Source organism: Eschscholzia californica, unplaced genomic scaffold (genome assembly GCF_041429995.1).
Source record: "Eschscholzia californica isolate CP2 unplaced genomic scaffold, dmEscCali1.0.p SCAF_6, whole genome shotgun sequence".
Taxonomy (NCBI): domain Eukaryota; kingdom Viridiplantae; phylum Streptophyta; class Magnoliopsida; order Ranunculales; family Papaveraceae; genus Eschscholzia; species Eschscholzia californica.
This window is the reverse complement of record NW_028238483.1, coordinates 15,175,868-15,247,480: the sequence shown is the minus strand read 5'-3', so window position 1 is coordinate 15,247,480 and position 71,613 is coordinate 15,175,868. Positions and strand designations below refer to the sequence as shown.

The window sequence follows — 71,613 nt, the reverse complement described above, 5'->3', positions numbered from 1 at the left end:
GAGTTTCAATTCTAGTTACAGTAAAGATTTCAACTCTATTAACAATTATCAGTTTTACGATGAAGAATACGAGCAAAGAAGGGTAAGAGTTCGATTCTTCATCTTCTTACCTGACCAATTTGTTTTGGTTGATTGTGGTTGGAATCTTTATAAAATCTCTGCAATTTCATTCTATTGGACCGAAAAATCTCGGCAATCTCAATTGCAAGATCACAATCAGGGGCCCGGTCTGGAATTTTTATTTTTCTAATGTAACTAGAAGAAATTTAGTATTTTCCGTGTTATAATTTCTTTAGGGTTTAATCTTTACTATTGTTTAACCTAACCAAGTTTTGGGCGACAAAGAGCACAGAGGTGAAAGAGGTAAGGATTCGAGAGGAAGAAATCCATGGAAGTGTTCAAGAACTAATTGAAGAGAGAGAGAAGGTTTTCATGGTGACAATCAGGTGATTCTTTAACTACACAACAACGTCCCAAAAGCAACTAAGTTCTATTCAAAAGGGTTGATTCAGTATCAATGTTTGTACTCTCAGATGGTCTGATCTTTAATCTGGTCCTCCAAAACTTGCTCTCATGGAATCGAAATTCTAGTTCCCTGTCTCTCTGAACCAACCCTTTTGTTCCTTGTGTATCTTCCACATTCAATCAACTACTAGTCTAATTACAACACTAGAATTGACTTCAACCGCAATGGATTTTCTTGTCAGTTTATTTGATTGATTTGTATAGATTGATCATCCATTTATTATAACTATATATCTATTTGAGAAACAACTACTATGGGGGTTCTGGTTGTCGTACTTGTTACTGAAACTAGTTAAGCTGGTAGTGTTTGATAAAATGCCCAATCGAACAGTATTAACCGATTGCTAGAATCTTTGTGTAATGCCTCTATGTAGATTTAGATATGGTTCTGTAATTAGTAGATGCAGCTGAAGTTGAAGATAGCTTTTGCCGGGTTAGACTAAAAATCCTGGATCCGCCCCTAATCACAATTTCATCCTTCTTTTTCTTTTGGTTATAATTCCTCATATTATTAACTAATTGATTAATATCATCCTCTTTGGTTGAAAAAAATAAATTAATTTCATCCACTTTGGTGAAAGAAATTAATTTCTTTCATTCCGCGCATTCAAAACTCATTTACGGGTTATAACAGAAAATGACCTAAAACTTTAAAATATTTGTTCAACCGTACAGATAGACAAATGAAGAATTTCTCTTTACATGTGACATCATCTCCATTATATATGCCTTTGTTTAAATCGATGTCTTCGTTTCAATAGATATATTTGTTTAAGTCAACGCCTTCGTTTCAGTCGAAAGACTCTTCTTTTTTTTATGTTGGTTGCCTCCTTCACTAATGGTGGTTCTTCACTCATGAGATCTTGAGTCATCATTAAGAACTTGTAACTAAGACAGTAATGACAATAAACCTATGTATTTCGTAGTTTTTGTTTTGTTGATGGCAGTGATCGATATTAGATTTGAGCTATGCTGAAACTGTCTTGAATATGGATTGATATCTAACTCGATTAGCGACCTGCCAACACGCTTACAAGATTTTGACTCGTTAGCTAGACTGATCACCGAGGGAGAGCTGGTATGTGAGGCAGGGATCCAAGACAGAGCTGGTATGCGAAGCAGGGCCTACGTTATGTCGGTTACTAAAGTTAGTGGTGTTCATGTGTATTTCGGAAATTAGAAAGAGTGAGTCGATGAGGCGGTGTGTAGGTGGGATTAGGGTTTTAGCGGCTATGTAAACTAAAAACCTAGGGATATCTGAAGGTCGAAAGCTCACGAATCTCTTATGTAACTTGTTTGCATATATAGTATAAATCATCGCGTCGTTGTTCGTCGTGGAGTAGGTCTCATCAACCGAACAACGCAAATCTCTTGTGTTTTGTTTGATTGTTTATTTCCTATTACTTATTTCGGTTTACTTGATTTCGTCACAACAAGTTGATTATGTTAGACAAAACTAAAAGAACGAATAATTTAATAAATTTAGTGTTACTTTTTATTAAAATCTTTATATTCAAATAGTTATTTATTAATGATCCTTGTAAGACTCTTTTAACCTAATTTGGAGAAAGTTCTTAAATTGACCTTCTTCTGCATTGCTTGTAGCCTTGCTCAGTTGCACCATGCAGTGTTCTTCCAATACCGAAGACCATTATAGCTTACCTAACCATAGTTTGGTTTTTTTGTCTTTATTGTTTGTAACCCTAATTAGGTTAGAAAACAACAAGTTGTCAAACTTAAATGAAATGGTACCTTTAGTAAACCTAAACACTTCTTTCTATTAGTTGGACCAGGCCTCCCATTTCTCATTAAGACATAGCAACTCTACCTCCTGTACCTTTTCTGTTTCAAAATAAATGACTAAGATGGAGATGGATTGAGGACATTAAATATTTCCCCAAAATCTCGTGTATTAAATAACATTCCCAAAAATTCTGACTTATCTAGTGCAGTATTTGATAGAAAATACATGGTTACTTTTTCTTTTGTCGCGGCTTTGGAGCATAAAGAATAATCTCCGAGGAATAAATTATTTCTCTAGGGAATTCATGTTTTTCTGTACATTCTCGGGAGAATATTATTTTTTAACCCAAAAATTTACTTGATCAAACATTATCCCCTAATCTTCATCTTCTTTATCACCATCATAACCACAACTTTCTACTACCACCATTTTGACTACCATTTCCTCTTCTCTCTTCTTTCTTCTCCTCTCTCACTTACTCTTAGCCTCTCTCTCACTATTGCTCTCCCTATCTATGTCTCTCGATCTCTCGATGTTTCTCTTTCAATCTTTCATTGTTTCTTGTTTGATCTCTCATTGTTTTTCTCCCCCTCTCACACAATGACACTGTTCCGACAAAGGAAGTGTTCCCTTCGCCAGAACCAGACCTCGATGAGGGTTTTTGGCGAAACCCTTCGAGTATTTCGTGGACACAAAACGTTTTGTGACCCTGACCATTTCGTGGCTGCAAAATGTTTCGTGGCTGCAAAACATTTCGTTCCCACAAAACGTTTCGTGGCCCCGAACTCTGTGATCTCCACAGAGAGATCTATACATACTGCAAGAGAGAGAGGACGAGATAGAGGCTGCGAGAAAGAGAGATAAAGACTGCGAGAAAAAAAACTAATCTACAGAGAGACATGTCTACAACGAAAGAGATGAGAGTGATCCACAATGAAAGAGAGAGAGACGAGAGTGATCTACAATGAAAGAGAGAGATCTAGAGTGCAAACGACAAAGAGATAGTCAATGAGAGTGAAAAAGATGGTGAGAGAGAGTGAAAGAGATGGTGAGAGAGATCGAGAGAGAGAGAGGGAGAGGGGGGGAGCGAAGATGAAGATTGGGGGGGTGATATTTGATCAAGTCAATTTTTGGATTAAAAGAAGAATATGCCCTCTAAATCAATTTTTATTGACTAATTCTTTATTCTCCGGAGAATTTTCTTTATTCCCCAAAGTCGTGACCATTTTTTTTGGCTCTATACTTCATTGACTAAATTTCTTTTTGGTTTCTTATTTTTATGTTTAAAACAAATAAAAAATAACATCTTTTTCATCAAAACGTCAATTAATTTTAACAAATGATCTTTTTTATTTTTCTAATTATCTTTCTTCTAAAATTAATCATTTGTCTTTTCTCTCTTGTCTGACGTATGAAAAGAGGTCATCTTATATTTCTTCGTTTTCATAAATTAAAAAAAAATTATGAAGATCGCCGACCATTTCTTCTTCTTCCTAATAAATTTAAAAAAATCATGAAGTTCGTTGAAAATTGATCGATCGCGAACTGACGGCACCAACTTCATCGAAGAAGAAAGAAGGGAAAGTTGAAAATTAATTCTTAAAAGAAGTGTAACTAAGGAAGCAAAAACATCAATGGAATAAGAGTCATTTTATAATTTATAATTTATGATGGAAACTAGTTAAAATTAGGGGACTGCAAAAGAAATAACCCGGATATATTATCTAACCAGGGAGTATTACCTTCAGAAATAACACTCTAAAGATCTATCACTCGAAATATTTCGCATAAAATACATGGATAAATTTTGGGTTTGCCTTTTGCAAAAAGAGCATGACATTTTATTAATGGGTTACTTCTTTAATAGCCCCCAACTTTGTGACCGGCTTCCTGCATAGCCCCTTACTTTATCAAAAATACCCAGATGGCCCCTTTTTCAGATTCCGTTATAACACCGTTAACCAGTCATCATTTCTCTCTCCGCCATCTCATCACCTCTCTCTGCCACCTAACCTTCTCGCAACCTCATCGTCTTCACCACGAAGGTCGTCGACCGGCCAATTTTCCGGCTGGCGACCTTCAAACATTAAAAAAAAATATTTTATCTTTCTTCCTCTCTCTTCGTTCTCTCTCTAAATTTTTTTTTTCAAAATCCTTCCCCTCTCTCTAGATCTAGATGTGGTTCACCAGATCTAAATGGTATATGAACAGACCTTCAACAAGATCTGTTCGCAGACCTTTAATGGTCTATGAGCAGACCTTCAACAAGGTCTGCAAACAGACCTTCAAGGTCTTATTGCAGGCCTTTAATGGTATGTTAACAGACCTTCAACAAGGTCTGTTCACAAACCATCTAGATCTGGTTCACCAGATCTAGAGAGAGGAGAGATTTTGAAAAAAAAAATTTAGAGAGAGGAAAAAAGATTAAAAAAAAAATTATGTTTGAAGGTCGCCAGTCGGAAAATTGGCCGGCCGACGACCTTCGCCGGTGAAGACGATGAGGTGCCAAGAAGGTTAGGTGGCAGAAAGAGGAGAGAGAAATGATGACCGGTTAACGGTGTTATAACGGAATCTGGAGAATGAGGTCACAAAGTTGGGGGCTATTAGGGAAATAACCCTTTATTAATTGGGGAATTTGGCCAAAACTCCCTAAGAAACTATGATTTTGGTTAAAAAGGATTCATCAAAGTTTTTTAGGCTTCACCTCCCTGATGGCAATTATGTAATTTTCAATTTCAGTAAAAAGACCAACTTAACCTTAGTCTAAGAAAATACCTTGCAAACACCTTGCACTGCCTTGCAAACACTTTGCAAACACCTTGCAAAGCCTTGCAAACACCTTGCAGAGCCTTGCAAATACCTTGCAAAGCCTTGTAAGCACCTTGCATGGTTTTTGCAAACACCTTCGATAGCATTGCAAACAAATTGCAGAGCCTTGCGAACACCTTGCAGAGCCTTGCAAAAACTTTGCGGAGCCTTGCGAACACCTTGCATGACTTCTGTAAATACCTTGCACAACCTTGCGAACACCTTGCAGAGACTTGCAAAGCTTCGCAAATACCTTGCGGAGCTTTGCAAATACCTTGCAGATCCTTGCAAACACCTTGCAGAGCCTTGCAAAGCCTTGCAAACACCTTGCAGAGCCTTGCAAACACCTTGCAATGCCATGCAAATGGTTTGCAAATTAGTTTTTGAATTGATTTAACATGAAATTTGTTACAAATTATTATATTTTGTCTAATAGAATGTTGTATCGAAAAACTAGCTAAAACCCCTACAAATTCATAATAATCATTTTGTAAGCTCTAGCACCATCATTTTACTTTTCTTCGAAAAACTTCCAAAGCTTTCATGAAATTCTCAATTTGAACATAAATACCAATCATGATTGTCCAAGAAAAAATATTTCTCATAGGCATTTCATCTAACAACTTTATAGCTATTTCAACCAACCTAAGTCTTGTATAACCAACTAACGTTGCATTCCAAGCAACAACATCTCTTTCAAGCATTTTATCAAACACATTGCTTGCATCAACTATACTTTCACAACTTCCATATAAATCCAACAAATAAGTTTGACCATAAACATCAAAACTAACAAATTGTCATCCATCATTCATAACTCAATGAAAATAAAGTAATGAAGAAGTTGGATTATACCTTGAAACACTATCAAATTCTTCTTCCATTGAAAGTATATAAAACTTTCTCTCTCTAGAATTTAGAACCAAAAACTAAATCAAACCCCTTAAAAGCCTCTTCAAACAACAAGCAAATAGATTAAATCACCAAAACATAAAAACATCAACCTATCTTATAGCCAAAATCGATTCAAATCCCAGAAATTTTAATCGGCGTCGACAATCCAACTCGGTTCGTTCATGAGAAAAACTCAAGTTCTTGATGTATTAATTAGATTATTACTAGGTATTTCTAATTGAATGAAGGGTATTTTTGACTCTTAAAAAGTTGGTGCCTTTAAAAATGTCCTTCAAGCCTATTTTTATAACTTACTTGGGGCCTGTCTAGTTAAAAAGATGGGTTGTCTTTTTAACAAAAAAATACAAGAAAATGGGTCTCCGGCCCAATTTCCTGTTATTAATTTGCGAAGGAGACACAGACTTATATTTGAACTTCTAAAACTGTTACTTTGAGTGAGATGCCTGGCGTTACTTCTAACGCCCATACTCTCAATATTTATATGGTTTTTCACTATGGAGATGTGAAAACTATTGTGTTTTTTCAGTTCATCCTCTATCTTCTTTCAAGCACGTTGGGTTTGGGAGATTGTTGCTTATTCTATATGTTCTGTTTGCAACTTATGATCAACTCGGGAAATTTGATGATACATGATCCAGCATGTTCTTTAGAAGAATGACCTACTTATTTTGTGGTGAAAAGTTGATTCACTATTTTTATACTTACAAAAATTGTTGAAAAGAAATATGTTTGTTAGGGTGAAATCATATATGCCTGTGGTTTTCAAGCTACCTATTGATCCATGAATGTTGGGTTTGCTGTTCAGAATTGAAGATGCTTTTGCTCAGTGGATGAATTTGGGAGGAAACCTTAGGAAACTTGAACGTTGTCGATTTATATGTTCTTACGATACTTGGTGAAAATAGTTCTGCCATATTAGAAGTTTGAGAGACCAAAAAAGGGAACTTTGAAGAAAAAGATATTTGATGCTTAGGTGTTGTTTGGCAGCACTAAAATAAGTCACTTTTGTGCTTATTTAAGTAGAAAAGTAAAAAAGTTTAGTTTGGTAACGCAGAAATTACCGACTTCACTTAAGTTAAAATTTGACTTTCTTTTAAAGTTAAAAAGTAAAAAAGTAAAAAAGTAAAAAATTTAGATTGGTAACGCAGAAATTACCGACTTCACTTAAGTTAAAATTTGACTTTCTTTTAAAGTTAGTGGTTTTAGCTTTTGTCTTGAAAGTAAAGTAACTTTTTTTTTGAGACATGCATGAATTATACTTGATGAAATATTTTTCTTTATCTATCTTCGCTCGACCAACACAACTTAACTTTTACCATACCATTGTACCCTTACCACCACCATAACAAGCATTGCACCTCCCCCACCACCATACGTTAACTACCACCACCACACCTTAACCACCACTTGTGTACCACCACCATCACCACCATACACCATCATCACACTTTGACAACAACCACCTCGTACCTCCACCACCATCGTACTTCCACCACCACCACAGTACATTCACCACCACCACCACAACCACCGCCATCACCATACCTTCACCACCTTCACCACCACCATCACCATACCTTCACAACCACCACCACCATACCTCCATCATTACCACCTACAAATCTTATCCCCCCCCCCATCATACCTCCGTCATCACCACTCACATACCTTATCCACCAGCACCACCACCGTATCTCAACCATCACCATCACCGTACTTCCACCACCATACCACTATCACCATACCTCCGTCACTATCACTCACATACCTTATCCACCACCACCACCACCACCGTATCTCAACCATCACCACCATCATCATACCTCCACCACCACCATCTCCATACCTCCACCAAAATCGCCACCATTGCCACCATCATACCTCTACCATCACCACCATCAAACCTCAAACACCACCAAATCCCATAACCATACCTTCGTGGCACCGCCACCGCCACTACCACCAATATCACCATCACTTCGTATTCAAGAGTAATCGTGGAAATCATATATAAATTCAATTAAAATCAAGTACCTCTATGAGAAAGAAAAATAAAATTATCAAAAGTAAATTGAGTTACCAACCTAACTTTTTCACCTTTTTACTTATAAGTAACATTTCTGCCAAATATACTTTCGAAACTTTTTTACTTTTTTAAAGCAAAAGAACTTCTACTACAAGCAAAAGTACTTATACTTTTGGTTGCCAAACGACACCTTAGTTATGTTGGAAAATAGAACAAACATTAATAAATTAGTTTTATATGTTTGAAAATTATTTTAGTAATTTCTTTCACGAAAAAATTTTGAATTTAAATTTTATTAGAATAGTTATAAAGTCCCACATTGTGCAATTGGTTAAACTTCTCTCTTGTATTACTCTTTATAAAGATCTTATGTAATAGTTAGGAAATCAATACATTCAATACAATTTCTCTTTTCTTACATGGTATAAGAGCCTAGTTCTTCTTTCTTGGGAATAGTTAGTCAATAGAGTTTTCCGCTTTGCCGGCGGCGGTAGTCCCATTAATTGCTACCCTCCGCCGGACTTTTGTCGGTTTTTAATTTTTGCTTCAAGTTTAGTATTTTTTTTCCAACAAGAGTAGTTCTCTTCTATTGTTCAAATCTAGTCATTATTCAATTCTTTTCCCAATAGTATTTGAAAATGATGAAGATTAACAAGAAGAAGAAATCAAAACAAGAGTGGTTTGTTGAAGAAATCAAAAGATCTCAATCATTTCATATGCCTCAAGTTCTCCACAACATGAAATCTATGTGGATCAATGATCATTTAAATGAAGGTCTATTTGAGATGTGAGAAATTGAAAAGCTATTAGAGAGGGAAAAAGATTTCATGGGTTTTTCTTAAACTGGTTATTTACCCCATGTTTATCTTGAAACTATACTTATAGTTGTCCAAAATTTTGATCTACTAAATGATGCACACCACATGTTTGATAGAATGTGTGAAAGAAATGAATCTTATTCTCACAGAGGGTTTTCTTTTGATGTTTTTGTAAACATATTTGTGGGTTCGTTAATGGCAAGCGAATTCATCCTCTTAGTTGATTTACTCATACTTCTTATATCCAAGATGAGAACTCTCAAATGTTTGTTCCTTTAGTAATCTACTATTGTTACTTAGTTTTCATAAGATCAAATGAAGAGGAGATAAGAAGAGTATAGAGAAGAATTGAAGTGGGAAAGATCAAGAATGGTGATTGCTAGTGGTTGAAAAAAAAAAAAGATAAAAGCATAAGATCAAGTGTTTGCATTTTATACGGAGTAATAATCATGTGTGAGAGTCGTTTCGTCATTCGTCATATGATTAGACGCACCTGAATCGGCATAATAACTTGGATCAAAAGGGACTACTTGTTGTTGGTAGGCAGCAAATGATTGAGGGACATCTTGAGGTTGATAGTTGAGATCCGTACGGTGATAACATTGAAGAGCCGTATGGCCTATACGACCACAAATCTGACAAGAGGGTCGTTGAGGTGGAGGAACACCTAGAATCGAGGAACTTTGTCCATGTTGTTGATTAAGAAAACCAATGCGTCCACCACGATTGCGTCCCCTGTAAGAAGAACGACCACCACGACCTCCACGATTCTGATTTGAGAACTCTCTTTGTTGTGGTTTTGATTGGATTACCTGATTTTTTGCTACAAGGGTTGTGGACATAATAGAGGAATCAGATCCAGATTTTTGTTCCTGAATACGCATTTCGTGGTTAAAGAGAAGAGGTAGAAGTTGATTAAAACTTGGTAAAGTTTCCCGAGTTTCAATGGCTGTTACGAATCCATTGTAGTCGGAATCTAAACCACGAAGAGTATGAAGAACGAGTTCAAGATCAGGAATCGGATGATGCGAAGCAGCTATTGCATCAGAAATTTCTTTGATCTTTCCAACATAATCTGGCATTGAGAGTGAGCCTTTACGGATGGTTTGGAGATGTAGAAGCAACTGTGATTTTCTAGCCGTATTTTGGGCTGAAAAGGTTGATTCCAGGTATCGATAAAACTCACGAGAAGTCTGAAATTCTGGAGTTTGTGAGAGAACTGAGGACGAGAGAGTGGTATTGATCCAACTTATGATGGTCTGGTCGACCTTTTGCCATTGATGAAAGGCTGGATTTGGTGTTTCAATGGAGGTTTCAGAATCAACAATGAAGGGTGTTGGTGGTTGAACAGTCGAGTCAATGTGATGGTAAAGATCTTGAGATCGCATAATAGGGATTATTTGCTTTTTCCAGGTAAGGAAGTTAGTGTGATCTAGCTTAATAGCTACAAGAGGAACAAGGTTAGTCAAAGATGGAGAGAATGAGTGGGTGACAATGGAGGAAGCACCTGTTGGTGGATTAAAAGCAGCCATTTTGAATAGAGAATAAGATAGAAGAGAAGAAAAAAAAAATCTGTTTTTTTCCTTAGAAGACCCTAAGCTCAGATACCATGAAGATTTGAGAATTCTCCCTTGCCTTTAACATAGGCAATGGGTTATATTTATAGCCATTATAGGATATACATGGATTACAAGATAATGGAAGATATACATGGATTACAAGATAATTGAAAATATATCTAGAATAACTTAAGTAAAGAAACATTTGATTTAGGCAAAGATTATGGCTTATCATATATCTCCACCCACAACCGGACAATGGGTTATAATTGTCCGCTTTCTCTTTAAATAGAGAAAACACCTGGCAATGGCGCCAACTTTTCTTCAAATGGCCTTCAAATGGAGAAAAGATAACAACAAAGTAAAATCGTGAAAATGTAAAATCGCAGAATGGTGAAATGGTGAACAACTTCATCAACAACAACAACAATACCTGACAATGGTGCCAACTTTTCTTCAAATAAAGAAAAGATCAACAACAACAACAAACAACACCATCAACAACAACATAGCAAACTCACAATAATGTCTCCATATCAATAACAATTCAAAATCTACAATTTATTTTTTGGCAAACTCATGAATTTTTCACTCGCAAAAGTCATTCGTTTGAAGGGAAATATTAGAATAGTTATATAGTCCCACATGTGCAATTAGTTAAACTTCTCTCTTAGATTACTCTTTATAAAGATCTTATGTAATAGCTAGGAAATCAATACAATTTCTCTTGTCTTACAAATTTAAATTTTAAAAGTTAAATCATTTAAATAAATTATTTGAAGACATGCATCTTTTTAAAAGCTATAAAATTGAATGGTTGTAAATTTTCCCCAATTTTCTTTTGGTTTTATATATATACGTATATGTTTCCCTCAAACAAATTTATATGAAGAGACACAAAAATCAGAATTATGTTTCTTTTTTGTGTCTACAAAGAAGATTATTTTTATTTGGTGTCGAATCATGAAAATCTTGTCATATAAGTAATTTGCTAAATAATCTTAAAGTGATCTCAATTAAGAGAGAGAAAACAAATAATACTTGAAAGATAAAATATCTTATATATCCTTCTTTATTACGTGTTTCCTTACACAAATTTTGAACAGATTTCGTACAAATGGAATTCTAAATGTCATCTACATATCCTCTACCCCTCTGATTTGTGAATCCAAACTAGGAGATGATTGTAATGGATCACACGGCAATAGTTTTGATGATGAAGCCATTAAAACGGGTTGTTAGCTTCTCCCATCAAGAAATTGTCACTCATTATATTAGGAGTTTTATATTTTTTGGGAAGGAGTGGGTCCTATCATTTATCTCCCTCTAACCCAAAATCAGACTCAACCCAGACTTATTTATGGCATTTATCTCTGTGTGTGTTTAGATCAATGAGAGTCGGTCACATCAATCAACCTCTAGCAAGCCTCTATTAACAAACTAACTAATGTTTTATATTATCTATTGCAATGAACAAAAAATTTATTGTTCATCATATACATCTAATATGAGTAGGTATTAAAAGAATCATAATTATACAATACTCGTCTTCAAATCATCTTGCTAGAGAGAGTTGTTGTATGTACCTAAGGAAGAGCAACCCTTTTATACATGTATAGAACACATTATTTAGTTCAACAAGAAAAAAAAAAGTCCAGCAAAAATAAAGAACACATTATTTTTATTTTTATTTTGAGAATATATATAGAGCACATTATTGTAGACTTTGATTGTGTGGTTATAATCACAAGTTTTGATTCAAAATTCACCTGTTGACTTCTTAGTTAGTTAGTTGTAAGTTTGGCGTGCTAATAGTATTTACATTTTGTGACCTAAACAAACGCATTCTTGGATTCTCAATCATTCACAAGATGCAGATTGAAACGAGGTGAGAGAACTCATTTAAAATTACTATTGGTATTTAATGAGTGTTGTGTTAAAGTGAAACCCAGTACTCCATTATTCCACCGACAAGCCATGGGATATTTTCCTAATGGCTTGATGAATTTATGAGTTTTACTTGGACTTATTCATAATTGTCTATTTAAAATAAAAGGTGAAGTCATACATAATTTATGTTTACTAAGTATTGGCTATCTTTTATAGTTGGTTTCATGATGCAGTACGTCAAATATGACTAGTGATGTTGGAAAGTGACTTTTCGAATATCCCTAAAAAATCAACTTTATAAAATTTGATTCAATTACTTCTTATTATTGTTGAATGGCTGAGGGAAAGGGTACTTGAAAAGACAATCGGACGTATCAATGTGCATGTTAGAAGTTTTAATGATTCTTAAGGGGTAAGGTTGGAATCACTTTTTAAGGAATCACATATGACGCTTATATATATTTGCATACAAGTGGTAAATCACCGACTATGATTTTGCGGTGGTCAGACACTGGCTTGATGATAGCCACATGGTCTGGTCATCGATAGATTGTATTTGATCATATCTTCGTGCATGATCGTATATTCTGATACTGAAAGTGAATATTCGACGCTATTTAGATGTCCGCCTAACTGTTGTTCCTATCAGGCAGAGGTGAGTTCAAAGTGTCAGAGTTTTCTTCTGCAGACACCCTTGATCAAGGGCTCAGGTGGCAGGATTTACTAGGGTGTACTTAGAGTTTTATAAAAAAAAGTCACAATTTTTACCTAAATTTTTAGAGTTGCCGACACTCTAGAGAGAAGTTAGAGAAAGAGAGAAGGAGATTCAAGAGCTGCAAACCAAAGAACTTTAAGCCATTTGAGAATAGTAAATGAAATATGAGCTTCAATGGAAAAGTTTTCCATTGATGTAGCCTTAAATTTTTTTTCATGTAAAGAAGAAACAATATGTAAATTTTCCAGTTTTGATGTAGACTTGTAAGATAAATTGTATGTGTGTATATGTATATATTTGTCTCTCTCTCTCTTGAGAATGATAATGGTGAAGATGAAATGTGTACCCTCATGTCTCATATGTGTGTAGATCTGTAACTTTTTTCGAATCATTTTGATGTTAATCTAGGACTTTTATCATAATCCTGATGTTAATCTATGAATTTTGGATCTTTCCAGGGTTAGGGTGTCTCTTTTTTACAAAAAGAAAAATCTCTTTAAAGATGGGCGACCCGATATGCCTGTCGTTGGTTCTGTAAAAGAAAATATTATTTTTGTCCGACCCGAGCCCGCCCGCTAAATCAATTGATCATTGAGATATGGTACCCGAAACGCCCGAGCACGGACTAGAGGTACCCACGGGTACTCGAGCCCGATCTGTTTCCCACCCTTACTATAGATCTTTTGACTAGTCAAATATTTTGTAATCCTCGCGTAAAAAAGTCCACGCTTTTGTTGTTTAATATGTTGGCTGATAACCATAATATTTATAATTTTATCTTAAAATCTCATTATTTAACAAAAGTCATGTAAAATATTTGTATTTAAAGCCTTAGCAATTTATTTTTTTGAGAAATCGAGTACGCTCTACGTTAGATCATTACAAGGTATACATCATGAAGATGTAATAAAAACGATAACCGCATAAGTTAAACCAATAATTAAAGAGACCTAAAGTTCGATAATAAAGAACTTAAAGTCCAACAGCATCTATTTTATTTACTGCCTAAATTTCATCAGGTAAATCTTGATGATAAATTACTTTCACCAAAACTCAATCTCAAAGCTTCACAAATTATTATTTTTTTTTGATGAGCAGGCTTCACAAACTTAAGGGAGAGATGTCATACCACTCCACCACCAATTGACGGTGGACTAATGCCTTACTAATTGAATGAATTTTTTTTTAGTAAAAAAATACAAACTAACCCATGTTAAAACATGAATCAATAGCTCTTTAAGAACATAGATGTGACGTGTCGATGGAGTAGTGGCCCCTTATAAATGTCAAGTGTCAACCACTGAGAAAAATTGAAGTCGTAAATAGTGTCAGAGAATCATCACATTTCACTCTCCCTGTTTTTTGTTACAACACTTTCTCTCTCTAAAAGAAAAAGAAATTTCAACTCTTTTCTTTTTGTAAGCATTTCCATTTAACAGATTTCACCTCCATTTTCTCACTCTAAAACCTTGTCAAATCATACTCTTTCCGGATTCTTCGTCATCAAAACCCTAGCTTTGCTATATATATTTACTCAACAAGAAAAAAAGAAAAACTCTTTTCACTTCATTACTTGAATACTATTCTCTGCACTTCATTAGTTCTTGACAAAAACCCTAAAAATCATGGCGGAACAATTAGGTCAATTAGTAGAAGAAGGTTTGAAAATAGCAAAACGAATAAATTTTGGGAAAGATCAGTTAATTTCACCACCGCAATATTCAACAATGGAGAAAAACTCAAGTTCTTCTTTTGTTCCGACATCTCCTATGGTTTATGCAGTAATTTCTGATCCTTCTATTGTTGATAATCCTGATATTCCAAGTTATCAACCTCATGTTCATGGAAGATGTGATCCTTCAGCTTTGATTCCTCTTCATATGAATGAGATTATGATGGAAGTTAATTGTTATTTGGATACGGCGTTTATAACTGTTACTGGTTCTTGGAGAGTTCATTGTATTATGAGAAGACGAAGTTGTTTTTGTAGATTAGTGGTACCAATGGGAGAACAAGTAAGTTTGAATCAATTTCGTTTCTCTAATTAAACCTAACTTGATATTATGCGAACAGACAAATTTGGGAATTTTGTTAACTTAGAACAAATTTAGGTTAGGTTTTGTGATTTTCAATTCGATTTTCCCCTATTTTGGTAGAAATGGGAAAGTTTAACATTATTTTTATGATTGGTTTTGGAGAACTCCTCAATTATTTTCTTTTTATGTTATTTTATTATATTTTGAGTTAATTCTTTATTTTGATTAGGTTTGAGTTTTTTTTTAGTTAAAAAAGACAAGTTATTTTGTTTGATTGAACATCTAATATTTATATTTTGTTTGATTAAAAGCTCAAAAATTTATATTTTGTTTAGTTAAAAATCTAATATTTTTCAATTGTAAGTTGTTGTAACCCTTTTGCATGTTGTTGCAACTTATTTGCGAATTTGTCGCAACATTTTTGCAAGCCGTCGTAATATGTTTGCAAGTTGTCACAACCCTTTTGCAAGTTGTTGCAAATTATGAAAACACCTCGGAGCTGAAGACTATAAAAAAAATTGAGTGATCCTTTTTCACTAAAACAAAAATATTTATATTTGACAAAAGACAAGGGGTGGAATCTTCACTTTGGTCATTTGTCTTTTTGAAGTTTAGGTGATGTTCACTTTGGTCATTTGTCTCTCCACTAAAAAGACAAGGGGTGGAATCTTACCTTTATATAAAGTAGTAAATCATATATAGCTTTGGGTCATTAAAAAAATGATAAACTTTTGTGAAGTGTTCTTGTTGGAAGTATAAAAGGAATATATTTTAGATTCTAGATGTGTTATAAACTTTGCAGGTTTTCTGTTAGGTTTAAGTAAACTCTAGTGCTATTTATTTTCTTGGAAATCACTTCCATTTTTCTCTTGTTAAATATACCTTTTCTACACCAAAGTGTGGGACTTTCGTTGAGATGACGCAAGGTGAGGGTTAGTTGGGATATAAAAGATAGGGCGATCATTTATACACAACCAGCCGCTCATCACCTTGTGCTTCCCACAGGTAGGTGTAAGAATAAGGTGGTTGCAACCTGTAAAAGAATATGGCCGGCGTAGAATGTGAAAAAAAAACTGCTAGAAATATGTACAACACTTTAGTGGTGCATGATGCAAAGCCTATTAAAATTTGCTTAATCTAAGCGTACTTGATGTGAGATTTAGTTATGTAGATGGTGCCTGGCCATGTGTAACCTTTAAGCAGTTTTTTTTTCATATTGAGCTCGGTTGTCATTTTAGATTGGAGACGTAACACGAAGAAGAAACCTTTTTAAACGATGGTCTAGTACGATCTATACGATCAGTATAGCTCACTCATAGAACTGGCACTTGGACCATTTTTCTGTACGCACATTATGGTGTTAGCGAGGTGTAAGGAGTAAACACAAAATAGGGGGAAAAAGAAAGAAAAATAAAGAAAGGAAAGGGAAGGAAAGGGAAGGAAAAGAAGAAACTGAAATAAGTATGCCAATGAAGTGGCTTGGATTGGCTAATACCTAATGGAAAACGTATTTGATAACAAGGTTATATTGGAGTAACAAAGAGTAAGCTATATGAAAGCTTGCAAAGAGGAGGCGAGAAAACCATGATGTTGGTTGTAAGTGCTTGTTAAGGTTAACAAGTTAGAGTTCATTAACATTTGTCTTCTCTGTAGCTAACGAACCCGTATTTCATTTCTATTCCTTCTGTCAAATATATATCATGAGTTCATGACGATTTTTTCTTGCATGGGATATCAAGTGTAGTACTGCTTATTTAAGTTGTCTTTCTTTTACTAGTTGGGTTTTGCTTGTTTCTTGTTCCTTAAGAGAGACATGCTTTCTTAACAGGGTTCAGTTCTAGGTGTTGAGGTCGATGTTAGTGGAACATCATATGCAACCCAGCTGATTGCCATGGAAGAAAAAATGGACATGCGAAATTCAGCAAAAGCTCAAGTTCGAGGAGGAGGCTATTTGGAACCACATATATTCACCATAACGACTCCAAAAGTACTATCTCACCTTTTTTCTGCATTAAATTTGTGGTTATTTGTTAAATTTTTCTTTCCTAGTTAACTTTTTTTTCACTCTTTTCACTAGGTTGAGGGAGGGTCCAGTCTATCAGTTAAAGTCTGTTGGTCGCAGAAATTAGTCTATAACTTGGGACAGTTTACTTTGAGTGTACCATTTAACTTCCCAAAGTATGTGACTCTTCCTGGAAAAGGAATATCAAGAAGACAAAATATTAAGTTGAACGTAAATTATGGTTCTGGGTTAGAAGTCTCCTGCACGAATATCAGTCATCCTATGAAGGTTAATTCCAGCTAAGTTTCAGGTGGACTTTTAAATCACTACACTAATCTTTAAATTTATCGGCAGAAATGTTTTTGAGTTTTCAGAATGTAAGAGAGGAAGTGGGAAGGTTAGCTTGCTCATACGAAGCAGATGTTCTTGCATGGTCGTGTACGGACTTTAGCTTTTCATATGCTGTCAGTTGCAAATTGGTACGTATTAAGATTGGGTGTTCCAACTTCAATCAAATATGAAAAGATTTGTCTTAGATATACTTCGTTCTCAGGCTGCCATTGGTCTATCTGGGACTATTCTCAACAGTTTGTTGCTGTAAATTTCTTGCCACAAGTTTTTTAGATACAAAGAAGGTGCTCTTGGTTACATGGTGCCTGCTCACTTGTTTGAGAAGTAAACCTGTTTTGTTTCATGCCAACGCTAAGCATATTTTCCTTGTTTATCTACGTATTTACAGGATTCTTCAGGTGATATATTTGGTAGGTTGCTCTTACACTCTCCATCCTTGCAAGACTTTGATCAAAGGGAGATGTTCTGCTTCTACCTTTTCCCAGGCGATAGCCAGAGTAAGAAGGTATTGGTATATTGGAAGAAGAATTTTGTTGAATAAAGTGATAACTATATATAATGGCTTACTCCTAAGTGGTTACAGAGGGACTAGGGTGACACCAGGATTTAGAATTATTCCCAAGTGGTTTGGTGGGGGGAGGTCTTGGGTTCCATTCCTGCAAACGGAAGCACTTGGGATTATTTCTTACCACCGATTAAGTATCTTTGGTTCTGGTTGAGACGGATCGAGAATGTGTTAACCGTCTTGTGGAAGTGTTGATGAGGAGTTCAATTAGGCCCCTCTAGTCATTGATTCGGGCAGAGTGGTGGCTCACGAGTCTACGGTTATGCAGAATTACAGAAGATGCATCTGTCAGCCTTCCTTCCAACCTTGTTGACGCCTAAAAAAATATTTAGATAGTTACCCAGTTTATTGCCATCGATTGCCAGCACTAATGACCTGCTATAAGTTCAAAACTCGTTGTGCTACAGATGGTTTTCTCTTCTTGCTATTAGTTATATGATTTGCACCCTTAATCTCATTCTGGTAAACTTATAGGTGTTCAGAAGGGAAGTGATATTTCTTGTCGATATAAGTGGAAGCATGCAAGGGGATCCCCTTGAGAATGTGAAAAATGCATTATCTGCAGCTCTCTCGAAGTTAAATCCAGAGGATTCGTTTAGCATAATAGCTTTCAATGAAGAGGCTTTCTTATTCTCATCATCATTGGAACAAGCTACTGAGGTAACGATTGAAAAAGCTACTCAATGGATGCAGATAAACTTTGTCGCTGCGGGTGGAACAAACATTTTACAACCCATAACTAAGGTAGAGTTCTGCACAATCCTCTGTAGCTACAGCTATGAAGGGATATGTTATTATCTTCTCACACAAGTTCTCTCCTTCAGGCTATGGAGATGTTATCTAATCCATCTAATTCTAATTCAATACCACTCATTTTTCTCATTACTGATGGAGCTGTTGAAGATGAAAGACAAATATGCAATCTTGTTCGAAATCAACTTACAACTACAAGAAAAAGGTTTCCACGTATATCCACTTTTGGTGTAGGTAATGATTTTGGGATTTATTCTAATATCTTTCTTATTGCACCTTTTATGGGAATAAAGCAAGTAGAAATTTAGCAGGAAGCCAAGCAGTTGTCAGATAGTAGACCATATTGGCAAAGGAGTGATATGATCGATGTATGGGGATAACATCGCAAAATATTCAAAATGATTTAGAGGAACCCCTGCAGTAAACAGTTTTGCAGTAGCTGATATGTTGGTCGACATGACTGATATATCACCAATATGATTGGCCAGATCAATATTGGTTCTGTTTTGTTGTATTGTATTGTGTAGTAGCTGGTGTCCAGTACTTGTGCTGGAAGCACTTTTTTTTTGTGTGTGTGAATACTCACTACTTAGATAATGTTATACCTTCATAATTTGACTAGAATCCTGGAATAATTGCTAGGTACATACTGTAACCATTATTTCTTGAAAATGCTTGCGCTGATCGGGAAAGGTCATTACGACGTTGCATATTATCCAGGTTAGTTCTGTTTTTTGGAACTAAAAGTCCCTTGGTAGTTTCACATTAGCTTTAGAAAACAAATGGTGCTAAATGAAGATCTTATTTGAAAACTCAGGGCTTTTATTATGCATCTTTCTGTGTAACCAGATTCAATTGATATTCGATTTCAAAGACTATATGGTACAGCTTCCTCTGTCGTTCTTGCCGATATAACAATTGATCAATTGGATCATCTAAAATCAATTGAGGTTTGCATCTTGGCATCTCCTTTCTATAATTTAAGAACTTTCCTGTGGCAGAATTACCCTACTATATACGTCGACACGCACATTTCGTTTACAAAAAGTTATTGAATTGATCAGCGTCGATTTACCTTTATTTTACTCCATCTTCTATTGTTCCTCCATGACTTAGAAACTGTTTCTGGTATCTCTTTTATAGGTTTATCGTCGCTATATCCCGGACCTCTCCTCTGGAAGCCCATTGATCATATCAGGTCGATATAAAGGGGAATTTCCTGACACTCTTGAAGTTGGTGGTTTCTTGGCTGATATGAGCAGATTCACTAAAACCTTGAAAGCGGAGTGGGCAAAAGAAATCCCTCTAGACAAAGTACATTGCTGACTTTTAGCTTCTGCAATGTTTATTTAATCCAGAAATAGACATCGAGATGCTAATGTAATTGGTTTTCTTTACCTCTATCTCTAACAGGTACTTGCAAAAGAACAAATCGATCAACTAACAGCTGAAGCGTGGTTTTCAAACAGTAAAGAACTCGAGGAGAAGGTTTGTCGTTCAATATAATCTATAAAGAATTGAATAAGTGATAAGGTCATACTGGAAATGCATATAAATGATACCCGAAAATAATTGGTCTCAATGTTTTTCTAATTTCTGTCCAGTGTAGAAAGACTACGTCTAGAATATGTCGATAATGAGGATCATAAATGTGAGTTCCAAATCGATGGTACGACTTAACTATTATAAGCTATTTGCTTCTATCTTGCAGGTTGCAAAAATGAGTATTCATAGTAGTGTTCCTTCTGAATATACTAGCATGATCTTACGTGAGACTGATGGGGAAAGGCAAGGCTTCAAATCAATTGGGATACAAGAGGTTTGCATTTTTTAACCCTAGCAGTAAATCGATGTGTTGTACTATCCCCATCTTAGAACTTCGTATATGTGAACTGTATCTCCGATAACCCTTTCCTTGCAAGCTGGTACCAAAGAGAATTGGTCCAACCCCCACTAGGTTTCAACATGGTTCTATATTACGAGTTGCAAGGGACGGGAGTTACATCCCTTACCCTGTTGTCCGCGTCGAGGGGGAGTGTCAAGTGGTTCCAGCCTTGGCACTGAGACGAGTCATTGTTATTAGTCCCCATTGTCTGGAAATTTGACTTTTTAAGGTGTGTATAACTTGATCTACATTTTTGCAAGCCAATCATCAAAGACAGATAGGCTCAATGGGCTTCAACATACATAATCCCTTCTTTAAGATTTGAATCCCATTTGTCGTAGCAGATGGACAAACATGTTACCACCCAACCATAGTGGGATTGGATTCACATACATATAAACCCTAAACAACCATTTAAATTGGAACAGGTTTCTTTCAACTTCAACCCACAAAAACTAGTAGACTCGAGTGGACGAAAAATAATACTGCTGAGAGGTTTGGGCAGTGGCTTTGGAAACATAACTGCGACCTCTGAAAATAAACCTCCCAGATTTGGGGAGCCATTGTTGTTTGTTTCCGCATCAGATCCAATTGTGAAGGCAGCAACTAGTTGTTGTTCCACTTTATGTGATAATTGCTGTGGAATTTGCTGTATTAGAATTCTTTCTACGATAAATAACCAGTGTGCCATAGCTATATCTCAGCTCTGTACAGCTTTAGCATGTTTTGGCTGCCTCAGTTGTTGTGCAGAGTTATGCTTTGATTAACATTTATCATTGTATTTTGTAATTGCTTTCTGTTGGGCATGGGGAGACTACTTTATTAGAAAAGTAAACACTCTGTGAAAAGTAATAAAGAATTTTGTACATATTACGAGTATTTAGAGAGTGGTGAGACGATGGAGGCTAGTCTCAACAAGTGTGGTTGTATGTTTGAAATATAAGGTGTCCCATTGAGGGTATGGAAAGACAGTCGCCGAAGCCTGTTAAAATATGATAGAAAATGGCCCACGTAAAGAGTTAGAAATTTAATTGCACAAACCTGGGAAGAAGCTAAAGACTTGAGTTTATAAAATTCAAGTTCATTGCTAGAGGAACTAACATGGCTGCACATAATCTAGCATCTTTTTCTTTCTCCAATTTTGTTAGAGAAAATGAGTTAGAAATGACCCCCAACATGTATTTTGGAAGATATCCATTCAGATAAGCTTGCGTGCTAATGAAGTAATGAATAAGTAGGCGAATGTCTACTTGCATAAGAAAAAGGGAAGATAACTAAAACGCCGCTGATTTGGGAAAATAAGAAAATTATATGGGGAAAAAGGTGGGGACCCCAAAGCAGATAAACCAAACATGCTTTAAAGTCGCTGGTTGGAGTTAGTCGGCGCTTTCGTTCCCTCTCTTGTCTCTCTCCCTTTCTTCTCTCTATCTTTCTTCTCATTCTCTAACTCCGACGAAGGGGATCATCCCCTTCGTTAGATTTCTGGTTTCGTCTGGAAACCAGACGAGATCTGGTCTGGTTTCGTCTGGAAACCAGGGCTCCGATTGGAAACCAGCGCTCTTCCCCTTCGTCGGAGATATAGAGAGATATAACAGAGAGAGAGAGAGGGGAGAGAGAGAACATAGAGCGAGAGGAGATAGAAGATGAGAGAAAGATTAAAGATAAGAATTGGCGGAGATGATGAAAATGTGGTCGGGATTTGTTGTGGAGGTCGTCGGAATTTGTGGTGGAAGTCGTCGGTGTTCATGGTAGAAGTGGGAGATGAAGAAGTAGAAAATATAAGCGTTTAAGTGTTTGCAGGAAACAAAAAATTTCATAACAAATTATTTCCACCCAAAACATTGTACTCCGGAAAATTTCTTTATTTCTCCAAATTATCCAGGTCAAAATGATATTGAAAATGAGTAGAAAAACATAAAATATTTCATAATTATTATTTAGGTAAAAAAATATACAAAGACTAAAGTACCTTTTTGTCATTTTGTGTAACTAATTCTTTTATTTTTTTAAACTTTAAATCTATATAACTTTTTCTTAAAATGTCAGATTTTTATGAAATTTATATATTTAGAAAGGATCTTTCATTAGCTTTCTAACAACATCCACGTTCAATACATTTTTTTCGGAAAAGTAATTAAAAAAACGTAGTTTTTCTTGTTTTTCTGCAAATTGGGTTTGCAAAATGTAAATTGCGAACTGGTGTTCGCAAAATGTAAATTGCAAATTAGATTTGCAAGTTTTACAGAATGTAATCTCGGGTTCAAATTTTGCAAACTCGATTTGCAACTTTTCCAAACTTGATTTCCAAAAGTTGCAAATCGAGAAAAAAAAACTTAAGTTTCTTTATGAAATCTGAAAAGTTTCTTCTTCATCAATTCAATGGTATACAATTAGATGGAAAAACACCATGATCGATTAAAACTACGGAGAAATAAATCCATAATAACATCATCAACTATAAAGAATTAATGTGATGTAGTTTTAAGTAAAATTTCCTATTAGTTGAATCTCAGGACTAGAGAGTGAAAATAATCAAGAGTGAGAATGATGTCGTTTTGGTTTCGTGTCACTTTTTCTTTTCTTTCTTACTGATCACCCAACTCCTTTTGATGCGAGTTTTTGCTTCAAAAGATTTCCAATGCCGCTGCTATTCCAAGTCCATGTAAAGTTACAAACCCAGCTGTTTAGTTAAAACCCCATAAATCATCTCCTCATCACCCAACTCCTCTAGTAAAACTAATCGAGTCATCAACCACATAAAAATCGTTTCTGTTAGATGAAATAGAAGAAAATTGAGTCACCAAGTACAGAGAAATCTTCCATCACGCTTTGTTAAATGCCCTCGGTACTACTAGAAATTTCACATCGTTGCTTAAATCTGAAAAGGATTCGTCGTTAGAGCTCAGATATCAGGTTTCGGGTGATTGTCAAAAGAAGATGTTTCGACCAAGAAGAAGATAATTCGAAGAAGAAGATAATTCGAAGAAGAAGATTTAGAGAACAAGAAGAGGAATCAAAGGAGAAACATTGAAGAAGAAGACTGAGCTGTGGCTTAGAATTTGGGAGTCTGATGCCAAACTTTGCAAGAAGCCCTCTTGTATGATAACATAAACTAAAAAAGGAGTACTTTATATATCAATAAAGGAGATTTAGAGAACAAGAAGAGGAATCAAAGGAGAAACATTGAAGAAGAAGACTGAGCTGTGGCTTAGAATTTGGGGGCCCGGTGCCAAACTTTGCAAGAAGCCCTCTTGTATGATAACATAAACTAAAGAAGAAGATGATTCGAAGAAGAAGATTTAGAGAACAAGAAGAGGAATCAAAGGAGAAACATGGAAGAAGAAGACTGAGCTGTGACTTAGAATTTGGGGGCCCGGTTACTTTGCAAGAAGCCCTCTTGTATGATAACATAAACTAAAAAGGAGTACTTTATATATCAATAAATAAAAGTTTCAAAATTATTAATTTTTGACGAAACCAAACTTGTATGATAATTCTAATTGATCGCTTCAATTATTTTTCAAGTTTTTTTGATACGCAAGAAGTATTACAACTAAGTAATTAGGTTCTTAGATGATCAAAGAAAAAGTAATGAATGTTAGTGATAATAGTCGAGACATGTTATCAATTAAGTTCTACCTCGCGAATTAGTGCTCTTAAGAAATCATCTCAGGACAATTTTCCATTGGAATCACGTTATAAAAAGAAATTTTCGGTTCCTAGTCCAAAAATCTACACCTAAACACATATTTAGTCCACCCTAATATTATATAGGATTTTAAGCCAAAATAATAATTATAATGGATATTTAGTCTAAATTGACCCATCTCTATAGAAAAATCAGATCTCTATCATTTCTATTTAATCATTATACCTATTATAACATTTTATATAAGAAAAATCTCACTTTTGAGAACCAATCCTCATAATTCTCATTCTTTTTTTCTCAGATTTTTTCGATTGATTTCGAACTTACTATCTGTTTCGCAATATACACGTTATTTAGTATCAATTACGTATATTTCTACAGCAAAACACATTTAGTATAGTTAAAGTATATTTAAATGTCAAAGTTACAGTATTTTTCTGTTTATTGATTCAAGGTTCGAGGCGGTCCGAAGACGCCTCAAGACGTACATTTTTTTAGGTCAGAAAAAAGGCATTATTTTTAGTCATTTTCTTCTACTTTTCTTTTTGGTTGATGGCTTGCTGCTACAAGTCAGACTCTCTCTACTTCTTTAGTCATCTTCTATCTCTTCTACTTTTTGGCAAGTGTTTCCCCCTCTACAATTTTGAGTCCCTGACTTTTTCTACTTTTACTGCTGCTAGCCTGCTACATGTACCATCTTCTATCTCTTCCTCTATTTTTAGTGTCGCTAGCCTACTACATGTACTAATTCTCTGTCTAGTTTTTAATTGTTTGCTTCTTGTTCTTCTTTTACTTTTCCAGTTGCATAATAAAGGAATTGTTTGTCTCTCTATTTCTTTGTCTTTCTAGTTTTACTATTTTCAAGTTTTAATTAAGTTTATGGTATTTAAGTACAAAATCTTGTTGTGATATATTTTTACATAGTTGATGTCATTATCTTTAGCAGTTCTTTTTTTCGTTATTTTACGCATCGAGGCTCGAGGCACTGCCTCGCCTTGTGAAAGAAGACCTCCTCGAGGCGTAAAAACGTACTTTCAAACCTTGTATTGATTTTTTTTTGTTTCATAAATAACGTGTTATTTATTGTTAAAGTTTCATATTTTATTTCATTTTTTATATATGTGTCATACATAATACATTATAAGTCACTAGAATATTTGATTCGTAAAACCCGTGGACCCTTACAAAAACAGAACAAATTATAAGTCACTAGAATATTTGATTCGTAATACAAGCAAGTTAAAAACTGGCAGCAATGTGGGTTGAACCCACGACCTCTGAATCCTGACATAGACATACCATCGTTAGGAATTGTACGTGAGAAATAAGTTTTATGGTAAAAAAAATTGTGTCAATTTTCACACTTTGTTTTCCGAACGAAATTGATTCACACGTAAAGTGGCCAACCAAAGAGCGGAAAATCGTTTTCTTTTATGAAAATTGATTTTCCCACTTCATTTTCTTACATAACAAACGGACCCCTAAGTAATTGTATCACTTCGGACTGTTTGGAGGAGAATACGAGATATGTTTCCAAATAGGAATTTCTACGGTCTTCCCCAAGCGATTAAGAAGTCTTATCCCTAACCCTAAAAATACCTTCTTCTCCTCCAAGGAGATTTCCTTCCTCTCTGCTCAATCTGATTATCAATTTCTTTGATCTAAATTGTTAACCCTGGTTTTCTGGTTATTTTGATTTTCGATTAGTCAAACTCCAACCCAGACTACCCTTTTTCTACTAGGGTTTGGTAATTGGGCAAATTAAGCGTTCAGATCTGTATCTTACGGAAATTACTTTCTTTTTCGTATTTCTGAAGAGATTAGTTCGGTTTTCCTTCGATTCATAGTTGGTAGCGACTGGTAAAAGAACTTAGAGAGAGAGAAACCAAGCTGCCCATGCTATTTGTTACGGTTTTGGGTTATTCATATAGCGATGTCGTGGGCAGGGCTTGAAGATGTTTTTCTTTCTACTTCTCTTGCAAGTTATCTTGACAGTAAGTTCTCTCTCTAAATTTATGTTAGGGTTTGGTTTAACTCTGACAAAAAATTCAAACTGTTCTTGTTATTTTTTCAATTTTGGGTAGATTTAGTTGCTTACTTAAAACATTTTATACTAATTGTCCTATGATGAGTAAATTGGGAAGTGAAATTGAATGCCTTTATACTAACCCATGGGTAAGATTGGATTGTCAATCTTCCCAGTTCCCAATGTTAATATATCAAAACCATTTATTCTAATTCCTTGAAGTTCTGTTTATGGTGTTTGGACTTTCAGGAACCCTAGTTTTTCTCTGTTAAAGACATTCTCTGTCAAAGCAAATGCATTTAGCTGCACTGCCATTAATTGAAGTATTACGCTTTCCATAAAATAAATGCAGTCGAAATGCTAATATGTTAGGTCATTATTGGCACATGATCCTCAGTTTCATTGCCAGAGCTCTAAACTGGCCAAGTGAGTGAAAAAGTTCTTCCATTTTAAGTCTCTATAGAGTAAAGACAAAAATATTTTCAACAAAAGGCTACTTATTCTGTGAGATTAACTGATCAATCAGTTTTCAACAGTGATAGTCTGTTGAAAAAGTGGGCCGAAGTCTGAGGTGGATAATTGGATTTTGCCCAATCAAGAGAGAAACAAGAGGTAGGATCCGTCCATTCACCTCGAATTTTGGACCATTTTTTCAGGCACAGTATCATTTTTGTTAGTGTTTTACTTGCTGATTCATATCGATGTAGAATGCATTGGACTTCCATCAGATTTGCGGACTTCTTTTTGACTTGAAGTTACAGTGTTTGTTTGATGTCAGTTTTACACTACGAACATCTATTGCATCATTATCTTATTCTCTACATTTGGTTTACTACGGAGGAGTAAACAATTCCTGTCTTAATATGCAATGTCATTTTCTATTTTGGTTTGTTAATCGATTATGAGAAAAAGAAAATGGATAATGAAACACTTGAGTAAATTATTAAAAGTTTGGTGATGTTGGTGCGCGCCATAGTATTTCTTACGGTAGAATTAAATGTGTGGTTGTGTTTCAACTAAATTTGAATTTGAAACTGTTCAAGATACTGCAGTTGGTTTACCAATCTTTTGTCCTTGACACATCTATTTGGTTGACAGAAAAACTTCTTGTCTTGCTGCGCGATGGTCGAAAACTCATGGGTATTCTTCGGTCTTTTGATCAATTTGGTGAGAATCTCTTCTCTATTATTTCTCGTTTCATGTACACAATTTTGATGAACCAAGACCGTAGAAGTCTGACAAAGTTTTGTTACTCTGTAAAGGAAAGAAAAAGTGAACTTTTTGTAAACATACGAGGACATTTGTTTTAGAACTTTTGTCCCTTTCGAAAAAGACATCAGTTTGCTTAATCAGGTTTTCTTTACTCAGCAAATGCTGTTCTAGAAGGTGCATGCGAGCGAGTGATTGTGGGAGATCTGTACTGTGACATTCTCTTGGGCTTATATGTTATCCGAGGGGAGAATGTTGTCTTAATCGGTGAACTGGTATTCTTATTGCCTGTTAATTTATCTACGAGTGCTGCATAAGCTATATTGGGCTAATTTCATAAAATTTCTTTGTAACTTGACAGGATCTACAGAAAGAGGAGCTTCCCCAGCACATGACTCGTGTTTCAGTTGCAGAGATAAAACGGGTAAGTGCTATCTGTAGAATAAAAGAGTAAAGTATTTATCTTGATTCCTTAAGCATGTACATGGCTATATTGTAGTGCAACGAGAGTATGAACGTGAAAGATTAGTGAGGATATGGGACAAAACGGCTGTCTTTCCCCAGATTTATCTGTTGTGAATTGATTCATCCAAAGTTTTTTTTTTTAGTTTATTTGACTGTTTCTGTATAAGAGTGGTAGATAGATCTCTGTTTGCGTGTTTTTTTTCTTTATTTGCTCGAGACATGTCTGGAGAATGCACTGCAAGAGACCTTTCGTATAATAGATATTCTGAAAAGGTTAGGATTGGAGATCAGCTGGACTACAAACTAAACAGGCCCTCTTCTATCTACTTTGAAATCATTTTGCCGGACTTTGTTTTTCTGTTTTAAGCAACAAACCCCCTTGCACAGATTCAATTTTGGGATAAAAGTAGCTACAAAGTTCAGACTAGATGTAGTTTTGGAGTATGCTTAGAAATTTTCATCCTACTAATCCAACAAAACACGTCTTCCTCTATTAGTATCCAGAAAAGATAATTCATTTTTTAGGAGCTTAATAAGGAGAACCCATTATTTTCTTATGCTATGTTGCTATGGGTGTAGTTGTCACATGGATTCTACTCTCTGCAGTATGGTTTGTGATCCCGAGTCGGTTGAGTTCTCCCTTATTTATGAAAGCATATATTTTATTTTTGTACATCTACATAAACTTTAAAGTGATAGTGACTGAAAGCATACTCTATATTTAATTTTGTACATACAAGAGATATGATATCTATGTAGCGTAAGTTTATATCAGAAAAGATATTTATATACTTAGCAGAGAGTGAAATTCGTGCCGAGCTAGGCCTGAGTATCATACCCAACTTCACTTCAACTTAGTAATTAGTTGTCGGACTTGTTTCCCGTTTTTTTTTTTTAATTTCATTCAGTTGCTATTTGGTTATTGTTAACAAATTTTTTATTTGGTACATTATCCTTTTATCTAATGCAAGCACAATTACCTTGAATAAAACGCAGGCACAAAAAGCAGAAAAGGATGCTACAGAACTGAAAGGTTCCATGAGAAAGAGAATGGAGTTCCTAGATATGGATTGATCTTGAAGATTTTCCTCAACAACAACAACCTCCACCAATACATTTTTCTTATTTGGTGATTAATCTAATGATGGTATCCGCAAATATTATCGCGGGTTTTTTGTTGTTTCTGGGGAGAGATCAGATTAGGGACTCTGACAGAGGTGGTTTCTTTTGCTTCGTCGTCTTTGCGAGTGAGTGTGTACGTGGTTTACTACTCAGTTTTCTTAAGCTACCCCAAACTGAAACCTATTAAATAAGCTCCTTTTTAAGTGGCATTTGGATCTGAATTAGGAAATTAGGGAATATGGAGGTAGTGACTGAGCTATGGTTAGTATATACTTTTGGTATGCTTTTGTTACGGAAGATGATTCCTTTTTAAATTTTATCAAACTTGCAATATTTGTTGGATTCGTCTTTTATTTCTTATGGGGTTTTTTCGACGGCTTTGTTTCTTGATGCTAGAAATCTAAACTCATCTTTTCCTGTTCCTTCTAATGGTGACTTGGTAGTTTACTATAGTTGGTGCCTGGTGGTGGCCTGATCCATGGCTTTCAGATTGACTACTGACCGATTTTGTACAGAGGAAAAATAGTGGAGCTTGATTAGTGTTGGAAGGTTTTGTTTGGTTCAATTCTATGGCTTAAAAACGAATGATATGAATATATCTGGCATACGGAGTGTGCCTTTCAGGCATAGGCTGCCAAAATAATTGATTCATCTTAGTTTTTATTTATAATTTTCTGTCCCCCAACTCTCTTGAGAGTAGAAGGCCTTTAGGGTTGGCACGATGAAAACTGGAAGGTACCTTGGCCAACCTTCACTAGGTATGAGAGAGCCCTTATGGAAGGAAAAGAAATTTTGACCAGTGGTTTTTTTTTTGTTGAGAGAACGAGTGATTAGTTCTTGAAAGAAACTGGGGGAGGTATATGTAAGTCGTAGATGAAGACGGGGCGAAAGTATGAAGCTAGAGGGAAAGCGAAGTTGTAGATGAAGACGGAGCGAAAGTATGAAGCTAGAGGGGAAGTATGGGAGATGCTAGAGTTACTTAAAGGATGACTTAGAGGATGACATAATGACGTGAAATTCACTAAAAGACAAGGTTTTTTCGAAGTTTGACTATGGTGGAGACTGCTTTTATTTCCAAATGAGGAAACATGTCAGAATTCGAAGTATGAAGCTAGAGGGAGTAAGTATTAATCAAGTACAATTGGAAGTATGAAGCTAGAGAAAAAGTAAGTATTAATTAAGCACAATTGTAATCCCATATCTTGATAGAGACATGTTTTTTTCTCAAGGTACAAAATTTAGATACAAATTGTTTTCGTCTTCCCCAAATAAATCTCTACTTCTCTTTTCTCTTCAATCTAGTAGTCTGCCAACGACCCTTAAAAAATCTCACATCTTTCTTCTCTCCTCCAACCACCACCTTCGACCATTCTCTCTCACCAGAAGAAAGAGAGAGAATGAACAGGATGGAGGAGAAGAGCAGAGGAGAATGATAAACGGTGGTGATGGGAAGAGAGAAGAGAATGAAGATCTACATTTTTTTTTTGTGAAGGGTCGTCGACAATGTAATGTTGCAGTTGATCATTTCGGGCAACAACGTAAGTGAAAAAATATTTTCAATCAAAAATTTTGAAAGCCCCCCAATTTGTATTTCCAAACATATTAGACCAACCAATTTTGTTCACTCAAAACCCCAGTCAGTCAACCGTAAGAAGAATACTGAAGCTTAAAAAAATAAAAAGGGTTGTCTTTTTTTTTTTTTTTTTTGTTAAGGTAATAAAAAGGGTTGTCGTCACTCACAAACTTCCTCCCACTAAAATACCAGTGCAGATCCATTTCTCTCAAGAGGGATCACTTTCTCTCTCTCTAAAAACTGGACCTTCTTCTTCTTCTTCTCTGTAAAATGGTGTGGACTCAGTTCTTTTCATCAACTTTATTCCTCATCGTTCTATATTTTCTCTCTACTGAGGCATCTGTTCACGATTACTCAAACCAGAAATTCATCAGCAAGGGAAATGCATTTATCTTTCATGGTGGTAGTGAAGGTCTTTACTCTTCTCTTCTACACAAAAACCAAAGTTTAAGCTTTATACGGTAAAATTTTAGCTCTTTTATTTTCTTTCTTATTATTTTCTGTTTTCGATTTTGTAAATTAGGGTTTTTTAGTTGGTCAATTTTGTTGCTTTTGCTTAAAATTGGGCGAGTTTTATTGTTATGGGATCAGTATGTTAGATCTCTTAACTAACTTATTAGTATAACTTACTGGATCTGACTGGGAAAAGAACTTGTTATGAAAACCAAATTAACCAACATATTTAAGTAGAAGTGGAAACCAAACAGGAAGAAAGATATTGAATTGGTGGAATATAAAGTGGAAAAAATGAGTTGGGAAACGAAGATAAGATACTTGTAATTGTCGGTCATGGACGTAGCTGCCAACTGATTTATTTGTATAGCATGAGAAAGTTGATGTCCCAAACATGGTTCATTTCATTCCCTCACCCACTACCCCAATTCCAAGTAATGTAAGTATAGGTAAAATGTTCTGGTCATTATCTTCTTTTCATTTAGGAGTTCTAGTAAACTTTACACGTCCATATAAACAACTATAGCAAAAGACTCTTATTAAAGGTAGCAGGGTGCAAACTTGCATTGTTGAATGTGGGTATTGACGAGCTAAAATGTGAAATGTTGTATCAAGCTGAAAAAAGTAACTTTCATAACTTGTACATTTTAAGCAATTTTACCAGATAGTATACCTCGTATTTGTAAGCGATGTTAACATATATGCTATCCCACATTCGGCATAATGGAAACTTCAACCTTGAGTATGTAACCAAATTCTTTGTAAAAATCTATTTTCATCTATTTGACTGGTCAACTATAATATTTGTAGTTAACTAGTTAAAATTTTACGTTTTATGGAGATAGAAAGTCTGTGGATAAGTGTATCTGTTATATATGCATAGGGAGTATGTTTTGTCTAGGAAAATAGTAAGAAATGTACTAGAATAAAAAAGAAGAGGGTACTGAAGAGGTATACCCCTAGCATACTGGTTACTCACATGGTAGCGTATTGCTTACCGGTACCCATACCATATAACTGAGAGATCGGCGTTCTAGGTAACGTTTCACCTAATGTCAAGTTTTGTGTAACAACACCATGCATGTGTTCAAAGTTATTGTATAGGCTGTGGTTGTTGGGATTTAATGCGCATCTGATCTTTTGCTTATTTGTGTGAACTAGTTTTGACAAGATTTCCTTTCGAAGGCCAAAAGCTGGTAATTTGAGCACTGGGTTGGGGTTGATTCAAGCCATTGTTTTCGAGGTGGATGATCGAGAAACAATTGGAGGTTCAGCTTATGGAGGGCAAAGAGCTGTTTGCTGCACTTCAGATTTAGCAAAGCTTGGAGTCTGTGTTCAAGGAGAAGTTATCTTTCGTCCATCCACCAAGAATCCTAACTGGCCCCGAGTTTTTGGCGTCCACTTTGATGGGGATGATCTTGTGGCGACATTGCCATCTAAAACCATAAAGATTACTGAAACAGGAATGTATAACCTGTATTTCATTCATTGCGAGCCAAATCTTGATGAATTAGTAATAGAGGGGAAGACTATATGGAAAAACCCTACAGGATATCTTCCTGGAAGAATGGCCCCGCTTATGAACTTTTTTGGGCTTATGTCTTTTGCGTTTGTGGTACTTGGGATTTTCTGGTTTACTCAGTATGCACGACATTGGAAAGAAATACTTCAGTTACAAAATTGCATAACCCTGGTGATCTCATTGGGTATGTTTGAGATGGCACTGTGGTACTTCGAGTATGCTGAATTTAATAGGACAGGAGTTCGTCCTGTTGGAATTACTGTATGGGCTGTCACATTAAGTACAATTAAACGCACGGTTGCACGTTTGATCATTCTAATGGTTTCAATGGGCTATGGTGTTGTTAGGCCCACGTTAGGCGGGCTTACATCAAAGGTGGTTATGCTAGGAGTAACATTTTTATTTGCATCTGAGGTTCTTGAACTGGTAGAGAATGTTGGCACCATTAGTGATCTTTCTGGGAAAGCGAGGCTGTTTTTGGTTCTTCCTGTGGCAATCTTGGATTCTTTTTTCATTCTTTGGATATTTACTTCTCTCTCCACCACCCTCAACAAGCTCCAGGTACTCAATGATCATTTTAGTTAGATCATCTGACCGACTTTCATAATGGATCAAAGAATATATCTTCTATAATCCCTTTCATTTGAATGTTCTGAAGCTTCTTTCATCTCATGTGACTGACAGTTGTATCCATGCCTATACCGAGCCTTATAATTAGATTTTGTTTTGACTTAGGACTAATAAACTTTATCTGTGAAATGGCATGACCTATTTTTTGCTTATATATCTTATATTTGACCTACAGGCCAGACGGATGATGGCTAAGTTAGAGATTTACAGGAAATTCACAAATATGCTAGTGGTTGCTGTTCTTGTATCTGTTGGTGGGCTCTGTTATGAGGTATTATCAATTTAGTTCTTAATACTGCTAATAAAGTGAAGCTGTTCGGTCGGGATTCAGTCCTGGCTTGGCTAGCCTAGCGTAGTGAATATAGGGCCCCTGCGGCTCATTCATTTTTTTTTTCACTAATTCGCATAAAAATAGTATTTCTTATATGGGAGTGTTGTTTCTTTTTTTTTTAAGCAAGAAATATTTAATAACCAATAAAATAAAGAAAGAATAAAAGAAAAAGGAAGTCGGAGGTGGGTATCAGCCAAGCCGTCCGAGCTTGGACAGGTAAAGCTCATGGCCACTTGTTTGGCCAATTACTTGGGAATGGACTAAATTAGTTTATGTACAGTACTACAGTGTAATGAAAGTGCCGAGAGCGGGAGGCCCTAGCTAATAAACTTGCATGTTCCCTTTGCAGCTGTATTTCAAGTCAAATGATGTGTACAATGAGAGATGGCAGAGTGCGTGGATCATCCCTGCTTTCTGGCAAGTCCTGTCATTCTCTATTTTGTGCGTCATCTGTGCTCTTTGGGCACCTTCTCAGAATTCAACACGGTAAGTAGAAACTCTCAAATGCAGAAGCTTAGCTACTGTTTCTTGCTTGCTATTTTCTCCACTCATGTGTTGTTTCTACCATTTCCAAAGTTATTTGCTCATCATTCTTTAAGAACACAGTGTTCATAAAGTATTGTAGATAGGTCTAGATAAGCTTTAGGATATCCTGTATTGAAATGCAATCAGATCTTCGATGAATAGTCACTTAATTTTATCTCAATCAGGAAGTATTTTTGTCAAATCACTTAGCATAAAAAAATTGTAAATTGGAAAAGATTATATAGCTCTGCCCCTTGAAGCCACCCTCATCATGCAATATTTCTTTTTCTTTCGATAATCTGCAATTGACAGCAAGGGGAAGAACCTGCAATTTATATGGAGGTTGGTTTAGTGGCTAAGTGGCTAAGATTGCGTCTGGTTAATACCTATAAATCTGAACAAATATTGTACCTCTTAAGCATGTCTACATTGAGGGCTAGCCCACTAGGGTTCCATCCCTGCTTACAACAGTACATCATTATGTTATTGTTCGAGCCCCACCCACACTTGACGAGATATCAACCCCAAAACAGAGAACAAGTTTGTTCAAATGAGATTTCTGTTTGACTAGAGTTCAATGTGACATATTTGTACATTTGACAGGTATGCATACTCTGATGAAACAAGTGAAGAGTTTGACAAGGAACAAACTCTAACACTCATAAAACCATCAAATGTTCTAACGAAGGATATTCACAAAAGCTCAGTAGAATCAAGGCAATCACAAAGTAACAACGGGTTGTTGAAGGAAGATCCTGATGAAGAAGAGAAAACAGAGTAGGTATTATCTAATTAATGGTGTTTAACGACACACATAAATATGTTATATGGTTGCAGAGAAGAATCAAAATTGCAGACAGGAAATGTATTTGGGGAAGATGATAGAAAATTTTCCCTTCACCTGTTCGTTTCTTAAATCTTTGTTTTCGGTTTTACCTCAAACTGATTAGCATATCAATTAATGTAGTGTTCTTTTTATTGGTTCTTCTCTTCTCTTTTCCCCTTTTCTTTTGTTGTAACAATTACATGATTTCGTTGTATAATAGTATATCAATTAAAATTCATTTGAGTTTTCTGTGTCGTTTATATGGCTGTATATCATTAGTTCGACTGCGCCTTTTTTTGCATTATCTCATCACGTCTTAGTCGTGTGGGTCTCCATCATATTTCCCTACTGAGGCCAAACTCGTTCCGAACCAGCACAAAGAGAACGTGTGACATCTTCTCATTAAAGCTAGCCACCTCCAGTTATGCATATGAATTATGAGGAATGTTATGTGAAGGTGGACTTTGCAGAATGTTAGAACTCCTGCTTTCTTAAACTTGAAAACGTATTGATCTTTTTTTTTTTTTTTGTTGAAAGACGAAAACGTATTGATTTGAATCTTCTTTGTAACAAATATAGGAGGAAAAAAATTTGGTCCCTCTGGAATCATGCCAATGGTCTTCTCTGATATTTCATAGTTCCCTGCCAAAATAATGGATACACTTTTGATCATCATTACCAACAAGGATTCTTCTCGAACTCCATCACTCTTGAAAAAAACTCTATAACTCTTGACAAAAAAACTCAACAATCAAATATCATATATGAACAAGCAAATATCGTACGTAGACAACAATTTTACGTGGAAAAATTATAAAATTAGAAATCTTATATGCACAACAATTTTATAGGCACATCAATCTAGTAGTATATTTCTCTTGTGCCCTTTAAAATATTAGAATCTTTAATGTATGTCCTCCATTTTCTTCTTCCAAAACCCTAGGCACCTTCTTCATTAACAACAAATAAATATCTCGAGAGAGAAATCAATTATCTTCCACTACTGATTAATGAAAACTTCATCTCTCTAAGAGCATCTCCAATGTAAAACTTAAAAAAATCTTTATTCATTATATGTGTCAAGTTCCAATTGAGATTCTCACTCCTAGGTGGCGACAAGAGAGATCCTCAATTTTCTCGTGTATCTAAATTTTTTGTGTCTTTAATGCAAAACTCTAAACTTGTCTTATTGATTCATATGGTTGTGGCATAGTTATTTTTGTAAATAAATAATTACTTATTTAGAAAATATAGAAGACTCAATTTCTATTGGTTGAAAATCAAATATTGATGAGTCGGACAATTAGAGATATCTCAAGAGGACACTCTAGAATTAGAGTGTCCTCTTGAAATATCTCTATTCCACCCTCGACACGTCATCTTCGAGATCCAAATAGAGTGTTGCATTGACACGAGTTTTTAAGAAAAAAACTCTAAAAATAATTTGTGGCACTTAGAGTTTCTAAGATTGAGTGTTGCATTGGAGATGCTCCAACATTAACCATATCATTAATCTCTTCTTTTTAATACAACTGTTTAGTAACTGATGAATTTCTTCTTAATTTGTTGTTAAATTTTTGAGATATGCAAAATCCCTTTTGTTATTTTGGTATTGTGAAAAAACCGATAGACTTTAACATGTCAGTAATCAGAAACAAATTCGGATTTATCAAACGAGGCCGATTCGATTTCATTCAAGAACGTCAATTTGTAGGGTCAATGGATGCAGCCAAGAGAGCAATGGGTAGATAGCAGGCAGTAGAAGAATGTTGGAGGTGCTGGATACGGTCAAATTCCACCAATCCCTTAGCCTTCTCATGGAGTATTCGATCATGGGCGATATCCAGTTCATCATGGGGTTTTTTTGCAAAATTTTCCGTCCTTTATCTCTTGTTCTATTTTCATTGAAGTCATAACCAATTGAAAAAAGGAGATTTTATAGGCAATGCCCAAAGTTGTTAAAGGAAATCTTGATAAAGACAACTCCTGATTTAGTTAAAAGCAATGTGTGTTAAGAAGCAATGCATGTTTGACCAAATAGCTTTAATTGCCTTTATGTTGTCACCAGCCGCCGGTGGCAACTCATTTTTCTTTCTCTATTCTTCCTTCTTCATCTTCTTCCTTCGTCTTCTTCTTCCTTTATCTTCTTCTTTCATCTTCTTCCTTCATCTTCTTCCTTCATCTTCTTCCTTCTTCATGTTCTTCTTCAAAGTGCATTCTTGTGAAAAGATCACATTAGGCATTCGAAGATACCCCGTGAAATATCAAACTCTAAAATAAGCAGATGTCAGATTTTCTGTATACTATTAATTTCCTATTTACGCGTCCTTCTATCGCACTCGTCTAGGAAGAATATAATTGTAGGAACCAATCAGAGTAAGAGCTAAAGTTCCATTAATCATCCCTCTGAAGAGGTGAAAATTATCATGAAATGGAGAAGAAAGGCGTACCGAAGCCTTGCCGCTGTTGTTTGGATCCTCCATTATAGAAGCATCAGCTTTCTTTGAATCCTCCAGATAAGCTTTTAGCTCGAAGACAGGAGGGAACTTTTCAACAAGACCCACTTTGTACCTGAAATGCACAACATATATCGAACGGTTGCCCTTTGCCAATCAATTCTTCTATCATGCATGTCTACTAAACCGAAACACATCAAGCCACTAAGTATTCAATCTCATTACCGAACAAACTGGAGAAGGGGTTCCTCCCCTTCGTCGTGCGATAGAAAGAGAGAGAAGAGAGACATGAGAGGAAGGAAGAAAAGGAGAAGAAGGAGGGGAGGGGGGGGGGGGGGGGGGAAGGTGAAGGAGAGGTAGAAGATACGAAAAAAGAAGAAGGAAGAAGATGAACAAATCTTTCCTTTTAGGCCGTCGGGCGGAAATTATCGGCCGACCGCAACAATTTGCGGGAAAAAGTGAAAAAGGAAGAGGTAGGTAACAAACACCCTCCAATTTGGCATTGCCTCTAACCATACTTGGTCAACTTGTTTTGACCAAGTTTTGGGTAAAAAGTACATTGCCTTTAACATGTTTTGGCATTGCCTATAAAACTTCCTATTGAAAAGAGGATAAGAAAAATCCTATCTTCAACATTCTTCTTGTTGGTTGGCATCCCAACCTCTCAAAATTTATGGCTGAACGAAATAAGATTAACAAGAAGAAGAAGAAGAAGAATTAGGTTTATAATTTTCTTTGTATTTGGTTAAAGTCTCCCGATTAATTATTGTTTTGATATTTAAGGTCTTATAGACTTGACTCCGTATTAAATCTAAGTCAATTAAGTCTAGCATATTTGACTTGCGACGGACCCAAAAATTGTCCACGTAAGGTATTTAGTTGTTCATATATTGACCATCAAAAAGAACGAGACATCATTCTTCTTCAATATAATTTCCTCGGTAGCCGTATAGTCATCAAAAGGAAGAAAGATAAACATCACTATATCCCAAACTATCAATCTAAGCTTTGTCTTGGAAATCCCCATCGTATTGTCTTTTCTTTCCGTAGCTTTTTCTTGATAGCTTTCAACAACTAAAGCTCTATCTTATTTAGAGATATCGCTAAAAAACTAGCATGGAATTGAAAAGAGAATTTTTGTAAAGCTTTTCATTACCTTTTCAATCGACATGAACTGATGTGTATTATCAATAGGGTTATTTCCCAAATGACCCCCAACTTTGTGACCAGCTTCCTGCCTAGCCCCCTAGATAAGCAAAAATACCCATATGACCCCCTTTTTAAGATTCCGTTATAACACCGTTAACCAGTCAACATTTCTCTCTCCTCCATCTCATAACCTCTCTCTGCCACCTCATCTTCTAGCCAACTCATCATCTTCTCCGGCGAGAGTCGCCGGCCGGCGACTTCAAACCTAAAAAAAAATTCTCTCTACCTCTCTCTAAAAAAAAAAATTTTCTTTCTTCTCTCTCTCTAGAACTAACAGTTCTCGAGAGAGAGAGGGGACCTTCAACAGATCTGTTGAAGGTCCCCTCTCTTTCTCTAGAAGTAACAGTTCTAGAGAGAGAGAAGAAAGAAAAAAAAAATTTTAAAGAGAGAGGAAAAGAAAAAAAAAAAATTTAGGTTTGATGTCGCCGACCGAAAATTGGTCGGCTGGCGACTCTCGCCAGAGAAGATGATGAGTTGGCTAGAAGATGAGGTGGCAGAGAGAGGTTATGAGATGGAGGAGAGAGAAATGTTGACTGGTTAACGGTGTTATAACGAAATCTTAAAAAGAGGGCCATATGGGTATTTTTGCCAATCTAGGGGGCTAGGCAGCTGGTCGCAAAGTTGGGGGCCATTTGGGAAATAACCCTTATCAATATAATTCTAACATGAGTGGTAAATCCTTCCAAATTTGTGTATAAAACTCATCTATGAAATTCTTTTTTTCTTGGATTTTTTTTTTAAAAAATTAGCCAAGAACTTAATGACTCTAAATACCAACTGATATTTTTCAACAAAAAAACAGATACCAACTGATATAGTCATTTCAGAAGCGTAAACTAACATTAAAGCTAAAAGACATTATGATGCAGCTGGGAATAGCGGCTAAGTGGGCCTATCGGACACGAGAGGGAAACCCACTCGGCTAGCCCTGTAGATTAAGTATTTTACCTATTTTAGAAGTTATCTCTTTATTTCCATGTTTATCAGATTAGGTATGTCAGAATAAAGAAAATAGTATTTAGGTTTTATTTCTTTCCAAGTTCGAGTCTATTTTAAGTTTGTCTAAAAACCCTATAAAAGGGAGTCTCTTATGTTTGTTTCATTCATTAATTCAGTTTTTTTTTGTTGAAAGATTCATTCAGTTATTATCAATAAGAAAATTGTCTTGTTTGCAGTTTTATCCTAGTTATTCTAGTTTTATTAGTTGTTAATCGTAGTTATTTCTTATAATCCGCGGTGCTACATCAAGTGGTATCTGGAGCCTAATTTTTTTTAGAGAACCATGGTTAGTCCTCGTGGTACTCCATTGAAAGAAAAGTTCCCACCTTTGAATCCGAATGGGAGAACATCCGTAATGGACTTTCAACTATCACAAAATTGAAGAAAGTCTTTGCTCAGACAAACCAAGAAACCAACAAAACGTTTGAAGATATGCAACAGCTACTTCAAGATATGAACACCAAACTTAACGGTATGTCTTCTTCTTCTAGTTCTTCTCAGGAATAAATTCCTCGAACCACCACTTTCGAACCACCCGTATCTTCTTCACCCTTACAACCACCAACCATCAACAAATTTAGTTCACCTTCTAGGACCGAAAACCTAGACCACCCACCTTTAGCTAGTCGTGTTACTCAACCTATAAACGATCCTAGGTTCCCACCATTATTTAGTAATACCGAATTTTTCCAAAATTCCATGTCCCAACCAACCATAAACCCTATCAATCACTCTTTCCTAAACCTTACTATGCAACAATACCCCACCCTAGTAACCCCATGCAAAACCGTGACCAACCAAGACCAAAATCGAAACCCTCACCCAAACCTTGGAACACCTGGTCGACAAACCGAGCCTAACCATATCCTTAGCTGAGACCAAGACCAAAACCCTAGGACACCTAGTCGACCACCCTTCAGGTCCGATCTTAAACAATTCAATCTCAACCATAACCACCACCCCACACCTATTCGAAACCTCACCCGACCACCATCCTTCTCCTTCCATGAATCACCTCTGTTTCTTCAATCAAGGTTAGCATTACCACCTCACATGAGCAATTCTAATTCTAGTGGGTCGTCTTCTTGTTCTTCATTATCTCTTTATCGTGTTCATATGGATGTACCTACATTTGATGGGTCAATCAATATTGAAGACTTTTTGGACTACGTTTTTAGACTTGAGATATTTTTTGATGTTATGCAAGTCTATGGACCAGATCAAGTTCGTTGTGTTACAGGATATTTATCGAAGACGGCTCTTACATGGTGGAAACAAGAATCCAAAAATAGAAGAGCCTATCACTTCAGGGTATGAACTTAATCCTTTGATGATGGCTCGTTTCTTACCACCCGATTATGAGAACCAATTATGTTCTGCTTATCTTAAATGTCGACAAGGTAATCGCTCAATTGAAGAATATGCTTCAAACTTCAATCGACTAAGCACTTGACTTAATTTATCGGATTCAGATTCCATGAAAATTGAGAAGTTCAAAGATGGTCTTGGAAACGATATAAGGGACCTTGTCAATCTTCGCCCTTATTCCTCTGTTTCTGAATGTATAAGTGTGGCAAAAACATTTAAGAACGATTCAAGAGTTATTTATCGTGGTTCTTCTCCTAAAGGTAATTCTATGAGATATTCAACCGAAAAATCTGATGTACCTAAAAATTCTGAGGTAAAGTCAGCTATTGAAACCCCATATAAAAAACCCCTCCCAGTTGAATGCTATAGATGTCAAGAATTTGGGCATTATTCTAATGTTTGCCCTTCATGAAGACAAGCTAACCTAGCTGACAAACAAGATGCAGATGATTTAGATGATAAGGACTCCGAGAAAGTAATTCTAATGTTTGCCCTTCATGAAGACAAGCTAACCTAGCTGACAAACAAGATGCAGATGATTTAGATGATAAGGACTCCGAGAAAGTAAAAAACCACGTCTGACAATGGAGACCGAGTTGTCTTTTAGTAGTTGTTAATCATAGTTATTTCTTATAACCCGTTGTGCTACATCACATTAAAGTAGACGAATTAAAAGCGACAACTAGTGACAACTCACAAGAAAAAGAGAAGTAACGCTACTAAGATTTTGATTGATCAAAAGAATGAAAAGAATATTAAAGACGTCTATCTTTTTTATAGGGTCAACTACCCTCTCTCTCTTGAAAAAAGAAAAACTACCCTCTCCTTTACTTGAGAATTATTAGGGACAAAACGACTATTACGGTTGGCACACACAAACTTACTTGACTAGGCTAATTTACAAAAGGGTCATGGGTATATAAACCAAAATAATGTTCAAAAAGGGTTTAGAGTCCAATCTTCCCCAAAAATGTGTTTTTAGTGCTTTTGCTCTTGGACTAAAAACCCTTAGTATATTAGACAAAATACCTTCCATGTCCCTAAATAAATTTCGCGGGATTTTTTAAAGTGGGGCCAGACCGAAATTCAAACGACATATTGTACCGTGATTTAGGGTTTAAAAAAGGAAAAAAAATAATTTAAACAAGATTTTCTCTCTCATCTATCATCTATTTTGAAACCGAATCAAAACTTTCCTAAAACGGCTATTTCCAAATCAATTCTCTCTATCTTCTTTACAAATTTCGAAAGCAAATCAATTTTCTCTCTCTTACTATGTAATTTTTTTTATTCAACTCAACTTTCTCTCACTTAACTTTCGGATTTGGAAAGAGTATATTTTCTCGGATTAATATACAAAACGTATATGTCACTTTCTCTCACTTAACTTTTAGATTTGAAAAAAGTATATTTTTCTGGGATCAATTTAGAGTGATTTGGGGGTTAATATACATAATGTATATATCACTTTCTCTCATTTAATTTTCGTTTTTACTTAAGAATAACCAAACATCCCTTACAAATTATGAAACATGTTCATAAATTATGTACAGTTTACGAACATTACAACAACATTTGTTTTCGTTTTTACTCATACATAACCACACAGCAAATACAAATTATGAAACAAGTTCGTAAATTATGTGTTATTTATTACGAGGAAACCATCATTTGTCATGTATACAACGTAATATAGCACCTTCTCTTTGTTAATGATTGCATCATCTTCGACCGTAACTCCCTTGATAACATCCACATCTTCAAAACTATTCTCAATACATTCTGTGAAGCTTCGGGTCAGATGATCAACTATAATAAGTCCAACATCTTCTACTCCAAAAACTCACACCCGAAATTCAAACGCCTTATCATGCGCACCCTAAAAGTCAAGTACGCTGCCACGTCGGACAAATACCTCGGAGCACAGTTGTTCATTGGGGCGCAAAAAACGAAGGTCTTCAATGATATTCTCCACCAGATAAAAACTAAATTAGAGAAGTGGAACCACTCTTTTCTTTCTCAAGCTGGGCGCACTATTGTAATATCGGCAATAACTGCGGTCGTACCCCGATACCAAATGCAATTCTTTGCCATCCCTAAAGGTATAAGTAAAAGCATTTCGACCATTCAAAGGTCGTTTTGGTGGGGTAAGTCCAAAGGTATTTGCACCAAATCTTGGTCTTCTATATGCCTCCCAAAAAGTATGGGAGGTCTAGGTATTCATCTTCCAGAGCTAGACAACAAAGTCGAGCTAAGTAAATTAGCCTGGAGACTCAAATATAAATCTAATGCCATGTGGGTTCAATTCTTAAAAGCCAAGTATTACCCTCAAACGGGGAAATCTGGTCCGACCAAGGCTCACCACTCTTGGAACTGGAATACCATCAGTAAACACCTCAATCAAATAGACGATTTAACTACTTGGGAGGTCCACACTTGAGAAGGGATCAAAATTTGGACAACTAATTGGATCCCCACTCTCCCCAATCCTCCGAGAAATAGCCGCAAATCTAATCTTACCACAGTGTCCCAACTAATCGCGAATAATTGGAATGATGAAGCTCTTACTAACGCTTTTGATAACAATATGAAAAATCTGATCAAAGTTATTCCTATTAATGGTGACGGCAGAAACCAAATGAAATGGACCCTTACCGAATTGGGTAACTACTCTGTTAAATCCATGTACCAACACCTATGCATGAGTATGCATACTTCCCATTTCCCTTCCCCTAACTGGAAATTCATCTGGACTATCCCCACAGTGCCTAGGATCCAACTTTTGTTATGGAAAATTTGCTCTAGGTTCTCCCTGTGAGAGAAAGAATTGGAAAATACATTGATAACAATTTGAACTGTCCTAATTGCAATGAAATAGAATCTATCGAACATGCTCTGGTTCACTGTCCCCTACCGAAAACATTTGGTTCTATTTTAATATTATATTTGATAACATCACTTGGGTGGCAGATTGGATCTTCTCTTGGCATCTTCCATCTCTACATAGCAAATCGGCAAATGATATACACTACTCTACAATTCTGTGGATCATATGGAAAACTAGATGTGATCACTGCTTCCAACACAAAATTAACTCTATTATTAAGGTAATAAACATGATATTAACTTTCCCGAAAAATCATAACACTCAGGTAAACAATAAACCATAGACGCATCTTTTACAAATGTCCAATCCAATACGGGAATTAGTTTAATCATTCATGATGTAGAATCTAAATTCATAGAAGCACATGCATCCACCGCAAGGAGTAGAAATAGTGAGGAAAGTGAAGCCATAGCAATCCTCAATGACCTCTTATGGGCAGAAGCCTACAACTACAGCACCATCATCATAGAAAGGGACAACATAAACATCATCAGAAATATACAAAACAGTAGACATGGAGTACAATGGCAATCCAAAATCCACATACAAAGAATTCAGGAAGTCAGAAATAGACTGGACATGGTCCAATTCAATTAAACGAACAGAAAATTCAACTCTCCGACGGACAAGTTAGCGAAATGGGCAAGAAAAAAGAACAGTACGAAGACCTGGAAAACTGTACCTTCTCTTTTAGTTAACATGTATTGTAATAACGTTTTAATATCTTAATACGATGACTAAATTTCAACAAAAAAAATGTATACAACGTAATTTATCCAATATTTCACATTATTTATACCAGAACTTTATTTTTTTTACACAGGTACATTGTAGTATCTTCTCAACAATCTGAGTCATTCAACAAACAACAGTTACACGCTTTAAATCATTCTTGACAAACGAACCGAATCTTCTCAGATGGAAATCGAAACAACTAACCAACTTCAGTAAATATTTTATCCTAACCATCAGATTTTAGTTTCGCAGTCTTACCTAGGTTGGATGCTTATGTAGGAAATTCCATCAGTAACAGCAAAACTACAAAAAGAAAAACATATACATTAGTCAACAAAACATATAATATACTAGAAACGACATGTATAATACAGTAAATTATGTATATTATTTTATAAAATTCATCATGTGTTGGAGACAACAGAACTTTAGTTTCAATAACAAGGCTACTGTTATGTAAAAAAAAATATATGTAAAGTGCAATAAATTACATATAATTTTTGGAACATTACATACTGTTTATCTACTGTTATGTGTCATGTTAAATAAAGTACACATAATTTCGTAAAAATTACACATCGTTTACATTCTGTTACAAAAAACGTACCGAATCTTCTCTGGATCAGAAAGAGTATTGCTACCGGATCAGATATAAAAAATGTGCTAAACATCAAGATCTGTAACCTAAATTTAATGAAAAATAAAATAATACATGGATACAAACATAACATAATCGAAGATAATGAATTAGCAAACAAGGATTTAACATTATCATCATAAATCGGTTATGAAGATCTTAGAGAGAGAAAATCATGAATAATGATAAATATTTTAGAAGATGATACAGAGATGAAATCGATTATAATGAAAATCATAAATATCTTTAAAGATGATGATGAAAAACATTAGAAAGAAAGATTAAACTTGTTACTTTAACCTGATAAGCAACTGTAGATCTTAACAAAGGTACAAATTTGAATCTTTTTTATGGAAATCGAAATAAACAATGGAGTTTTCAGCTGGTTTATTGGATTGGAATGAGATCTGAAGCTTCTTCAAAAAGAGAATGAATATAGGTTTCGATTTTAGAAAGAGAAAAAATTCTGATTTCCGATTTTGATTAGAAATGAAGATAATGGTTTCGGTTATTAAGATCGTTATTGGAGAGAGAAAGAGGGAGAAAAAAAATGGAAACCGAACATTGGTGGATTTGATTAAAACAGAAGTGTTTCATTATATATAAGGTTAGGTTAGGTATTATGAAATTATAATCATCCTAAATATTTGGGTTTTCTCTCGAGATGGATACAAATGGCTTAGATATCTATTTGTTTTAATATTTTGGTTTATAAAACCATTTGAAGTTTAGAGTGGATTAAATGTGTTGTTAGGGGTAGATTTTTGGGTCATAAGCCCAAAAATTAATGTACAAATGTGATAGTCCCACATCGTTTGTGGAGTATCCGGAGCACGGGCTATAGGTATACGTTCAAGCTTAGTAAGTGGTGAGGTATTTTAGGTGCGATTATGGAGCCTACACACCCCTTATCTATGAGCTTGAGGTCTGTGGTTGCAAAAGCAGGGACAATATCGATAACTGATAAGGCTTGGGGTGTCACAGGTGGTGGTATCAGAGCCGATGGCGACTCTTTGCCACAATCCTCCACCCTCAAGGAAGAGTCATCCTCATCGTCGTCACCAGTACTGTTGTAGTTGTTAATCCCACTATAGAAGTATTTGTATCTAATGTACCAACATTCATTTTGTGATAATCACCGACCAATCATGTAATGTATCAACCTTTGATTCCCCAAGCTAGGGCGAATTTGTTGCTTTATGTATTCCTTGTTAGTGAACTGCTGAAGAGCGACTGAGATGATGCGATGAGGATCCACCGACTAGATGAGACTATGCTTTTGCGACCCTAATTAAGAAGGATAAGTTTCCTTGTTTGCGTATATTTCGTATCCGATAGATCGTATTGTCGATTATGTACATTTTGTGGGAAAAGTTTCTTCCAAATAGACTCTTATCTTGTAAGTTATTTAGATTATGAAGATATTCTCCGCCTCCAAACCCTAGATGAGATCAAGGCTTAGGTTGCTATTGTTTTAGGCACACTCGTACCCTTCCATATTTGTGGATTTTAAGGTATCGACCCAATATCCACATACCTCCTTTACTGCTCCAGGTTCTAGAACAAAGCTTATAACCAGAGTCCGTGTTGCATTTGGAGCTAGAGCAGGGCTTAAGGCACCAAAGACATCCATGTCGACCTCCCAATTTCGGACTTAGGTGGCAGAGTTCTTTCAGATTCACCTTTCTCATGACTTGGACACAATTGACCCATTAGTTCTTTTGTCTTATTTTGATTTATTGACTTAGTCAACTAATGACCACTATTTAGATCATCACTAGTATTGTTAAATACTTAAATATCACAGAAGTGAACCCTTAATACTTGAAAATCAGTCTTGTTTTGAGATTACCCTAACTCTAAATATGGGGAAAAATGAAACAAGAGTGAGTTTGGAGAGGGACATGGCACCGTTGACATTGAAGTAGAATAATGGAGCCCATATGATTTACATAGGGAGGAATGGAGGGCAAAGGGTTTGTTCAACCCATGAACAGTGGGGGTATGTGTTCAAATAGTCTGTATGCCCTTGAAATATTTTTGTTTTCTCTATTATGCCTTAAATGTGTGCTAATAATAATTTTTGTTTTGCCCTAAAGTTGATATCTGAATTGGACGCCCTTCAGATTTCAGATCTGACAAATGAATATAATAAACACAACCTCAGATAGTAAACGGTTCAAACACCAATCACGGGATTATTTTATTCCGGTACTACATTCGACATCCATAACAACTAACACCATGCCCACAATATTGAGAAACATGGTTCTTTTTTAAGGCAAGATATTTTGGGGAGGAAAGGAGGGAGAGAGATATTAATATCCCACATCAAAAGAAGAAAGGGAAAAGGCGCAAACAAGTCCTAGTATTGTGTCCAATGCCATGGCACATAGTGCACTTCTTCTTGATACCCGATCTAACTGTTAATGCCGAAGGAGGAACACGACAATTGCCCACATCATGGCCAGTGCCATGACATATTCCGCACCTTCGTATCACAATTGGTTTCATTTCATAAACAATGTGATCAGAAGGCAGAACAATGCTACAAGTCCTTGAGTTGTGCCCTGTTTCATGGCACAAGCTGCATTTCCCAGTTTTTGGCCTCAGTTGTTCAACCACCCCTATTGCTGGACAAGTTCTCCTGTTGTGCCCCATCTCACTGCATAAGCTGCACCTATAAAGCCTTCTTGATGCTATTACTTCTTGAGGCTCTTCATATAATGCCTACATAGAAGACATTTAAATCAATAAATAGTTAGATAATTAAAGTGATAACAATGTCTCTCCAATGGACTGACGCAGAGCCTCGCTCCACTAAGGAAGTCTCACCCAAAATCCACTTCTACAAGAGAGAGATCGTAATCTTTGTCTTTGTGAATGTTGTGTTTAACAAAGACTTGGTTCGATTCGGTGGACCCAATCAAGAGTGTTGGGGGTTGGGTTTTGTTAAAATTGGAAATCCCTTATAAATTTGTAGCGGATCAAGAATTCTTAATGAGCCCAAAATGACCACATTTGAAAATTCTTATTTCGTAGTTTCGTACGAGCCTTAATTGAGCTGGCATTGGTCGAGAGCTTTGAACAAAATAATGTTAGCCATTGGTCAAAATGATGAAACCAAACCACAAAGGTGAGGTTCCAAGCGAAAGATTAGAAAACGGACCAATTTTTGAGGCGGACCACGTCACCTTTCTGGGCCGGCTACGGGTCGAAAGGTGATCTGGCCGGCCCCAATTCATCCGGCCACATGGAGAGAAACGGTCTGACCAATTGAGGCCGGCCACGTCACCTTCCAGCCCGTCATCGGCTCCAAAGTCGAGCAGTTTAGCACGTCACCTTACAGACCAAAATTGCCATGGACAAAAAAAGAACATTAACCAATCTTTCACTGGTATCACTAATGTTATCACTACCTTCAGCTTGTTCTCCTTAAATGTTAATAGTCATATTCTCCTTAAAGTATATTTCAACAAAAAAGATCAAGTATAAAAGGCTATGATACACAAAGGAAGTAATAGTAATGTGTATATATATATAATGGCGAAATTCCAAGGATAACTTACAAGAGTACCCAATGAGTTCCTAGCATCTTGTGAGTTCATGAGAATTTCTGCTGGAGCTATCTCTCTCTTTCTTCCTTGGCACAATCTCTCTAGTCTGATGGATCCTTTATATAGACTGTGTCCTATGGCTATTTCACATATGTCACATTTTTGCTCATCTCTCCAATTAATTACTTTACTAAAATTATCTTTATGTTATTATTACTTGTAATCAATTAGATTATGCAATTTCATTAGGATTATATACCTTTTATGCCAGGATATTGAAAGAGATTGTGTCTTAGAATTAATAAATACCTTTTTACAACCAGGAGCAACATTCATTAAATTGAGATTTCTTAACATATGTCTTAATTAATAAATACCTTTTTAAAACCAGGAGCAACATTCATTAAATTGAGATTTCTTAACATATGTCTTAATGAGATAGGGGTGGGAATCGGACGGGTATGGGTGCCCACGGGTAGTTTTGTCTCGGGCGGGTCGGGCACATTTTCAAAATGGCTATTAGGGCACTCGTGTGTAACGGGCGGGTAGTTTTAAGATTCCACTTGCCCAAAGCCTGCCCATGCCCGCTAAATGATGCGGGTGACTCAGGCTTCGGCAAGCGGGTGTCGGGTAATCAATACCATGCCTCACACAGCCTATATATTAATTTCTAAACTCTTCTCCTGGTACAAAAGAGCAGATGTGGGGCTGAGCTTTAAAACGTATGATTATGATCAAATTTTCAATTCATTCCATAAAACTTAACTGAAGTTCCTTACTTTTTCAAATCAAATGATGTGGGACTAAGATATTGTACCTTTGTTCAAGTGCCTTTGTCCTTGTTTATGAGACTTTTAGTCCCGCATTGAGAAGGCTTTGTGAGAGAGGTGGGGTTTGTCATTATAAAAGTTTCGACTCTCTCAAGCATATTAGAGCATATTAGTCCCACATCGAGAAGGTTTTGTGAGAAATGTGGGAGGTTGTGGTTATATAACTTTTGACTCTATGTAAGGTTGAGGGTCTATATGTCTCATATTAAGGAGGATTAAGGAGGATTAAGGAGGATGTGAGAGTAATCTAGGGCTTGCGGTTGTAGCACTTGCTTCCAAAGTCTTAGATGCCGCCACTCCTACCTTAAGTAGATATAAGAGCTTGCGACACTCCAATAACATTTTAAATAGTAACCAATGTGGGAATATGTGAAGGTTGTGTTCTTTGTTTTAATATTGGATAGTCCCACATTGGAAATTAGTAATAAAACCTCCATGGGTTATGGTTATAAAGCCAATTACTCCATCTGGTAAGTCTTCAATAGGCCCATAGAAAATATAGTGGGCTTCATAATGCTCAATAATACAAAGTTTTGACATTCTAGCTACAGGCGCCCGTAGGGTGCTACTATGCAGGCTCGGGTGCGGGCGGGAGCACAGGTAAGCCTATTCACCCGCGCCCGCCCGCTATCATCCCTCGGGCCGGGCGGGTCATACCCGTCTCGGGCATGGGCGTCCACGGGTTATTTCGGGCTCCGGGTGCTCGTAACGGGCGGCGGGCTGTCGGGTGCCCGTAACGGATGGCGGGCTGTCGGGTTGAATTCCCACCCCTAATGAAACATATTAATAAATAAAGGCTTGATTCCCTTTTGGTCCCCAATTTGTGACCCACTCACCATTTTGACTCCCATAAATGTCCGACAGTTAGTTTGGCCCCAAAATCCAAAACAATTTCAATTTTTTTCTTCAAGTACCCATAGGAGCCAAAATAGGATTAAATCTCAAAACTTTTAAAATCATTAAAGCCACCTTATCTCTCCTCCATTTAATCACATCCATCTACCACTTCATCTCTCTCAACACCTCATTACCTTCTCCGACGAAGGATGCCGAACGACCAAATTTTTCGGCAACCTTCAAACTGAAAAGAAAAAAAATTGTTTTCTTCTTTTTCTCTCATCTCTCTCTTCTTTCTTCTCTCCCTGTCAATTCTTTTCCATTCCTCCCCCTTCACAAGAGAGTTTAGAGAAGAAAGACGGGGGGTGACTTTAATGTTTTTTAAGTTAAAACTTTTTTTTTGAGGGGGGGGGGGGGGGGGGGGGGGGGTGATGGGCCTAAAAGGTTACCCTAAAAGGTCGCCACCCGCAAGTATACGGGCGCCAAGTAATAACCCGGTAAGACCGGGATCTATCCACGAAGATAGGAAGGTAATAAGAATATCAAGAAAGTCTAGCCCACCGGTCTAGGTGTCAACCACTAACTCAGACTAAACTGAAAAGATGATAATTGGGGTTTTGATTGGTTTATAATAAATAAACAAATAAAACGATCTAATCTAAAAGTGAAAGGTGAGAGAGATTCGGGAAAAATGGTCGAGCAAGAATAAAGTGAGGATACTTCGATCCACAAAATCGATAGTGACTATTACTAATAATCAATAAGCATGAAAAGTTAGTTAACTTCACCCATTTACTTGGATTGGTCAACGAACTCTTTGTATAACTCAGATTCTAGTCCATGAACGGTCAAAAAAGCCTTGCATTAAAACTCATTTGTCACATCAAAACATGTTTCACGAGTATCCGAATACCAAAGCTAGCTAGACATGGTGGAACACATAATAAACGAGAAGATAATAAAGAAAGACATAAGTTAAGGTGAAAATCTCCCTATTCCGATGAGGCGCAAGGCTAGGATCGTCGGAATAAATGGTTCGTGCTGCTGATCTCCCCCTAGCAATATCCAGATTTCCCTTTAATAATGCAGATTAGGTGTCCCCTCAGTCAAACCAGGGTTCCCTTTAGTAACAGAGTTGTCTTCTTCCTCATAAGCAACAACCACCATGAAAGCTTTAAACCAAGCTTTCTCTCTCTATAAAATCAACACCAAAGCACAAATAGAACTCAAAGGAAGCAAGGCAATGATGAATCAAGTAAAACCCCTAAACTTTCCGGCCAAAATAGTGGCCGGAATCACTACAACCGAGTCCGACAAAGATCAACAATTTCCGGCCAAGAGAACTTGAACTCCGGCCTAATGCTTGCTGTGTGGAGCTTCCCCTTGATGTTCTTTGCAATCCCGAGCTACCCTAGATGTTATAATGAAATCCCAAACTCGAGTTACTCAATGGAACTCTAATGAAGAACAGCCCGAGTTGCTGTGTTGGTCCGGTAACGCCGGCAGCAACCCTTGTTCTTCTCGGTTGGTGTTGATGCTCCTTGAGGGTGGAGCCGAGCTGTTGAATGAAGAACCGAGCAGCTGCTGTAATGGTGCTCTCTGGTTTCCCGAATAGGAGTGAAATCCTGAGCTGCCGTGAGCTCTTCACGAGCACAACCTCTAACCCTTCTTCTCTCTGTACCGCCGCCGTCAATGGCTCTCCCGAGCTGGTGTCTTGCCGGCCAAAGCCTTGGCCGGCACTCCTTTCTTTTTCTCTCTCTCTCTAAACTCTTCTAAACCCTAGATCTAATTGAGAAGATGAAGTAAGTCTGATTTTGCCTTTTATTTGCCCCCTTTCTTTTTCTAAAGGCAGCCCAAAGCCTAAACTCTCCAAAATCTTAAGTCACTTCATGGGGGTGCCTTCAAGTTTCTTCATTTGTCTCCTTTCTTTCAACTCTTGGGCCTTGGATTTTGGGCTCCATTAAGTAACCAAGGGGTGCTTGCATAATTGTTTCTACTTCTTCTAATTTTCAGAAAAGACAAAAATGTCCTTCGGCTTCTTTCCTCCGTAACTTTTCCGTCCGACCACCGATTCGACTTCCGTCTTCACCGGCGGACTCACCATTGACTCCACTTTCCATTGAACCTCTGATTTCACCAAAATGACCAAAATACCCCTGGTGCTATTTTCCTCCGACTTCGTCTGCATGAGATAGAAACGTGATGAATCGCTTCGTTTTATTCCGAATCAAACATCAAACTCCAAATAAGGTACCTACCAAGAAAAACACATAAATAGTTAGAAATAAAACTCGAAAAGAACTAACTCATCAAAGTTAAGTGATCTAAATGTGACATTTTAACGCCACATCAGGGGGGGGGGGGGGGGGAGGGAAATCGAACTATCAGATACTTATGGCCGCCAAATCAATGAGTTGCTCAGAAATTGGGGCCAAAATGGAATTAACCCATACCCATATATAAATTCTTCTTTTTTAGTTGCTTATTTCTTTTCTGGTCTCCTACTTTATGACTTTCCTCTTCTGCATCTATTTTAAGTAAATTCAAAATGAACCTTATTATCTTTGACTCAGTCTAATTGTGCTAGGGTCATTTGTTTGTTACATAATTTTCCTTACACGTGTCAGCGGGCCTAACATCGTCATTACACCATTCGAATTTTGTAAGAACTTCCGAGTTACGCATTATTCCTTTTTATGAAGAATCTAGAACTTTGAACTTAAAATTGGCCCCTGTAACTTTTGCAGAGTATTTTACTCATAATTTTGCCTATCCAAAGTTCCACGTAAACAGGTGGAACTTTGAAATTCTAAATTTTTTTGACAGGGTGTAATATAACAAATTCTTGGGGGTAAAAATAAGTCAAATCTATCTTTCAGTTTTCTCTGTCTCCCTCTCACTATAGTTGTTGTTATCTTACTTCACATATTTCTCTATCTCGCCCTTCTCTCTCTCTCTCTCTCTCTCTCTCTCTCTCTCTCTCTCTCTCTCTCTTCTCCCCCCCACTTTCTTTCCGAAGAACAAAAGCAGCAGTTGAAGTATCCAACCTCAAACTCTAGAAAATTCTATAAATTCCACTAGTCTTTCTTTCAAAATCAAGTTCACTTCATGGTATGACGTGTATAGAATAGAGCTTCATTTATGTTTGTTTTGTACATGATTCTCTTAAAAAAATTTGTTCTCACTATGGATATTGTAGATTTATGCTTTATTCACCAACTTTAAGTTTTGAAGTCTAACCTCCTAATGAGGTGATAAGTTTTAGATCCAAAATCACAAGGTCAATGGTTTTAGACCCGAAAGATAATATTAAATAAAAAATAAATCCACTAGGAGTAATTTACATGTCTAACCTCTCTTTTTTCTACTACTTCCTAACCAATTGCAGGTTAAATAAAATTACCTAGATTAGAAGGTTCAAAGGAATTTTCAGTTTCATGAAAATAATTCCTCAATAAGTAGTTCTCATCCCTATAAAAAGTTGTCTTTTCCTTTTAAATGAAGGTTTCCATAACCTTTTTACACAAAGAAAATTTATTGTACCCCTCTTCCTCAGTTCACTAAGGTCATGTTTGGCTCGCGGGAATGGAATGTGATTCCCCGGCATGACATTCCCATAACTGATTCCTGGAAATCAGATTACTTTAGTTTGATGTTTGGCTTGACCAAATTATTTTATGTGAAGGACGATTTTAATATTAGGCATTGTAATATTTTATTAAGGATAATTTCGTCCATAAATATTAAACTAAATCATTCTTGGAAATAGGAATCACAACCCACCCCCTCCCTGGGTTTGCTATTTCCCCATTTAAATGGAATCCCATTCCTGGAGAAATATGATTCTCATGCATTCCCGCGAGCCAAACAATAGTCAGGATTGTGATTCTCGGGAATCACATTCCATTCCCACCTGATTCTCGCGCGCCAAACATGGCCTAAGAGAAAATCTAGAGAAATCGCAGAGAAAAATCATCCACGCTTTTCAGTCTTTAACTAGAGAAAACCTAGAAGAACAAGATGCTTAATGGATTAAATTTCTTCTTTTACCATATTCTCGCATTTTTTCAACGATAGATTGTTGCACAGTGCATGATTTTGTTACTCTTATTCTTAAAGTTAGGATATGAATTTTTTTCTTAACAAAAATCCTTCTGATCTTGTCCCACTGTTTCTCTCTCTACAAGCTTGTTTTCTTCAGAAAATTTACATGAAAAGTAATTAGATATTTTGCGAACATTTGTTGTAGAACTTATTTGATTTTACGTTAATTATGAAAATTTTACCAACATTTTCTAAACTCTAACAAATCATGATCGGGTAACATATTTATTTACATAATAAATGAATATTGAATGATACGAAATCATCAATGTAAAAGAATAAAAATGTAAAACTTTGCGAGAAATCTATATACTTTTGTGATAGATTCTTCAGAGTTTAGAAGATGTTGGTAGAGTTGCCAAAATATATGCAAAAACCAATGAAGCTATAAGAAAATTTATGAAAAAATTTTAACAACGCATATTATGCTGTTAGAATTAATAAAATGCTACAAGAATATTTAAAATGTCAACAAAATATATATATATATATATATATATATCAGTTTACATGCATATTTTAAATGAAAACAAGATTAAATTTTTATCAAAGATGTGATTGTGTTATTAAATTCAGTAAAATGCTTAAAAACAAGATTGAATTTTTATAAATTTGTAGCTTTTTTCATACTGATAGAGTAATGATCGAGAACATCTCGGAAGACTTGAACCCCACCCTCAATTCTTGACCGACGTGGGTGAAAATTGGACTCATGCATTTGCCTTAGTTATTTTCCATTTAAGGTAACAACTACAAGAATTTGAATCACTGAAATCCATGGCTAATGGTAAGGGGAGCAAAAGATTGTTGTTAGGGAACTATTATGGTTGGGGAACTGCCAAGATTAGTAAAGGGAGGTGTGAGTTTTGAGTTATTATTTTAAAGACCTTCTAAGATTCACAATTTAAGGGACTCAAGTGTGATACATGGAAATATACCAGAATTAAAGAAAATAAAAAAACGATGCCTTCTTCTTTCACTCGATCTCTTTTCAAATCATCTCTCCTAATCTCTGTCTAACTTCTCTTCAATCTTTTCCGACCATCAACTACAAAATCCCGGCTAATTCTACCCAAGTATTTTCTCTAATGAAGAAGACATCATCATAAATATCGTGAGACACAATAAACGTTAGTATCCAATAGAGAAGAGAGCGAGAATCAATAAACTAGTTGCTAATCAGTAATGGTTCTTGTGTAACTTGATTGTGGTGAAGAAAGAGAGGTATTGTTATTGAAATATTTAAGGTTTAAGGAAGAATAGAAAAGAAAAAGTACTATCAAAATTTTTAAAATTTTAAATTATATAATTTTTTTTCTAATCCATCTATATTTCATTATTTAGTTTCAGATCCAAAAAAGTAGTTCCTAATACCAAATTGGTATAGGGAGATGTAGTACAAAAAATTGATTTTCTACTACAGCTCCTCAACAACACTCTCCGGCTCCCCTTACCAATCACCAAATCCATTCAATAATTATAGAAAAATATTTAAAATGTTGTTCTCCTAATTTAAGTAATATAGGAGAATTAAGGAAATGCTAGAGAAATGTTAGAGATTTGGTTAACATAATGTAAGTAAGTTAGAAAACATATGATACATTATTATGTTGTTGTTACGTCCATTCATCACCTAAGTTGTTTTAAAACTTTAGAAGTATTTTTGAGTGTAAGTATATAATTGTGTTTTTAAAATCAATAAAACGCTAAAAAAAAAATTAAAATTCTGTTATATCTGAGAATGCTAGAATCAATAAGATGCTAGATAAATAATCAAACTTTTGTTCACCTACTCTAACTAATTCATAACGTATGCCACACATATTATGCTAATAGAACCAATAAAATGTTAGAAAAATAATGAACATATCAGCAAAATAAATATCAATTTATATTATGTTTTATATGAAAATAAGAGTGCACTGATGAAAAATTCAACTTATTTTCTTACGAAAAAAAGTGATAAAAAAGAAAGTTACATTTAAGTATGTTGTTAGAATTAAATAACTATTTTAAGAAGATTCGAAATTTAATCAACATACATAAGATTTTCAAGACAAAATATTTCGTAGAGATATAAATATTGTAAGAACATAAAGAGGGAAGGAAATCTCGATTTTAGGACAAGAATGATTGATTTGGCATGTTGGGCTGACAACTATAAATTTTGAAAATAAATACTGAGAACAAATTTTGACCATAAATTTTCTCTTTTAAAATTTATGGAAAGAATATATTTATTATCTCAACCACAAGACACCGTTGGTTTACTATAAGTTAATATATATTTATAAAAGGGCAATAATAAGAGAAAATAAATGGCTTGAAGCATGGGACCCCACCAAAAAGTACACTTTCGGACTTATTTTTTATTTAATGTTTTATTTTGGTCTTATAGTGTTTATTGATTTAGGAGTGGATATATGACTAATTACCCTTCCTATTTTTGGACCTTAGACTAAAAATTCTTATAAAATATATGTTTCATATTTACTCACTTAAGTTTTTTCTCAATTTTTTTCTACTGTCTTAATGTGTGTGTGTGCGCGCGCGAGTGTGAGAGACATATATAACATGACTTCTTTGTGTTATTATCTCAACGAGAAAAGAAATGTGACGAACATGTATGTAAGTAATTCAGGTAATGCATTGTTGTTATTAGCCTGAAGTGGTCGTGGTGGTGGTGAAGATGAAGATGATGGGTAAACAATAAATATTTTTTTCTCAACAAAAGAAAAAAAAACAGTAGAACTTTATCTGAAAAAATGTAGCTTTTGTTTTAACCTAAGCCATTGATTTGAATGACCTAGAATTTGAAATGGACCCGTCAAAGTTCTAGCCTAATTACCTAGAAGTTCTAGAGTGAAAGTTTTAGAACTCTAAAGTTCTCTAACTTCCGGGCTCTAGGAGTTTAAAGTTCTAAAACTTATAATCTCTTGAAAGTTTTAGAAATTTCAAGTTCTAGTAAAAACAAATAACAGGTCCAAAAAGTGAAAAGTATTTTAATTTGTTGATAAACTTATATTTCTCCAAAGCATTTTTGTTTGTCTTTCTAAAGTTTTAGTTTCAAGTTTGTCTCTGTTACTGATGATGTAACTCTCTGCTAATATACCTCTGATTCCATCACAGTTGTATCCTCTTCATTGAACTCTTTGTTACTAAGATCACTATGAATAGAATTATAGAAAGTAACTAACTATAGGGCTCTCTCTCTTTCTCTCTCTCTATCTCTTTCTCCACTCGCTTTCTCTCTCCATAATTTGACTTAATTGTTAAGAAACAAATCTTATTTTGCGGTTGAAGAATTATTTTGAGCTAAGTCCAAATTCCAAACCTTACCTTAACAATAAAATAAGAGTTTGTATTTAAAACTAACTAATGTACCACAAACGAAAATATCATGAAATTAAAATTGAACTCTAATAAAATGTAATTAAAATTCCAAAGCTTGATTTTGTTCTCTAAAGCACGGCGACAAGCTTTTGAAGAGCTTAATATATTATTTATTTGGATGCTTGATTAGGGTTAATGAGATTAAAAGCAATTTGTTTTTTTATACTTCAATTTTGATGGCAAAAAGTAATTTATTTATCTGGGTTACCTTTTAATTTGTGTGAAAAATGGAATTGTTGATTTGATAGATCATAGGCAGAAGATGGTGTTCAAAGTGATGATGCGTTGAAATGGATTCATAAAGATAAGCCTAGCTTGGTCCATCTTATGTATCGAGTGGGTGATTACTTTGGATAGAAGATGGGGTCAACCACACACAAAGATTATTTTGGAAGAGAATTTTTAATCCTAATGGTAACTGAATGAAGTTAGAAAAATGAAATAAACACGATAACCGCCTAAGAGCATCTCTAATGGAACACTCAAACTCTAACACTAATTAAAAGGTAACTCAGATAAATAAATTACTTTTTGCCATCAAAATTGAAGTATAAAAAGACAAATTGCTTTTACTCTCATCATGAGCACTCTTGAGCTTATGGACACGGGTTTCAAAGGAAATCCGTTTATATGGAATAATAAACAATTTGGGGAAAATTTTATTCAAGAGCGTTTGGACAGAGCGCTGTCAAATCACCCCTGGTTTTAACTCTTTAGCTCCTCAGGTATTACTCATCTAGACTCGATTGGCTCGGACCATCTACCTATTCTCCTTTCTAATCAGGAAACAAAACATTCTCAAGCAAAACCTTTTAAATTGTTACGTACCTGGATGTCGCATCCAAAATGCCACGAGTTTATAGCAGATAAATGGGCAATTGACGAACAGGCCCATATGGAAAATAATATTCAAACAAACCTTAAAAGTTTGAGTAAACATCTCACGAATTGGAATACTATTGTATTCGGGGAATATTGAAAACAAGATTAGTAAGATTATTACCTCCATCCAGAAGTGCCACAACCGTGAGGAATATATTAACCTCAACTTGACGATAGAAGAATTATATAAACAACAGGAAAGTATTTGGAAAGAAAAATCCAGAAATAACTTTATCACCTTAGGTGACAAGAACACTAAATACTTCCACTCTCAGGCGATCCAGAGAAGTAGGCATAATCGTATTCTAGTTATCAAAGATGAAAACGACGAATGGCAGGAAAACATCAATGACATTCAAAACATCTTTGCCTCTCATCTGCTCAACATCAGTACTTCCACTAACCCGGAAGTTAATCAGGAGATTCTTCAGCTATTCCAACCTACAATTACTCATGAGCAAAATCAATATCTCACTAGGCAAACGGACCATGAGGAAATTGATTTAGCCATTAAATGGTTGAAAAAAGAAGCTTCTCCTGGGCCGGACGGCTTCCCTCACTTTTTCTTCCAGTCTAACTGGGATACGGTACGAAGTGACATTTACATTTTGGTATGGAACTTTTTTGAGTCAGCCTATCTCCCGTATGGGACTAACCATACTCACATTTGTCTTATCCTTAAAACTTCCACTCCGACTTCCCCAGCTGACTTCCGACCTATTAGTCTGCTTAATACCACGTACAAAATTATCACTAAAATTTTAGCGGACCGGTTCAAACTTACTTTGGACAATATCATTTCCCCTTTCCAGTCGGCATATGTCCCTGGGAGACAAATCACCGATAACATTATTATAGGCCAAGAAATTATACATTCGAACAAAAAGATGAAAGGGGCTAAAGGATACTTTGGTCTCAAACTAGACATGTCAAAAGCTTTTGACAGAATTGAGTGGTCTTTTATAACTCACATTATGAGGAAATTAGGTTACTCTGATCACTGGATCAATATGATTCACAACTGCATTTCGACGTCCTCTATGGCTGTTCTTATAAACGGGCGCCCTAGCAAGACGTTCATTCCCTCTAGAGGAATTAGACAAGGAGACCCGCTCTCCCCTTTCTTGTTTACTTTGGCAATGGAAGGGCTTAGCAGACTCATTAACGCGGATGAAGAGAACGGAAAATTCCAGGGCTTCCCGAGCAATAACAACAACTGTGAAATCAACCATCTACTGTTTGCAGAGGACTGTATCATTTTCGGACGAAACTCTTTCGAAAATATTACAAACCTTACAAATATCCTCAACACTTTCGGGAAAGCCTCTGGACAAATGATAAACTACTCGAAATCCAATATTTTCTACTAAAAAAATTCTCATCCGAAATTCAAACGAATGATCATGAAATCACTTAAAGTTAAATATGCGTCCACCTCGGAGAAAATACCTGGGAGCTCAACTTTTCATAGGACCTCAAAAAACTAGAGTGTTCAATGACTTAGTAGAAAAAATTAATCAAAAACTTTCTAAGTGGAACAACGCGTTCCTTTCCCAAGCAGGTCGCACGGTGGTCATCTCGGCAATCGCAGCGGCAGTACCCCTATACCAGATGCAGTGCTTCGCCATCCCGAAGGGCATCAGCAAGCGCATCATGACTTTGCAAAAGTCGTTCTGGTGGGGTAAGTCAAAAGGCATATGCACTAAATCATAGAAATCTATTTGCCTCCCAAAAGACTTGGGAGGCCTCGGTATTCATCTCTCGCACATTGATAATATTGCTATGTTAAGTAAACAAGCATGGAGAATTAAGACTAATCCTGATGCTGCATGGGTGAAATTCTTAAAAGCTAAATATTACCCCAACACAGATAATCCAGGACCAGCGAAAACAGCATCACTCATGGATCTGGAAGAATATATGCAAAACTTTTCAACTTATTGGAAATTTCGATGAACCCACGAGAAACCTAATAAAAGTGATTCCCATTTGTAGGGAAGGAAAAGATGAAATTAAATGGGCTCTGACTGAGTCCGGAAACTTCATGGTTAAATCGTTGTACAATCATCTGAGAAGGGATAACCTGACCCTGAACCTGGACCAGTTAAATTGGAAGTTCATTTGGGGACTTCCGGTCATCCCTAGAATTCAGCTATTTATATGGAAAATTTGTAATAACGCATTACCGGTTAAAGATCGAATACGTAAATACATAGGAAACAATTTGAACTGCCACATGTGCACCAACATCGAAACCGTAGAGCATGTTCTTCTTCACTGTCTTATAGCAAAAAACATTTGGTTCCATTTTAATATCCTCTCCGAAAACATTAAATCGATTACGGAATGGATCTTCTCATGGCAAAACGCCCAACATAGATGTAATAATAAAAACAAAACTCATTTTGCCACTATATTGTGGATTATTTGGAAAGCTAGATGCGACAGCTGCTTCCAGTGCCTTAAAGCCGAAACTAAAGATATTATTAACACAATTAAAAGTTACCCGGAAAAACATTATAAGATCTCCATAAAAAATCAGACAAACGTAGAAAAATGGATCCCCCTAAAGAACCGTATCTGAAGATTAATGTCGATGCCTCTTATACTTCTATCAACGCCTCCATCGGCACGGGACTAGTAGCCCATAACAAAGAAGCTTAATTCATAGAAGCTGCTACAGCCATATCCAGAGCCAGAAATAGCGAAGAAATTGAAGCCATTGCCATCTTTAATGGTATTCAATGGGCGATAGATCGTGAATATAAGCACATCATCATTGAAAGCGACAACCATAACCTCATAAAGCACATCCAAGATCGACGTCACACTATCAAGTGGCAATCCAAAATCCACATCCACAAAATTCGGAAGATGATAACAAAGTTCGACATCATTATATTCCACTATACAAAGAGGGCGCTAAACTCCCAAGCTGATCTACTCGCCAAGTGGGCAAGGAAGAAGAATAGTGATAAGACATGGACGCATGTGCCTTACTTTTTATCAAAGCAGTATTGTAATAGAATTTTAATTTAATTTATATACTCTCTTTCAACAACAAAAAAACTCCAAAACTAATAGTGCCACTTAGAGCATTTCCAATGCAAAATTCAAAAAAATCTCTATTCATCCTATGTGTCAAGTTTCAAATGAGATTCTCACTCCTAGGAGGCGAAAATAGAGATCCTCAATTTTTGTGTGTCTCCAATGCAAAACTCTAAACTTATCTTATTTACTTATGTGGCATAGTTATTTTTGTAAATAAATAATTAATTACTTAGAAAATATAGAAGATTCGATTTTTATTGGTTGAAAATCAAATATTGATGAGTTGGACAATTAGAGATATCTCAAGAGGGCACTCTAGAAATAGAGTGTCCTCTTAAGCTATCCTCATGCTTCTGAATGGTTTGCGTGTGTGAGAAAATTAGGCCAGGTATTATTTGTAAATGGAATCTCTCTCTCTCTCTCTCTCTCTCTTTAATGAATGCTCTTATATGGAGTATTTGTTTTGGGTCTCATATTTTATATCTACAATGAGACAGATTGAAAATCTGCACGAGAAGTTATTTAGTGATCCCGTTGATCGGAAAACAGAATGGTCTACCATCCTTGACGCATTAGAGAATGTGGAGAAGAAAGAAGAAGAAATAAGAGAGTTAGGGGGCACGGTAGAAACCTACGAGGTATATAGTTAAATTATTTTTGACGTTTGTTTTTATAAGATCTGATATCACTTTTGGAATTTGTAGGATCTGATGAACCGTCTCGATGAACTACAACCTGGGCTGAGTAAATTGGAGACACTTTTGAAGCCTTCAATTGCTGGGGCCGAGGCTGGGCTCAATATAGTATACTATTTGCAAATGGTGGTGGAAGAAAATGAATCGGATGACGATTGGTGACATAGATGGGAGATTGGCAGAGCCGTGGGTAAAGGGGTGCCACCGGTGCGGTGGCACAGGGCCCACCTTTACCCAAGGGCCCATTTTTTTATCCAAGGGTTAAAAGAGAAACCCAGAAGTAACTAATATCTCCACCTACCAAAACAGACCGCTGTAACAAAGAAAAGAAAATGGGTGCTTCTAGAGGCACCGGGCCAAAGGCTGTATCAGTGAATATGGTACATTATACTATTCAAAAGCATAATAGATGATAATTAGTTTCAGCAAATCCCTTTCAAGTGGTCATAGTCAGTACTCCATCTTTTTCCCCTGAGCTGTCTTTAGTTTGTGCTACTTAAGTTTCACAAGCTTGTACCTTTAATGTGATTCAAAAGCCTGCAAGTAATTTCTTGACAATTTAGGATACAATTCATCTTTGTTATTGTTGAATCATGATTACATCATAAGATGAAATAAGCACATTTGCTATTAAACTGCTTCGAAGGCCAACACGAAAAAACCCACTACTACCCTAACCTATAAGTTACATGGGAAAATTTTTGAGGATAAACTATGCTCCCTAAGACTCTAGTGAAGAAATACTTTAGTGAAGAAAATCTCAGCCGGAAGCCCATCCATAAAGTCCCTAAGGGGTCGGCGCATTGATGTTTATACATGTTACCATTGCTTAATATATTGTATGTAAACCCTAAACCTTAAGCTCTAAGATTTTATTTCGGTGAACACTATTATTTTCATTAATTATATGTTTTGGTTTTCTCAGTCTAATATCTCTCATTAATAATCAAAACTACGTAGAAAGAATTTGTCGAAAGTTTATTGTGCGAATAAAAAAAACTCACCAAGAAAATGTTGCAGTGTCCAGGATCAGCAATGTGAGCCATTAAGTTCTCAATTGGACCTTGTCCTGTATAAATAGCTTGAAACAAAAACCCAACAAAAGCTAACATAGCAAGACGACCATTCTTGATCTCTTTAGTCCTCAAAACCATAACTGGTTCAGGGGATCCTCTACCCCACATCATTGGGTCAAACCATAGCCCACCAGGGTAACCAACGTCTGGTTTCGGGTTCTTTTTGTTTGGGAATTTAGGTTCGATATCGACTGACCCGGGGTTGAGGAGATCAGCCCATCTTCTTCCTTCAACCCAGCCCATTAAACCCATTTGGACGACAAACAATGTAGTCGGATCTGCAAAATATTGTCTTTCACCCGCATCGTACCATGAGAAGTTTTCAATGAAACCTAAACTCTCTAACCATTCTGGAATAAGGATTCCTGCGACAGCAAGCATTGCCCACCTACCATGAATTAGTTCAGCTTGTGCAAACCATTGAAGTAGCTCTGGATCAGAACCTACAAAATTTGATTCATCTATGTTTAAGATAAATTGGACTAGACATTAAAAAAAAATCGGGCTACAATGACAATTTTGGTTGATTTGGGTGCCATATATAATGTGCCTAATATACGAATGAAGTCTCGACCCGTTACCTCGGTGATATAATCTAACTTAAAATCAATGGGGATAGGTTGAGAAGACATACCATTAATCTCTAATACAGATTAATTTCAGAATGTATTCTTACCTAATCCAAGTGGGTCGAAGCCGAAATCTCCTGGAAGACTACAAAATGATGTCAAACCAATAGTCATTTCCATTTGAATTGCTTGATGAAACAAATGTGTGTGAGAGAGAGAGTTGTCAGTACCTGCCATCAAGCCATTCAGGAGGAGAACTACCTGGGAACCACAAAGGTCTATCAGGAGGAAGAGGTTCACAGACACTAGAAACCCCACTTTTAGTTGCACCAACCCTTCCTATTGGCATTGGTATTATGCATTTTTTGAAGCTTCCATGACAATTAACTTGAGGCCTTCCCCTGTTACTCAAACCAGTCATAAACCAGAAAACAATTTCATCAAAAAGAACCTAATAGCCATTGAATTGATTTTTATAGAGAAACAACAAACAAGTATACTTGAAGAGTTATTACATTCACTAATTTGTAAGGTTGAAAAGTGAATAATTGAGAGAGAAAGAAGAACCTTGGAGTGAGGCTTGATAATGCAGTTGAAGAAATTGAGAGTGCCATTAGATGAAGAAAAACCCTTACCTGCAACTTGAGGGATTACCATTGAAACATCTTTAAGGTAATTTCCTCCCCACAAACTGCTTATCCATACATGCATGGCATTATGGCAATATGGCAATATGGCATTAGAATGATGGTTCATGAGCACCTTACTTGGCATGTACTAGAAGTCTAGAAAAGCCAATAGTAGGCATACAGCTGTAATGGATCCTAGGGTTTTCTGGATAGAGTGAGGTGTAGATTGGGCCAATAGTTACCCTTACCATTCTTTTGGGGCATAGGTGTTGATGGGTACTCATTTACCAGAAACCTTGAAGCCCGTTGCTGGCCATCATTTTATACCTATAAAAATGTATGGAATGACAATGTAAAGTTAAGCCTAAAATAAATGTGAAATCAAAGTAGACTATTAATTTTGGCCAGCGCTTTGGGGAAAGCTAAATAGTTTTCGGGGTATGAAATTTTAAAGTGAATATGTAGAATTTTAGAGATTTTCCGGGGAAATAAATTTTAAAGGGAAATAAAAAAAAAACACTCTACCTCACCTCACTCTCTCTCCACCTCACCTCACTCTCTCTCCACCTCACCTCTTTGTCTTCTCCGATTTGGTCGCCGGCCGGAAAATTTTCCGGCCGGCGACCATGAAGAAAAAAAAAAAGAAATTTTTTTTCACTATCTCTCTCTCTCTCTAGAAACTCCGGCGAAGGAGTTTCCCTTCGCAGGAATTCCGGTCTGTTGAAGAAGCCACAATATTGGAATTGATATTATTTCAGCACTTGTTTGGTACTCGATGTAAGGGTGTGGACGAGGGGGTGCGACCACACCGGCCCCCTCTCCCTAAAGGTTCTCTTTTTAAAAATTACACAAAAAAATACTTATAATTTAAAAATCATTCTAAAATGGTAGATAGTTTTTTTGGAACAAGGAGACCTGATGTTATTTTCTTCTAGGCACTTTAAGGCCCAATGTAGGCAAACCTGATTTAGGATAAATGGTAGATAGTTTAATTTTATTTTTTTGTAAGCCGGCACGAGAGACTTCTAAGTAAAGGGTCCCAATTAAATTTTCGAACCGGCTCACTAAATTGTACCACTGACTCGATGGGTGTACGATACCCGACTATAACGGGTGATCGTTGATATTATTTTGAACGTATCATCTGACTTATTTCTTGTATATTAGTTGGGATATAATACTGTCATTAGAGTTTTTACTTAGTATGATATTCTTGGCTATCAGAAGTGTTCAATAACAAATTGGGGGATGAGAAATAAATCAATTCCAGATTCCAAAATAGTCTAACATCCACAGTGGAAAAAAAAAGACTGGAAGAGTCTTTTGTTGTAAAAATCCGGTTTTACTTTCTTCTTCGTAATGTATTACGAAGCTTCATAATATAGTATGTGGCTCATATCGTATCATGCACAAATTTTCTTGAAAAGACTGTCCACAATGATTAATGAATAATGTCTTTTATATGTTTTTTGTTTTTGAAAAGTTGTCTTTCATATGTTACTCTTATATAGCAATATAGCATCCCACAGCTTTCTGAAATATTGTATTGTGCATGTTTTAGACTAGCTTAGTTCATAACGTATAACGAACTGTATTATTAACAAAGATAAAACCAAATATGAAAGTTATAATCCAATCATATTAAATTATGAAAGCCACATATTCCAATGTGTAAAATCATATTACATTATATGCACTTTATTTTTTTATTTTTTTGGTAATTCCATTACAATTGGTATTGATACATCATAGATGTGATAAGCTCGATTACCACCCATACAAACTCAAACAAACCGGGCCTATAGCCCATCTAAACTATGGCCTGAAGCCCATCTAAATTATGGCCTAAAGCCCATCTACATTATTATTAATACCCTAATAATCCCATTTCAAATAACCAAAGATTCCACCTTCTCTGGGATTTGAACCTGGGACCTCCAGGGGTTTCTGGAGTTTATATGCACTTTATTAAAATCATATGTTTGTCAACAAAAAAAGTACCAATATGTGAAAACAATTTAATCTAAAAACACAAGGCATTCGTGTATGATAAAGAAATATTCATATTTCATTACAAGAAAAAATAATGCATTATGATAAAAAACAATGCATTGTGAAACCAACGAATTTATAGAAAGAGAAAGAAAATCCTATATATGAATTTTTGCAATCGTAGATAAAAGATGTGAAAATGATTTAAATCAAAATCAGAATCATTTTAGATGATGAAGAAGATGATAAAAATACAGCCTCATTATATCTCGATCGATGAAAATAGTGAGATGAACACAACTCGTTTTAGATGTTATTGAAGATACTAGTATAAAAATCGTGTAATGGAAATGATGAGAAGAACTAATGATCATTCTAGAGATCTTTTTTAATACCGCCGACGATTTTTCTGAGGAGTAGAGAAAGAGAGGAAGTGTGATTGAAGAAAGAAAATAACGAGGATAACTACTATTCTTTGTAGGGTTAATTTGTTATTGCCCCTCATAAGTGTGTAACAAAGATTATGTCAGAGGGGTAGTTTGGGATTAGAAATATAAAGGTTTGATTTACTGATGTGATCTCGGCACGAAAGTGTTCCCGCAGGCAAAATCGAACTCCCAAACATTTATGGAGGCCAAAACGATGAGTTGGTCACAAATTGGGAGCCAAAATAAAACTATCCTTTCTTTTTAGTTGTTTTTTTTTCAAGAATCGACTACGATCTACGGTAGTCGTTACAAGGCAATGATAAATCATGAAGATGTGATGAGCATGAAAACAACCTAATTTAAACCATAATGAAAGAAGCCTAGAGTCCGACAAATTTATTACAATATTTACTTTATGAAAGAGGCCTTCCTCCGAGACTCGATCCCGCCACCTCATGAACTTAAGAGGGGTGTTCAACCGTTACACCAAAAGAGGTAGATGTTTAAATTGAGAATAGAGTTTGACCTTTCACTCATTAATGATTTTTGGTTTTGAAGGGGAAAGATTTACACTAACAATTGTGAACTGGATTCCTTAAAAAAATGTTAACTTAGACATTACGTCGTTGGAATGGATTTTGGGACCATTTCTCCAACAAACTTTATAACAACTTTTAATATACATTTGGTTGTTAAATATGAATAGTTTAAGCATATGTCTGTTATTAATTAGACTCGAATTAGGGAGGTAGATATTTAAAATCAGGAAATTGGGTTGGAGGCCCAATTCATGTTTTTTTTTGTCAAAAAGACAAGTTATCTTTTTGTCCTTTTAGGCCCCATATATAGTTTGGAAATAGGCTTGAAGGACAATTCTAAAAGCACTCCCATTTCTAATGCCGAAATTGCCCTTGGAAACTTAGCTTGCGAAGCTTTGCAAACTGGTTTGCAGTGCTTTGCAATCTGGTTTAGAGAGCTTTGCAAACTGGTTTGCAATTGATTTACAGAGCTTTGCAAACTGGTTTGCAGAGCTTTGCAATCCTGTTTGCATTGCTTTACAATCTGGTTTGCCTTGCAATGATTTTGCACACACTTTGCAATCTGGCTTGTAGAGCTCTGCAAACTAGTTTGCACTACTTTGCAATTTGATTTGTCTTGCAAAGCTTTGCAAACTGGTTTGCACTCTCGTTTGCAAACTAGTTTGCACTCTCGTTTGCAAACTAGTTTGCACTCTCGTTTGCAAACTAGTTTGCACTCTCGTTTGCAAACTAGTTTGCACTCTCGTTTGCAATAAGGTTAGTTTCGTCTTTTCCCTATATTAGATTATTTACAAAAATGCCATAGGGAGCTGAAGCCTATAAAAAGTTGATAAATCCTTTTTAACCAAAACTCAAATTTTTTAGGGAGTTTTGCCAAATTTCCCTATTTAAATTGAATACAACTTTTTTTAATTAGTGGTAAAAATTATTGATTAACACACTTTAAAAAACCCAATGGATGCTTCACATGACTAGTACCTGCACTTTTTTATAAGTTCTAGTTTTGGAGCCTTATATGATTGAATTGGAATCGAAATAGCCACAAACCAGAACTAAACAGGTTGTGGGTTCATGACAGTGAGATATCGGAAACCGGAATAGTCCATTGACACCCTAATATGTAGTTTCAATAACTAAAATGATTTCAAAATGTGAAAAATGACTTCTAAATGAAAATAGTTCTATTTAAGGGGACCATTACTGCTTGTTAATTCCGTTTTGACCTCTTAAAGATGATCATTTTTCAAAATATCTTATACAGATGACCAGATTCCATAATGGCCCCCTAACCATTTTCTTGTCACATTTTCTGATACATGTATTATAGATTATATATTTGACCTTTCCTACTTTTGTTATTTGTACTTTGTTATAATGTTAGAATGGAAAGCACAACCTTTGTTTTTTTTTTTAATAATCTTCAATCTTGATCGTTTGTAACCTTTGTCCCTTGTTTTCTTGAAAAATAGAAATATCCGTTTGGAGTTTTTATCAATCTAAATTCATGAATTTGGTTAGGGGTTTCTCTTAGACCCAAGAATTTAGTTTGTGCTCACCCCAGAAAACATTATAGTTTTCTGTACGTAATATTAAAATATATATATATATATATATATATATATATATATATATATATATATATATATATATATATATATATATATATATATATATATATATAGAGATGTGATGGAAATGAAGACCAAAAATATACGGTAGAAACGATCTGGAGAAACGATGTGAAAATGGTGACGGAGATGGAGATTTAAAAAGGTCACGTGGTTGGGTCTTGCACTTTCTCCTAATTGCCTATCAAACGTATAGGAATTTTGGGTTTTAGGGAAATTTTTTCTCTTTTCCCTGAAAAAATATCTATCAAATAAAACCTTAAGTGAATATCCGGAAATTTGATATCTGATCGGAATTTGAATTCGAAAAAGAGAAAATCATCTGAAGTGTAGGATATCCGAATTCGTATCAGGTAGTAGTTATCTAATATTCTTATAGAATTCGGATACGGATATGATAGTATCTTATCCGATTACAAGTACTTTTCTTTTATTAAAATATATTATTATTTTAATTTTAATTATTGTTTAAAATAAAATATTGCATCTATACTGAAAATACATATATGCCCTCAAGTTAGAGCTATTGTTTATCTACAATAATCAAACAATTGCATTAGTTTCATTTAGTTTCCTTATAGGAAATGAGATATTAGTAAAATAGAGAATTTAAAATTTTAATGTTTTTAATAAAATAACCGAAATCGGATATCAGATAAGCTTATCGAATTCGGATGTAATGATTTAGTATCTGTTGGATATTTATCGGATAGTTTCTCTGATCTGAACACGAATTTGATAAAGCATTGATTAAGTCTGGTATTGACTCATTCAAATGTATATTTCAAATTTCAAATAAGTTGTTACTTCATGATAAGATTAGGATCTTTTGTAAATCTTTTAGTTGTAAAGATAAAGCTATTATAAATAGATCCCTCTTGATGTATTGAAAATCATCAGAGGATTTTACACTTTCATGGTATCTAGAGCTACACTTCTATCTCTCATTTTTTTTCCCAGCTTCTTCACCCAAAAATCCATGGCTACTCTTCCCTCCAGCGCCCATGGGTCTCAAACTAATTCACCAATAACATCTTCTGGTTTGGGTTCACAGAATCATCTTCCTTCACTCACTAACCTTGTTCCCCTTGTGTCAATCAACTTGGATAATACCAACTACTTGACATGGAAGAAACAAACTCTTCCCATAATGAAGTCTCAAGATTTATATCATCATATTGTTGTCTCAACCGTGCCTCCTCCAAATCAAATATTTGATGCGGCTCTTAATATGAACATAGTTAATCTAGATTTTATGCGATGGACTCGTATGGATCAAACCTTAATTAGTTGGTTGAATACAACCCTCTCTCCTTCTTTCCTTGCTCAAACACCAGAATTTGTTACTGCTAAAGAATTTTACAGCTGTTTAGAAGCTACTTTTTTCTGCCCAGAATAATACTAGAAAGTCCCAGCTCCTTCAATTGCAAACTATTCAGAAAAACTCGATGTCAATGTCGGATTATGTTGGAAAAATCGAAGAGGTTTCTGATGCTATTGCTGCATCACATGCTCCTGTACCAGATATTGAATTGGTTCTACATACCTTACGAGGTTTGGGTCAAGATTATGCTGTAGTGTCCCTACTAATTTATGAGGGTGCCTTTAGCAACACGAAATTAATACCCCTTTAAATCCCTACACACCCACCAGGTTGACTTTGGTTTCTTTTTCTTCCCTTACACCTGTGAGTTGTGAGAGGGCTTTAAAGAGAGATAGTAGGGTTTAGAGAGAGAAAGTGAAGGAGAAGGAGAAGGTGGATCAAAAAGCTTTGCTAGGGGATTTGTTTCTTCTTCTTGGTACTAAAAATCAGGTAGGTTTCTTCTTCCCTAAGGTTTACATAGCCCTCTTTAATTTCAAACCTAGATTTGAATGGTTAGAACAATAACAACTTCATGAATTTTTGCTAGGTTATCATCATATTAGAACCAATTAGTGATACCATAGATATATATTATGATTAGAAACTAATTACAACAACAACATAGTAACCCTAGACCATTATAGTCTTATTAATGGAGTATACATATACCCGGACAGCAGCCTAGGTTATTTAGGTTATGTAAATATGGTATTATATACACCCGGACAACAACATAGATAATAAGAATTGTTTGTGTTTATGTTATTGATATTGATAATTGATTGTATGAGATGATGTGTATGATATTGGAGCATAAGTGTTATTA

The 71,613-nt window shown here is 35.8% G+C and overlaps 4 protein-coding genes and 1 long non-coding RNA gene across 7 annotated transcripts; 3 read left to right on the top strand and 2 right to left on the bottom strand.

The window, feature by feature from the left end:
• The first annotated feature begins 14,199 nt into the window (after positions 1-14,199).
• Positions 14,200-21,460, top strand: LOC147531935 (uncharacterized). Of its 2 annotated transcripts, none has more exons than XM_086651072.1 (13): positions 14,200-15,015; positions 16,865-17,023; positions 17,114-17,326; positions 17,413-17,517; positions 17,778-17,894; positions 18,429-18,698; positions 18,779-18,941; positions 19,350-19,427; positions 19,557-19,657; positions 19,851-20,021; positions 20,121-20,195; positions 20,419-20,526; positions 21,021-21,460. In XM_086651072.1, the coding sequence occupies exons 1-13, from the start codon at positions 14,626-14,628 to the stop codon at positions 21,357-21,359; spliced, it is 2,289 nt and encodes a 762-aa protein (XP_086507198.1). In that variant the 5' UTR covers positions 14,200-14,625; the 3' UTR covers positions 21,360-21,460. The 2 variants fall into 2 exon arrangements, with proteins under 2 accessions (XP_086507198.1, XP_086507199.1); XM_086651073.1 differs by lacking the exon at positions 14,200-15,015 and adding an exon at positions 15,938-16,632.
• Positions 21,461-25,458: 3,998 nt separating this feature from the next.
• LOC147531934 (sm-like protein LSM1B) lies at positions 25,459-29,416 on the top strand. The gene is made up of 5 exons (XM_086651070.1): positions 25,459-26,235; positions 27,366-27,434; positions 27,636-27,751; positions 27,838-27,900; positions 28,938-29,416. Exons 1-5 carry the CDS (start codon positions 26,175-26,177, stop codon positions 29,013-29,015), a joined length of 387 nt encoding a protein of 128 aa, XP_086507196.1. The 5' UTR covers positions 25,459-26,174; the 3' UTR covers positions 29,016-29,416.
• A 909-nt stretch (positions 29,417-30,325) lies between these two features.
• LOC147531933 (uncharacterized) lies at positions 30,326-35,183 on the top strand. 2 transcript variants are annotated; one of them, XM_086651069.1, is made up of 6 exons: positions 30,326-30,746; positions 30,788-31,097; positions 32,251-33,172; positions 33,417-33,512; positions 33,922-34,058; positions 34,701-35,183. In XM_086651069.1, the coding sequence occupies exons 2-6, from the start codon at positions 30,907-30,909 to the stop codon at positions 34,876-34,878; spliced, it is 1,524 nt and encodes a 507-aa protein (XP_086507195.1). In that variant the 5' UTR covers positions 30,326-30,746; positions 30,788-30,906; the 3' UTR covers positions 34,879-35,183. The 2 variants fall into 2 exon arrangements, with proteins under 2 accessions (XP_086507195.1, XP_086507194.1); XM_086651068.1 differs by having other exon boundaries at positions 30,644-31,097.
• Positions 35,184-47,382: 12,199 nt separating this feature from the next.
• On the bottom strand, positions 47,383-48,865 carry LOC147531932 (uncharacterized). Its single transcript, XR_015228222.1, has 2 exons — positions 48,784-48,865; positions 47,383-47,944 (listed from the first exon to the last, which is right to left on the bottom strand). It is a non-coding gene; the product is annotated as an uncharacterized LOC147531932 (long non-coding RNA).
• Positions 48,866-62,879: 14,014 nt separating this feature from the next.
• LHCA6 (PSI type II chlorophyll a/b-binding protein (Lhca2*1)) lies at positions 62,880-65,078 on the bottom strand. The gene is made up of 5 exons (XM_086647601.1): positions 64,776-65,078; positions 64,439-64,609; positions 64,316-64,353; positions 63,568-64,082; positions 62,880-63,100 (listed from the first exon to the last, which is right to left on the bottom strand). The coding sequence occupies exons 1-5, from the start codon at positions 64,820-64,822 to the stop codon at positions 63,083-63,085; spliced, it is 789 nt and encodes a 262-aa protein (XP_086503727.1). The 5' UTR covers positions 64,823-65,078; the 3' UTR covers positions 62,880-63,082.
• Between the last annotated feature and the right edge of the window lie 6,535 nt (positions 65,079-71,613).

What these genes read in the sequence shown, in the direction of transcription:
- LOC147531935 (XM_086651072.1), top strand. Translation starts at nt 14,626, where the DNA reads ATGGCGGAACAATTAGGTCAATTAGTAGAAGAAGGTTTGAAAATAGCA. An exon ending in TCACCATAACGACTCCAAAA is followed by an intron (nt 17,024 to 17,113) that starts GTACTATCTCAC and finishes TCTTTTCACTAG; the next exon opens with GTTGAGGGAGGGTCCAGTCT. An exon ending in GTAAAGAACTCGAGGAGAAG is followed by an intron (nt 20,196 to 20,418) that starts GTTTGTCGTTCA and finishes TCTATCTTGCAG; the next exon opens with GTTGCAAAAATGAGTATTCA.
- LOC147531934 (XM_086651070.1), top strand. Translation starts at nt 26,175, where the DNA reads ATGTCGTGGGCAGGGCTTGAAGATGTTTTTCTTTCTACTTCTCTTGCA. An exon ending in TCTTGCAAGTTATCTTGACA is followed by an intron (nt 26,236 to 27,365) that starts GTAAGTTCTCTC and finishes TTTGGTTGACAG; the next exon opens with AAAAACTTCTTGTCTTGCTG. An exon ending in TCGGTCTTTTGATCAATTTG is followed by an intron (nt 27,435 to 27,635) that starts GTGAGAATCTCT and finishes TTCTTTACTCAG; the next exon opens with CAAATGCTGTTCTAGAAGGT.
- LOC147531933 (XM_086651069.1), top strand. Translation starts at nt 30,907, where the DNA reads ATGGTGTGGACTCAGTTCTTTTCATCAACTTTATTCCTCATCGTTCTA. An exon ending in CAAAGTTTAAGCTTTATACG is followed by an intron (nt 31,098 to 32,250) that starts GTAAAATTTTAG and finishes TGTGTGAACTAG; the next exon opens with TTTTGACAAGATTTCCTTTC. An exon ending in CCTTCTCAGAATTCAACACG is followed by an intron (nt 34,059 to 34,700) that starts GTAAGTAGAAAC and finishes TACATTTGACAG; the next exon opens with GTATGCATACTCTGATGAAA.
- LHCA6 (XM_086647601.1), bottom strand. Translation starts at nt 64,822, where the DNA reads ATGGCACTCTCAATTTCTTCAACTGCATTATCAAGCCTCACTCCAAG. An exon ending in CCTGAATGGCTTGATGGCAG is followed by an intron (nt 64,354 to 64,438) that starts GTACTGACAACT and finishes ATCATTTTGTAG; the next exon opens with TCTTCCAGGAGATTTCGGCT. An exon ending in CTTCGACCCACTTGGATTAG is followed by an intron (nt 64,083 to 64,315) that starts GTAAGAATACAT and finishes CAAATTTTGTAG; the next exon opens with GTTCTGATCCAGAGCTACTT.